The following is a 72,089-nucleotide window of genomic DNA, read 5'->3' on the forward strand; positions in this document are numbered from 1 at the left end:
TAAACTTTTGGTTAAAGTTTTGGAGCTATCTAGACCTTGGTTGGTTCTGTGATTAAGTCAAACATCCCTACAGCAACCCCCTAAACTGGTGAACAACTTCAACAAACAATGTCCAGAGATCTCAACCATCCACTGCACTCCCTCAATTTTGAGTACGTAAAATCAATGGATCAAAAGCAGCTCTTGGCCCTCTAAGAAATGTGTCTCAATGGCCACCATTAACCATCTGATAGGTTTCCAATCCATGAAGAAAATTTGTTTTTGTTTTTTTGAACCAATCATGCATGATGGTTTTTGTTTTTCAATACAGAGCAATGTTATGGCAATAATTAAGTTGACAAACTTTTATTGATTTTTATTTGGACTCATTACTTAACCATTTTTTTACCTAGTCAGTACTCACTAACAATCTATCATCAATTGGGTGAGAAATTTTTTGTCATTTTTTTTTTAGCGTAGGTTGGGTTTTGAACTACAAACGGTGTTTTTGCCATTGAGGCAATAACTCAAAACCCTTGAAAACATGAAATTATCAAAAGTCCATATATAACCACACACACACACACAAAAAAAAAAAAAAGCTATTCAAATCTAATCTATTTTTGTATTGTATTATCTTTTTATACCTTTTACACTTGCAAAATTTAAAGATGGTCAAAGTTCAATAATTATCTTACATGTGTAAAAATGTTTAATTTTTAATTTTTGTATTTTAAAACTATAAATAGAACATGAGTTTATGAATTAAATAATAAATAACATTAATTAACATAAAACTTTGGTGTGTGTGTTAAGAAAACTGATACTTCAATAAGAGGTTATTGAGTGGAGTAATATTAACAAAGAACACCATGTGCAACTATATATATATATATATATATATTATTGATTTTTTTTTAAATTGTCAACTCTTAATAAATAAATAAAAAGATAGTTCATTACCTATGTACATACTTAGTTATTACTTTTTAATTTTTATTGTATTTTTTCAACTTAGTTATTAAAATGCATTGAAAGTTCCCAGTTAGTTTCTTTTTTACCAAGACACCAATTGGTTTTTGATGTAGGCAAGGATTGTACTCCAAATATCTTATTCAACCATCAGAGACTTTACCAGTTAAACTAACTAGAACCCACAAGTTCCCAGTTAGTTTGTAGAACATAATAAATTTCATTGAAGTTTATATTTAAATTAATGATAAGTTTGGGTAAGAGAAATTGAATTGGTTTCAAATGAGTTGGAAATAATTTTTAAATGACCTTCATGTTGCTTTAAATTGGCTTGAAATTTTTTTCAACTCATCGGGTAACAACTCAAACAAAAATTATATGTGGTTTAATCCTATGACCTATAGTTATATAACTTAATGTCAATTTTTTTTTTTTAAATGTCAATGTGATTTATAAATAAGTAAATAATCATCTAAACTACTCCATAATCAGCCTTCCTACCTAATTTACAAGAAAACTTAATAAAAAATAATAATAAATCATAGATACCAACTTTAGGATATACTCTTTAAACATAAAAATATCATGTGATTTATTTTTTGACAATTACCTCTTATGTGGTTAGCTTAGTGGGTATTTCATTGACTTTAACGAAATTGAATGATGTGACAAATGCATCATTCACTCAAGGAATCGAAGGAAAAAAATTGTTTAACCCTCTCATTCTTGGTTTTCTCTTTCAATCCCCATTTAGATTTTTGTTGATTCACACGATGAAAGCCTTTAGGTAGAACAATATTTTTCTTCATATATATATATATATATATATATTTTTTTTTTTTTCCTTCAATAAATGATGTTGGCACTTACTACATTATAAAATTCAATAAAGATTAACAGGAATGCCTCTTGAAGTATCACAAATAGATAACAATGTAGCTTCATGTTTGTAGGATATACACATGTATAATATTTGTAATTAGGGCACACCATAAACCCATGTAACCTCAACACACCTCATAATTACTTAAAAAGTTTTTTTTTTTTTTTTGGAGAAGATACTAAAAAAAAGTCTTAACTCGACTCCCAACTCCCAAAATTCAATCTTAATATGGCAAAACATATGAAACACACACACACAATACACAAAGGCTATATTAGTAAAACTACTCAAACCAAACCCAAATAAAAGTCATTTACTCCAAAAGTTCAAACATTCTTCGAATAATAATCCAAAGTAATGCTATAGTCACAAAGTATTTTATAACATTTTTACAAAATATTGATGTGACCAACATTTTATTGGTTTTCATTTAGACCCACCATTAATATTACTTTTCATTTATCAATAATCACACCATATGAACCATTTGTAAAATATTTTATAAAACAGTTTGTATCTCTACTATTATTCAATAACCAATCAACCAATGCAATGAACCTCAATTTTCCTTTCCACCCTCGTCATAAAACACCTTTAATCAAACATTATGTCATGTTTGATGAGTAAGTTCTAACACACATTTTCACATTTTAAACAACTTTACATATATTTCAACATACTTTTTCACCTATATATATAAAAAACTACCAAACAACATTACTCAAATTCTTCTATCAAACGGGCAAAAGCAGCACTTATAGTATAATACCCAAAATAATAATATAATATATAAATTAGATAAACAATAATAATGGTATATAAGTTGAATAGTAATAACTTATCAAAAAAAAAAGTTGAATAGTAATAACAAATTATAATAATAAGCATCATATTTTTTTTCAAAAAACCCCACTTTTTTCTCAACCGAACCCCGCGTTTTCTCTCTCTCTCTCTCCCACCTGACCTCATTCCTCGGCCGGTTTTCTCCCCCCAAAACGCACCGTTTTTCTCGTCTCAGATATATACTATACAGTCTATACTATAGAATACTATACACACTCTCTGTTTCTGTAACAACAAGCTTGCTTTCATGGGGAACTGTAACACATGCGTGAGACCAGAGACCAGAGAAGAACAATACGATAGCAGGAAGAAGAGGAAGAAGAAGAGCAGCAACAAGAACAAGCCCACCACACCCAAAAGGGACAGAAAACCAAACCCATATGCAGAGGATGCTATTCGATCACCAGCTCCGATCCGCGTCTTGAAAGATGTGATACCGTTGAGCCACAGAACCAGAATCGGCGACAAGTACATACTCGGACGCGAACTGGGTCGTGGAGAGTTTGGCATAACGTACCTCTGTACTGACAGAGAGACCAAGGAAGCTTTGGCTTGCAAGTGTATATCGAAGCGGAAGCTGAGGACTTCGATCGATGTTGAGGACGTGAGGCGCGAGGTGGCGATAATGTCGAATTTTCCGGAGCACCCGAACGTGGTGAGGCTTAGAGCTACGTATGAGGACAGTGAAAATGTGCACTTGGTCATGGAGTTGTGCGAGGGAGGTGAGCTTTTTGATAGGATTGTGGCGAGAGGGCATTATTCTGAGAGAGCTGCAGCGAGTGTGGCGAGGACTATAGCTGAGGTTGTGAGGATGTGTCATGCTAATGGAGTCATGCATAGGGACTTGAAGCCTGAGAATTTCTTATTTGCTAATAAGAAAGAGCATTCGCCGCTTAAAGCTATTGACTTTGGCCTCTCTGTGTTCTTCAAGCCTGGTATGGATTTGGGTTTTCATTATTTTTTGTGTTTGTTAGTGCTTGTTGATTTTTTTTTTTTTGAGTTTTGGGAGATCTGGGTTTTGCTTGATTGTTGAATTTAAGTACTGGGTTGTGATTAGTTTTTGTTTTTGGTTTTTAATAATTGGATATATGGGTTTTTTTGATTGGTACTATGGATGAATATTAAATTTGGTAATTTTAAAGCTGGTATCATTGCCGACAGACCAAACCACCATTGTTCTCTTGCTTCTGCTTTTTTTTTTTTCCCCTCAATATTTCTAATTTGACATTTTTAATTTTAATTTGTTTAGTTAATATTAGTTGATTTGAGGTCCTTTGTGTTTATTAAGCTTAGTGTTCAAGTGAATTATAGTGTTTTTTCATGATTTTTATGGGGTTTGGGTTGATTTTTTATTTTTGGGATATCTGGGTTTTGCTTGATTGTTGTATTTTTTTTTAATGGCGCTTGATTGTTGTATTTATGTACTGGGTTGTGATAAAGTTTATTGTTTTAATGATTGGATATAGGGGTTTTTGGCTGGGTACTATAGGTTGAATATTAAATTTAGTAATTTTATTTTGGTGGGTTTTAGGAGAGAAGTTCTCGGAGATTGTGGGGAGTCCGTACTATATGGCGCCAGAGGTGTTGAAGCGGAACTATGGACCCGAGGTGGATATATGGAGCGCCGGCGTGATTGTTTATATTTTGCTATGTGGGGTTCCCCCATTTTGGGCAGGTATTTATTTTATTTTGTGTCTTTTAAAAAAGAAAAAATAGTAGCCTAGTTTTGAAGAAGTCTTGCATAGGATTGTAAAGTTGTTAATTTTAATTTTTTTGTTTGTTTGTTGCAGAAACTGAACAGGGTGTTGCTCTTGCAATTTTAAGAGGGAACATTGATTTCAGGAGGGAGCCTTGGCCTCAGATTTCTGAAAGTGCTAAGAGCCTTGTTAGGCAGATGTTGGAACAGGATCCAAAAAAGCGGTTGACTGCTCAACAGGTGCTTGGTAAGTTCTTTAGCTGAGTTTTCATACTTAATGTGGTTCTAATTTTTAATTAGATAGTTTGTGAATTTTGACCAAGTTTGTGATGAATCGGAGAGCTGTGACCTCACCACTATGAATTATTATTGTCTTGCGTATGTTTGGGGTTCCATTCAATGTTTACTGGGGCATTGAGAGAGAATACGAGGTCTCTCAGCCTTCCACAACTTAGATTATTATTATTGAGAAAATGAAGTTTCACGATAGTGATTTTGAGATAACTTCAACCATTAAATGAACATGGTATTGGTATCACATATCGCCATCTAGATGACCATGGGCCAGTAGATTTTGCTAGTTTTTGACAATGAAACAAGGGTATGGCCTTTGGTAGTCCTTATTCGTGTGGAATTTTCCGGGTCCAGCGGTGGAAAATCTCATGATTGGCTAGCAAAAAATGAAGAAAAGATACTTATAGGTTGAACCTCTTTGACTTGATCAAAAGTCTCTGTTTAGCTGGTGTACTTCTAGATCTTTAGATTCCCAGCCCAAGTAGGTAAAGACTTTAAATAAAATTCATAGATCCTGGTCAGAGATTGAGAGCGGAAAAAGGATCATTTCTAGGCTAGAGTTGGACGTCTTAATTGATATCAGCTGGTTGGTGTCCATACTTGTGCAACAAAAATAAAGGTATTTGTTGTGGCGGCAGAGTCTACTTTAGTTCTTTTTTATGGTGATTACCTACACACAATATTTTAGCCTTTAGATTTATTCCAGGATAGAATTAATTCTTGAGAATTAAGTACCTGTCTCCTGCCTTAGAATGTCGGTAATCATGCTATAATTAATCTGAAAGTTTAGGCTTGTACTGAGAACCCACTCTTGAGACTAAATTCTTTGTAGAACTAAAATTGAGGGCCACTCTTCTTGATCGTTTCATTGGGCTCTTAACTTATTGCTTTACTGGGGCAAGCACATTGAATGTAGGTGCTGGCTATAGACCAGATCTTCCTGTAATCATTCTGTTTAATGTATATATTGTGATGAAAGGCCTGGACTTCACTATTTGGACTTGTAAGTTTATGTTATTCAGCAAAAAAAGTTGCACTATAATGTTCCTTAAAATTTTGAAGAAAATCATTTACAAAATCACATCATTGCCCTGCATTCAGAGCACTTCTCCCACCAGTGTTGAGAAGTGAGGCATGAGTTCACAAATGGATTTTCTCACAAGCGCCAGTAGACAATTTATTATTTATTCACCTTTTTTTTGGCTGGTACGAGGAGCAAATCATTGAAATGCCTGTATATGTGAACTGCTAGGAGATTTGAGTTTTTCTCTAGCATAGGGTAGCTTTCTTGAAACGGGTATACTGATCTTTTATTTTATTTTCTTATCTTTGCTAGATCACCCCTGGTTGCAAAATGCAAAGAAAGCTCCAAATGTCCCATTAGGAGATATTGTGCGATCAAGGCTCAGACAGTTTTCTGTGATGAATAGATTCAAAAAGAAAGCCCTTAGGGTAAGCATCTATTTTTGGCTTAGGTCTAATTGTCAGCTCCAATTCTGACTTTAACTGCATTGATGTGATTTCTATACCCTTGTGGATGATTTGGGGTTCAAATAATTGCTGTAGGTAATTGCTGAACACTTGTCTGTTGAAGAGGTAGAAGTAATTAAAGATATGTTTTCATTGATGGACACTGACAAAGATGGAAAAGTAACATATGAGGAGCTGAGGGCTGGGCTTCGGAAGGTTGGTTCACAATTGGCTGAACCAGAGATAAAAATGCTGATGGAAGTGGTATGTTTTTATCCTTCCCTAAGTTCAGATAAAAAGTTGCTCTATTTATTATCCATTCTATGCATGACCACTACTTTTGGATTGTGGTGATATCACATCATTTCAATCCCTTGTTTGCTCCTTTTGAAATGACTCCTGCAACATTCTTACAGTAAGTAGTTCACTGCACTGCAAACTTATGCGTGTCAAACCACTGTCCTCTTATGTTTTCACCCACCAGTTAACAGTCAGAATTTATACCCTGAAACCCTGCAAATGCCATTTTCCCTTTACCACTATGCAATTAGATCTTTGGCACCTTTTCAATGAAGTAAAAATGCTTGGAACTTGATCATATTAAGTATTCATATGCATTTAGGATGCCCTAAGCATTTGGCAAGTATTGCATACTCTGCATGATTAGAAAATTTTGCCTTCTAGAGGAGTGGGATCCATAAAAGAGACAAAATCAGGTCAGGATGACAATAGCTTCACCATTTATTGAAATCTAATGGTGTTAGTTTTTTTTTTAATTGGTAAGCTGCCACTTTTCTCTTATAAAGAAATGAGGTGCCAATTGGGTTAGAACTCATTCTGATAGTGTTAGTTGCTAAATATGGATCTTTGCTTCAGGGTTTATAAACATTAATTTCATACAAATAGAAAATAACTAGAGCTATTTTCTAGGCTGATGTTGATGGGAATGGAGTACTGGACTATGGAGAGTTTGTAGCAGTGACAATTCACTTGCAAAGGATGGAGAATGATGAGCATTTCCGCAGAGCCTTTATGTTTTTCGACAAAGATGGAAGTGGATATATTGAATCAAATGAACTATTGGAAGCATTAACAGATGACTCTGGTGAAACTGATACTGAAGTGCTGAATGACATCATGCGTGAGGTTGACACAGACAAGGTCAGACTTTCAAGCCTTATCATCTCATTGTTCTATTCTCCCTCTTTTGAAGTATTACATTCAGAGTGTATTTGAATTCAAAGCAAATGCAACATTCATAAATTTTTAGAACTTGTCATAATTCTGTGTCAGCACAGCAATAGGTTGAAATGATCCAGAATTCCAGATATTAAAATTGATGTTGAGAATTCTGAAATTCTTTATGATATGAAAAAACTCTCTTGCTCCAATAGCTTGTACTGTGGCTCCTAACCTTTATTTAAATTATTTTCAGGATGGCCGTGTTAGTTATGAGGAGTTTGTTGCTATGATGAAGACTGGAACTGATTGGAGAAAGGCATCTCGGCAGTATTCAAGGGAGAGGTTTAAGAGTTTGAGCCTTAACCTGATGAAAGATGGTTCTTTGCAACTTCATGATGGGATGACTGGTCAAGCTATTGCTGTATGATTTGAATTTTTCATCATCTTATTTTCTTCCCCATTTTCTTTCCTTATCATTTATATACACGAAAATATGGTATGTGGGGGGTTTCACCAAATGTGAGTTTTGGGTATAAGACTCGGTGAGTGGGAACACTGGATATTCATCGGTGACACTGGCAAACATAGTTCAATTTTGGCCATGTGGATCATGCAACAAGTGGCTGTGAACTGCTGGAGTTGTCAGGCGTTCCCGGAGTTTGTGGAAGTGTGTGTTACAGTTCTGGAATGAGTGTCACACTATCTTGTATATTGGTGTCATGTTTTTCAAGGTTGATGATTCGATATTTAAGTTCTTTTCTAACATTGTGCAGAAACCAGGTAGAGTTATTTATTGGAAATGTGAACATAAGATAAATTTTAAAATGTTTTATTCTTGCATCAATACCTAATTGGTGAAGATTTTATGAATTAGTTTTACAGCAATGTTCTTTGTAAAGTGTTTGTTACAAAAAATGTTGCTTTGGGTAATGCCAACATAGAATACTGTTCAATTACTCACATTCCATTTGTCTTCTTACACAAAATCAAATGTGAGTCAATCTCATTGGAAATTGGGAATGTTACATTCACTTGTCCTTGTTGCTTCCATCAGGAGAAAGAATCAAAAGACTATGAGGAAAGAAAGGAAAAGAGACAAACATGGTGATCCTATGCCTACATAATCATACACCGTACATATAATAAAATTATGAAAGTATCTTACTCTTTTTTTATTTGTCAAACTCATTCTATAAACATGTTTGAGAGAATCTCACCGACTTTTGTGAAGTCCCAAAGTATTCCCTACCATCAAAAAGATTGTTTGTCACGTTCTAGAAACAGGAATTTAAGCTCACTTGCTGCAGTGCAGACTGCGGATTATTTAATTCATGAATTACTTATAGATAACCAAATGGAGTTTGAATCAAGAAGGAAAAAAAAGGATCAATTCCTTACTTCTTATGTTCATCATTGTCACTCATTTTGTTCATGCAGGCCCACTACTTCCCAACTTTATTTTATTCCCCACCCCACAACAAATCCAAATTCCTAAAAAACTAATTACACACCGTTTAATTTTCACCTTAAGCTATTTTTAATCAAATCCTTTAAGATAATTTAAAAAATAAAATAAATAGGTCCTTGAATTTTAATTTTCTTTCAATTTAGTTCTTCCGTGTAGTTCCATATAATATTGCTATCAGTTTTAGTATTTTTTTTAAGGACAAATTTTAGCTAAAAAATTGGTTGTAACTTAAAACTATAACCTTACTCAATATCTTTTTATTAGAGGTAAAATTTGACAAATTCACCATTGGATTACATTTTCTTTTCTACATCCTCCATGCTTATAAAATTTCTAAAAAATTAAAGATCAATAGCTATGTCATCAATAAATTATTTAAATTGCAAGTTTTTGTAATTTAAAATTATCCATAAAATATAATCTTATAGTTCATATGGTAAATAATATCTGATTGGCACAAAATTTGACATGTGTATTAAAAGCGTAAAGAACATGCAATCGAACAGTTAAATTTTTGAAATATATAATAATGTTAAAGTGACAGATAATAATGGACTTAAAATAATAAATCATGTGAAAGTGATAGATAATTGATTATAGTTTGTCAGATCTTAAAATAATCTAATAGATTTTGGCTCTAAACGGTGCTAAGTTAATAATGGACTCATATGAGAATCAGTAACAATTTGACAACTTAACAATTATGAAATTTGGTTATGAAAAATAGTGTGTATAAAAAGAAAATACATACACCCCAAGTACATTTGAGAAAATCTAAGCCTACAACTTTTTGGGTCACAATTTTATCATAACTTTGACATAATAAAAATTGTGAACAGATTAAAAAAAAAAACTACGTAAAAGTAAAAAACAATCTGTCAGAGATTGCCGTTTCTTAAATTTAGCCCAAAAATCTTTATTTTAGTTTGGTAAAAAAGTTAGGCCCAAAAATCATCACCCTCTTAATAATAGTTATTACAAATATAAATATAAGAAGCAGCACGTTGAAGCTGAAAAATAGAGAAAGACCCGCCGCAATAACACAATTCCCTCCTTATTTGAAGAGAAGAAAAAGAAACACTTTCCGTAACCGTCGGATCTCCAGCTGTACGCCCTTTCCGTTACTCATCCAACGGTTTTCCCGACCACCACCTCTCCAAATTTCCCAAACACACACAACAACACACACTCAACGAGTTAGAAGAGAGAAAAAAGACAAAACACAACAGTGTGTGAAAAAATACTAGGTTGTTGTTGTTCTTCTTCTCCTTTGTTCTTTGTTCTTCTTTGTTGTTTTTGTGAGTTAGAGAGAGCGAGAAAAAAATGGGGGTGGACTATTACAACATTCTTAAAGTGAATCGAAACGCAAGCGAGGACGATTTGAAGAAAGCGTACAAGAGACTAGCTATGATATGGCACCCAGACAAGAACCCCATCAACAAATCCGAAGCCGAAGCCAAATTCAAGCGTATTTCCGAAGCTTACGATGTTCTCAGCGACCCTCAGAAGCGTCAGATCTACGATCTCTACGGTGAGGAAGCTCTCAAGTCCGGTCAAATCCCGCCACCCCAACCTTCTTCTTCTTCTTCTGCGTCTTCCTCTTCGCGTGTCCATCACCACCATTTTTACAATCGCCAGCACCACCACCACAATCCGACGTCGTTTCGGTTCAACCCGCGTGATGCGGAGGATATTTATGCTGAGATTTTTGGATCCGAGAGCAATGGCGGAGCTGGCGGTGGAGGGAGCGGTGGAGCTGGGGTGAGGGGTTTTGGTAAAGACGGGTTCTTTAGGGGTGCAAACGGGTCGGATTTTGGTGGGACGCCTTCTTCTTCTTCTTCGGGTTTGAGGAAAGTAGCTCCGCTTGAGAGCGTGTTGCCTTGTAGCTTGGAGGAGCTTTATAAAGGTTCGAAGAAGAAGATGAGGATCTCTAGGAATGTCTATGTTACTACTGGGTATGTTTTATTTTTTATTTTTTATTTATTTTAACACTAAATTTGTTTTCTTTTGCTTGTTATTGGATTCTTGGTTTTTTTGTTTTTTTGTGTTTTTTTTACTGTGTCATTGGCTTCACATTCATGTGCTATTCTTTTGAAAACAGACTTAGGATTACCCTTTTAATTTTCCTTGTTGCATGGATGTTTAAACAAATACATGAATGTGTTTTTAAGAGATTAGGAAGCTTTGCTTAAGAGTGCTTAGCCCATCAGGTGTGAATGTCCCTTGATTATCCGGCAACTGGTTTTGGCAGATGGGGCAGGTTTTAGTGGCTAGAGGTGAGTCCAAAGGGCTCTTCTTCAAGAAGGTTTCTTACATTATCAAAATAATAATAATTATTAGGAAGCTTTGCCTAGGGTGGAAGTGATTTATTGTGAAATCTACTTCTGTGTTTGTGTTTTTGTAGCCTTTGCTTAATTCATAATAGGAGGAGGGTTTTTCCTGGGATTGATTAAGCTGTTCGGTCGAATTTTGGTTGTAAATTGACAGTTCTAGGCAGAGGTTTTTCTGCTGAAGGTGGCAGTTGTCTAGGTGGTTGCCTTGCCTGTACTCTTGAATGGTCATATTGAGTCTTAAATAAAATTAAAAACCTCTGGAGTTTTTGGTTGCCTGTTGCAAACTTGCAATATTGATCCTTGTTAATGACTTTGAAGAGCATTAATGTCTTGTGTCAAGCAATTGACTTTTGGTAGGTTATAGGACTGCCTGACTGTAGCATTTTTTCGTTTTCTTGAAATAATTGTTAATCTTATACGTTTGCTCAATTGGCACCTCCTCCCTTTATAAGTGCTAGGCGGGGAGGGTTAAAGTAGTGGGTTCAAGACCCAGTAGGTGTGTGTGCAACTTAACAATAAAAATAAAATAAAATAAAAAAGCTTGGATCCTATTGAGCTATCAACTCTTGAAAATTTTGAGCATTAATTTTCTTACGACATGGTTGGAGAGATCATTGAATTCCATTTTTAGATATCATAGCTTTCGTTAAAGGGCTGCTTGGTTTTCTTGTGAAGGTTTTCTCAACTTTGTACCACTAAGTGTTCGTTTGACATGGATGAAATTTGCCAATTTATTTTACTATTCAGCATATTTTTGCTACTATTCATGGGTCTTACTGCACTTTTTTATACTATTCATAGGTCCCACTGTACTATTTCACTTAACTTTTACCTTTATCTACCGTACTTTCAACAAAAAGTTTTTAGTTTCAGCAAAATAAGCAGATTTCAAACAGACTCTAAGAGTTCTTGCATGTAATCAATATTCAATGTGATACCAAAAATTGTTGTGGGTTGGTTAATCCCTTAATGTCTACAGATGGACTGGTCTTAATAACAATAACTATGTGTGGTTGGGAGGAAATAGGAGGAAAGGTGAAATAATGAAAGGAAAAGGGGAGATGGAAATACAAATTCCTTTGGTTGGTTTGAGGGAAGAGAAGGAATGTGAGATTGGATCTTTCCATGGGGCTTCCATTTATAGCCTTAATGGTCAATTAACTACAACTGAATATTTTAATGTTGTTTTTATAGGGGTGTACTTGTCAAAGTATTACTTATGAGTAACTTTCCATTCTCTTCTGTATTTGAACCAAACAACAGAAATGTAAACTCGTCCCTTTTTCAGCACTCATTTATAACCTTCTACTAAACAGACAAAAGGGAATTACCAACCTTTCTTCTCCTTTTCCTTTCCACTTCATTTTCCTTGTCCTTTCCTTTCCTCTTCCCCTCTTGCTGCCAAACAGATTGCCAACAATGCGCATTCTTAAGATATTCAAAGTAATATATATTGGAAGGGTTTAATTGGAGAAGAAAACTTGAAATCATTGGTTTTTTAAATGCTTGCGGATAAAGAAGTAAGAGAAATCATTGGTCTATTATCAAATATGTATTTGGTTTCTAGGACCTAGGTAGGGCAGCATCTTGCTGGACAAGCTTTGGGTTGAGGTACCAAGGCCAGACCAACCACATTTCTATCTTTAGCCAGTTTGAAGCTGCAAGTAGCTTCAAGACTACTTTATACGTGGTGAATTAGAATTTAAAAGAAAAAGCTTAAGCAAGCACTGTCAAGTGTCAAGCAAAGCTCAGAAGATGCTTTTCAACTTCGTCGTTTAGTTCTTTGATAAGTTATATTGATACTTAAGTTTATAAGGGGGTATTTTGGCCAACCTACATGATTTCACTCATGCATTCTCTGAACTTTGGGCCACAACAATACAGTTCAGCCTGAAGATGTTTCCATGGGGGGAAGTCTTCCACCTGTAGTTAGAGGCCAGCAGCACCAATAGAAGAGTGAAAACTAGTCAACCTTGTAAGGTGAATAGGAAGAAATTTCATTGACTGGAACATTTCTAAGCTTAAGGGGATCGGTCATAAGTTGTTTCCTTAGTAGTGAGTTATATCTCAGATACTGATAGAGAAGCTAAACTTTTTTGTTAGGTCTGATAGAGAAGCTAAACTGCTAGTTATTCTTATTTTTATTTTATAAAAGAATAGAGGAAAAGGAAACAAAATTTTGTTTTTCATTAGGGATAATGCTTTTCTCAAGGGTTAAACTTGGCTAATGATTTGTATGATTAATCTTGCTTTTCCTTGAGCAATGGAAACCTATACTTTCTTTTTTCCTTTTTTCCTATCCCTGTTTCCTGGTTTTCTTGGGTTTGCTTGTCCTGCCTATGAAGCAATAAATGTTAATGGTTTATGCGTAAGGCTCTCTATTCTCATGGTCTATCCTGTTAGGAAAATAGGTCTTCTATTGGCCAAGTATTGGGATCTGCAAATTATCTCAAAAAATTCACATAGATAATTTTAGTCTATATATCAAACTAAAAAAGGAAGTATGGATGTCCTCTTTTATTACTGGCATGATATGGCCAATGAGCTTTAGCTCAAATGACACTTCCTCCTCCTTGTTAGAGTAAAGCGGAGGATAAGGTCATGGGATCATGACCCACCAGGTTCATGTGTAACTTACCCCCCCACCCAAAAAAAATAATAATAATAAAGAAAAATATGGTGGCATGATACGGCATTGCTCTGCATCGATAATCTTTTGCAAATGTGTGCTTTGATTCTTTTTTTTTTTTGGGGGGGGTGGGGGGAATAAATATGCATGGTTTAATTCTGTTAATCCTGAGTGAGTGTTTTGCTTTTTGAATGTTACTTCCACTTGATGGCATGAGCAATTCTCTTGCAGTAAATTTCGGACTCTGGAGGAGATATTGACCGTTGAGATAAAACCTGGTTGGAAGAAGGGCACAAAGATCACATTCCCTGAGAAGGGTAACCAGGAGCCTGGTATCATTCCTGCAGATGTTGTTTTCGTGGTAGATGAGAAGCCACATGCTCTTTATAAGAGGGATGGTAATGATCTGGTAGTCAACCAGGAGATAACACTGCTAGAGGCCCTCACAGGGAAGACCATTGACCTAACCACCCTGGATGGAAGGAATCTCGTGATCCCACTAACAGATATCGTCAAACCGGGAGCAGAGGTGGTTGTCCCAAATGAGGGTATGCCAATCTCAAAAGAAGCTGGGAGGAAGGGGAATTTGAGAGTTAAATTTGATGTCAAATACCCTTCAAGGCTTACAGCAGAACAGAAATCTGATTTAAAGAGAGTTCTTGGAGGAACTTCATAATGATTACACACGCTAAATGTCAGGGGTGCCCATTAACACTGCTAGTTGTTGCTAATGGATGTAAATATGGCATGTGTATGAGTGTATCCTTTTGAAGAATGTGAATAGTAGGAAGTTTTCACAGGGTGAATGGAGGGCCGGGTCTAGGTTGGGTTCTTCCAATTTGGTATCTGGATGCCATATTTAGGAATGATGTAATTTGTCACTGGGCTAGGCATCAGTCCAACTGGAAGAAATGGGTGGGAAATACTACCAACCTTTCTGTCATTTTTTCCATAGTGTTACTCTGCCTTAGAATTGGATTCTTTATACTTAGAAGTGATAGTTCTTAGATTCTCAAACAAGTGACTTCACCTCGAGCCAACTTTGGGAAATATTTAATTTGTTATATTGGTTGATTAAAGATGCAACTCTTGTTTTATTGGTTTAATAAAGATGCCACTCATGAATTTGTTCTCTTAAGTTGTGCTTGTGAAGTTAAATATGTAATGTTACAGTATTTGAGTTTTTGTTCCTGGGGATAGAATCAAAATATATAATGAAGCACTGGCACAGTTTTCAGCCTGCACGTAGAAGGAAAAATTTGTGGTAGGAGCAGGACTATGTGTTGACAACTTTATTTTTTGGCGTTTTGTTCAAACAACTTGTGTGCTCATCTAAATTTTTGTATCCAGAAAAATCCTTTGGACCAATGGCTTTGTCTATCAAAATTACAATAAGTTTCAGATATTTATTAACAAAAGAAGGATGTGCAGATCTGTACTATCCATGCATGCTGGTTCAAAAATGAATTATGAGTTTACAATCTGTCTCCTAGTTTTTTCTATAACACCAAAGTCAGTACCGAGACTTCCTTGACAATTTAGAAAAGAATAATTGGACTTTTGTTATTTTTACTTTTAAAATTTAGGATGTCTGTTTTGGAAACACTGTGTCAACCAGTGTCAACCAGTTTAGTCTTATTAGACTTCTGGCAAAAGAATATTTGGACTTGAAAAAAATGTGTTTCTCAACTATGGAACTCTTTGATCACATTCTCTTACACAGGTGTGGAATATAATGGAGACTACAAGTTTTGTTTTAGGTGATAGATGGGAAAGGGTAGGGGCCTAGGGCTTTAAGAGGGGTGGGGCCATTAGTTTTAGGATAAGGCTTTTGTCCGGTGCATCTGTGAGCTGGATATGATGCGGTGCACCTTTAGTTTTATTTGAGGGACATGTATTGCATAATCAAGTGAATGGACCTTGTCAATAATGTAACAGGCCCAATCTGCTTTTGCTTTCCTGCTGTCGTATCTATATGGATTTAAGGTATCTGGTGTCTGCTCTTGCCAGCCTCTCTTCTGGCTTTCTTTTCTTTGTTTTTTTATCCTTTTTAATGGGCTAAAGGTGTATCATAGGCGCTGCATCTCTGAAACATAGGATAGGTTTAGTTATGTTGTTTAAAGGGTAAGTAAATAGCCTAGTAATTTGATATGTTGGAAACTGCAAAACCAGTATTACAAGAACATATTCAACTATCCAAGCCAGCTTTGTAGGCGGCAGTGTATTGAATTAATCCATAATTTTGAATCCACCAGAGAGTACTGTGCAGGCGACAGAATGTGGATATTCTCTTTTTCTTTTTTCTTTTTTGGTAAACAAATGTGGATATTCTCATCACTACAAGACATATGGTGTTGTCTTCTTCAATGGAGCTAAGTTTGTCAACTTGCTCTCCCCTCTCACTTTCTAGTGTTTTGTTTTTTTGGGATTTGGATTTTGGAGTGTCAAAGAGTTCTTTTGAATATGACCATGAAATTAACAAAGGGATTATAAAAGTTTCTGCCAAGCAAATTGTTTAAAAACAAAGGGCTAGCTTGAAATGTGTGATTTAGATTGAGAGTCACAATCAATGCACGAGCAGGACTATTGCTTAATCAAAAAACTAGTAAAGCATACACAAATTGAAGGATTCTTGCTGTCCTTAGCACCTGAAATCTACAAATTATATTTGATAAAGATTATTATAGAATCTCCAAATTGCACATTCCCACAAGAAAGCCACAACTACTGGTACGTACGATTCCTATTCCAAAAAGTTGATCCTCTTTTGGTTCCAAGCTTTTGATTCTACATTCATAGATTCCTTCCACTGGTAAATTGTAGACACAAATTTCAAATGCCAATAACCAAAACCATGTCTAAAAAAATGTCATTACCATGCAATAAAGACCAACATAACGTTGTTTTTATTAGATTATGGACACATTTTTTTACTATTATATACGTTCTCACTTCTCCATAAGCAATTTAGGCATCTAGCATATGTCTGTTACTCATGTGCTAAAGGAAATAAATAGCTTTCGAATAGATCTTAAATTTAAGTACCCACCAATCCTACAAAAAAATAAAAGATAAATGGGGATTTAACTTGAGTGTATTTGCCAGTTGATTATCTAGGACAGTCTTGACCATGCTCCAAAGTTCAAACTCAGAGAAAATGGGGAGTACATATTTTCTTGGCAAATTTTGGCTTCTTGGCTTCCGTTTGGATCAGTTTTTTACTTTGATCTCAAAATTCCATTGCCTTAAACATGACTTAAGTGAAGCCTTACCAAGTTAATTGCTTTTATTTCACGAAAGTTACAATAACAATTTTGTTAATAATTCTTTGGAAAAAATTTGGTTACAAACTTTATAGCTAGTTATTACAACTCTCACTAAAACAAATTAACATAGCTATATATTTTGAAAATCTAACTGTTAAATTACATGTTTTTTATGTTCTTAACATACATGTCAAATTTTGTGCTAATCATATGTTATTTACCATTTAATCCATAAACATATTTTTTATGAATAATTTTATACTACAAAAATTTGAAATTTAAATATTTGACTGATGACATAACTATTGATTTTTGATTTTTTTTTAAATTCTGCAAGCATGAAAAATATAAAAAAAAAAATGTTATCTAATGATAAATTTACCAAAATTTACGTGCAATAAAAAAGAGATTGAATAGAGTGGTAACTTTGTCCTAATTCTTATGTAATGCTTATTTCTTTTTCCATTTAGTTTTTCTACAATTTATCATTCGTTACAACATATTGAAATGGTCGACTCTAAATGATGGGCACTTTTTCTTTATCACTCACTGTGCCACTTACAATAGACCACTTTTATGGCACTGTGTATATAAACTTTCTCTATGCGGTTTTGGAGTACAAACAGAAGTTACAGAGCACAACCATAAAGTGGAGTCGAGTGGGGTACATTTGTTATTTGATTCATTCGCCTTTTGTATTAATATCGAAAGCAATCAAATCCAATTTTTCCTTTTAAACTTTCAAGTAGTTTTAGAAATCCTCGAATACAATTTCACCTGTTTACTTTATAGAACAGCAAGCACTGTCTATCTTTTCGATTGGATAAAAGTAGAGTTCATAGTACTAAAAATTAGAAGACAAGGAAAAATGGAAAATGAGAGGAATCACCTTTGTACATCAGAATCCACTTGACGTCAAAAGGCACAATTCCTATATACCAACACCTGCCCACTCACAGAAAGTTATATGCTTTCCAATCAAAGGGCAATCTTTTTATACTTGCTGATTTCCTTTATGCTTTTATGGTGGATTGCTTGGGAAATTGTCAGCAAGCTTTAAGTGTAATGATAAAGTTGTGAAATTAGGTAGGAAATAGGTTCTGACGACAACATTCTTTTTTAGATAAAAATTAAGGGGAAGTTAAAAGGGAAAAAAAAAAAATTGTTGAGATATCACAAGGAGTGACAAATTAAAGCATTTTTATTGGTGGTTTTTTTTTTTTTTTTTTGATAATTTGATTTTTGGGATGGGTGATTTGAATATTAAAGATCTCCAATAAAAATAGGATTTGTTCATCCATCATCGAATAACAGAACCAAATTGACCTGGAAGGATCCAAGCTGGAAATCGACCAATCCAATTAATGCGGTAGTCAATGGTTGTTTTGTGCCCAATAAATCCGATGAAATTAGTTTGAGTGGCAACCTTCCTCCTTCAAAATTCGACTAGAAAGACCCTTCTTCCTTCCCCAATTTCCATCTTTTTCTTTATCGTGTGTAACTCATATTTGTCGATTTAATGAGATTCAACAAGTCTTTGTTGAACATAGTAAATATGCCACAACTAAAAACAAGTACATGCTCGAGCACCATTGACCCACAACAACTAATAAGAGGTGGGCACCTCTAGTCCTGACTACGACAAACCAAAGTACCTCTTTAGTGAATCCCTTACCGCAAAGGGGGCAAAGCAAGTCAAATCCAACAATTTCAACCTAGCTAACCATTAGAATAGCAAAGCCATGGCAGTTGGGGACTTGTATACCCACATTCAATGGTAGGTGGTGTGATTCCAAACCCAACGTGATTAGGTCGAGTGGCGACTTAACTCCAAAACTAAATCAAATCGACCCGTGAATAACCCTAATTAGAAATACTAAAAAGTGCCAATTGAATTACAAAGTTATTAGCATAGCCTCTTATTAGTTGAGGTTTGAGTTGTAGTACCAAAGATTTGTCACAAATGAAATTCATACTCTCTTTTAAGAATTTATCTATTGTTTATTGTATGCAAAAATAATAAGCACATTATAAAAATAAAAATAATAAATTGACATGATAACGAATAATGATGTCATGTCTACGGTATAATCAATCAAATTTTGAACTTTTCTAATTTTTTACCTTTTACCTTTAAAAACTGAATATCAATTATAAGACTCATGTAATAAATTTGTAGCAACATGGGAGTCTATATTTTCCATGTTTTGTTTTTTTAATTTTTGTATGACCTCTTAGTAAATCATGCACATGGTATGGGTATCCCATCAAATGAAGATGAAGGGACTTACGGTTACTACACATCTTAGAAACTATGAGGAATATTGGTCAGTTATAGGTGTGAAAGGACCCTCCCTAAAGTCTCTAATTTCTAATAATGGCACAAGTGCACAACGTATCAGTCTTGTATCATCATTCATCAGATCAAATGAATAGAATAGGAAGGTCACATTAAATTCTAGACACTGTGGGTGTGGGAGGCAAGCACAACATGTCAACATGTGATGGTAATGGTCAGCATTAATTTCCTGCTTGCGGAAGAGTCAAAATTATAGGGCCAATGCACAGTGGTACTAATGTGGTGTCTCGTTCCCATCAAAAAAAAATAATGTGGTGTCTGGTTTTTTTTTTTTTTTTTTTTTTCATGTTTGGACATGGAATCATGGATGGACCTCACTTGCTGCCTGACACCTAAAGAGAACGAAACATGTTGAGGCACATAACACGTAAATGCCAACCCTATCTCTTATCCTGAATTTAACTCAATTTTTTAAGGTGGAATTCACAATTCATGTGAAAGGACTGGGATAGATAGAACACTTATTTATTATGCTCCGAGAGAACTGAATAGTTATACCACGAGAAATGTCATAGTCCTAACATTTTTACAATAAATTATTTGTAGTAAGTTGTTATGGGCAAAAAAATAATTTCGTTGGTAGACTCAAATTAGTACTGATAATAGTTTTTCACATAAGATTTGTTGTAAGAATGTTGTGAAAGTGGTGTTACGGATTTCGCCATTTTTGTTTTCTTTTTTCTTTTTGAGGGAACACCAATTCTTATCCTCTTATCATTTAGGTTTTCTTTTATTTTAAAGAGAAATTTATCATTGGATGAAAGCTTTCGCAACCACACATATCTACCATCTGGATTGGCTATCACCCTATCATAGTGTCTAGAATTTAATGTGACCTTATGGCTAATATAGATTTTGAATACTGCGAGTGACAGCTTCTAGTAATAATTTGTCCCCAAAAAAATCTGTTTGATTATGCAGGGGAGTATATATATTAATATATATATATATATATATATTTTAATGTATTATAATTTGAAACATTTGGAAGGTTGGATTTATTTATTTATTTTTAAATGTTCTCTCGATATGTGAAAGTCACTTTTAAAGGTTTCACTTTCAGGGATTAAGCAGTACATAATATCTTAAATATGCAAAAATTTTCTTTTATTTTTCCTCTTGATAATTATAATGGGATAGAGTTTGCCTTTAAGCCAATTTGAAAGAAAATTATCTCAACCCATCACATGGCAATTCAAATTACTATTCACGTATATTTTTAATCACATGACTTATTTAATGAGTCATGCTTGTTTAAGTGGTGTATAGTTATGGTCAGGGCCCCGACACCTCTTCATATTCTCAATATGCAAAAGAGGCCCCAAACTAACCCACCTATTTTTTGCAGATGACAGCTTGCTTTTTTGTAAGGCAAATACTCAAGAATGTGGAAATGTGCTTAAAATTTTGGCAGAATATGAAGAGGTGTCGGGGCAAAAAATAAATAAAGAAAAAACATCTCTTTTCTTCAGCAAGTCCACAAAAGAAGATGTTAAAGAGGAGATTAAGAATGTGCTCGGGGTGAATGAAATAAAGTCTTATGAGAGATATTTAGGGCTGCCCTCATTGGTGGGACGGGGTAAAAAAGCAAGCTTTAATTATATCAAGGAGAGGGTGTGGAGGAAATTACAAGGGTGGGAGGGGAAGCTCCTTTCTCAAGCCGGTAGGGAAGTCCTTATCAAAGCTATTGCTCAAGCCATTCCTACTTATGCCATGGGTTGTTTCAAATTACCCTTGAGCCTTTGTCATGAAATTGAAGCAATGGTTAAAAAATTCTTTTGGGGGCAACGAGGTGAAAAAAGGAAAATACATTGGGTCACATGGTCGGAGTTGACAAAATCAAAATTACAAGGAGGATTGGGATTTAGAGACCTTGCTCTCTACAATGATTCTCTCCTTGCCAAGCAAGCATGGCGGCTCTTACATGATGAAGGGACTCTCTTCCATAGAATTTTTAAGGCGAGATTTTTTCCTCGGTGCTCGTTCATGGAAGCAAAAGAATCGGCTACCGGTTCCTATGCTTGGAAAAGCATTTTGAAGGGGAGAGAGGTGATCCAAATGGGAGCTAGATTTCGGGTGGGTAATGGAAAAAATATCAAAATATGGCAGCACCATTGGCTGCCCATAAAGCACCCTCCTATAGTTTCATCCCCAATCATAGAATCAATGGAAGTGCCACAGTGGACTGCCTCATTGACAGCAACACGGGTAAATGGGATGCTGAAATGCTTAAGGGTGTACTCATTCCAGCTGAAGCGGAACTTGTTCAAAGGATTCCACTACCTCGATGCCAAACTGAGGATACTTTGTATTGGCCTTTCACTGCTGATGGGCAGTACAATAGCAAGTCCGGGTATAAATTCCTCAAGGATTTGGAGGAAAATGCAGAGGAAGGCACTCACCTAGAGGCGGACAAGAAGCTATGGAAATGCATTTGGTCCCTACACGTCCCAAACAAATACAAGAATCTGCTGTGGCGGGCTTGTAGAGATTCTCTTCCAACGAAGCAGAATTTGGTCCGGAGAACAATTCTACAAAATCCTAGTTGTGGCCGTTGCTCCTTACAAGCAGAAAATACCTTGCATGCTCTGTGGAGTTGCACGAGCTTGGATGAGGTATGGGAAGGTGATAGGTGGAACTTCCGTTCAAGGGTTCTTTTTGATGATTTCAAAGGACTGTGCAGCTGGATTGATGAAAATGGAAAGCCTTTGGACCTTTTCGCTATTCAGGTGTGGAGCATTTGGAACCAACGGAACAAACTCAGGCTGAATCACACGTGCTGCCTTACCAAAGAGTTGCAAAAACTGGCAGAGGAGAGCTGGAACGAAATTAAAAGAAGCAACCTCAGGTCTAGCCGAATTATCTCAAGCTCAACGTCTCAGGCTACGTGGACAGCACCTGCACCAGACAGCTACAAGATCAACTTTGATGGAGCACTTTCAAATGCAGCCAACAAATCTGGGATTGGTGTTGTTGTACGGGACTGTCAGGGGGAGGTTATTGCTTCACTGGTACAACAGTTGGACCAGGCTTACCAGCCAATGGAAGTCGAGGCATTGGCAGCGTGTAGAGCTGTGGAGTTTGGAAGCGAGTTAGGACTTCATAGAGCCACTATTGAGGGTGATTCGGAAGTGGTTGTCAAGGCCCTCAGATGCAAAGCATATGGGTTAGCCCCTTACGCCCATTTAATTAAAGACGTGTCGTTATTCTCCGGCTCATATTCAGAATTATCATACTCTCATGTATAGAGAGATGGTAACAAGGTTGCTCATAGTTTAGCTAGGCTAGTTTTGTCAACACCAAATTGTAATGTGTGGATGGAGGATGTTCCATATCGCACTTTACCTTTCGTTCAGGCTGATTTGGCCGCTCTTTAGTTTTTTCAATAAAAGTCTTCTTTCTCAAAAAAAAAAAAAAATATATATATATATATATATGTGTGTATATATATATTAGCTTATATAAACTTTCATAAACATGCACAAACACATACATTTATACACACATAATTTAGTATCATTCATAGTGAATCTTTAAAGTTTTCATTTTTAATATAAGTTACCAAATTGTCTACCAAAGTGAGAAAAAAAATTTCAATTGAACTAATGAAGTATTCAAAGACATGAATGATCCAAAACTTTAACAGACACAAAAACACATTTTACAATAAAAAAATAAATGTGAGAAAAAAAAATCTCTATAACTACTAGATCAGTTGGACAATTTTTTTAAATGTATCATTGGACTAGCTCAAATATTTGGGGCGGGGGGGGGGGTGGGGAGACTCGACTAATAATTAAAATGTTAAATATTTATATATAGTATTAAAATATTTTTAAAATTTTTGGCCCCCCCACTCATACATGTAGCTCCGCCCCTGGTTATGGTTTTAATAATTGCTATACAATGGATTGGCCTATTTGAAAGAAAACTTTGTCCATTAGAATCTATCTCTTGCTTGAAAAATTGATAAGCTAATAATTTCTATTATATGTATATGTGTGTTCACTTCAGGCATGCACAAATGATAGGATTAAGACTCACAATTTTAGTCTATGTGTTTATTCTCATAGACTAAAATTGTGACATGTATCCATTTTTGGATATGTGTGACCATATTAACAGGTACAGTGCACTGGATGCCCCAAACCTAACCACAGTCCAAGATAAAATGTCTTCACATTGCTGGATTCAAATTCTATGACTTTCTTAATTATTGTTATAATAAATGAGGTATGAAGATTTGAGTTTTAGTTCTTTCAAATAAAGAAAACTAAATTATGTCACTTAATTACGATTCTGTTTAGATACTGCTAATTACTGAAAACTGAAAATACTATAGCAAAATAATTTTTAAATATGTAAATAGTATCATGGGACCAGTTTTAATAAAAATTTTGATAAAAAAAGTACTTGTGGGTCCCGTGAATCGCTCACAAGACCCACTAAGTTGGACACAAATGCAATTGAAAAAGGAAATCAACTCTATCCAAACGTCACTACAAGTCTTTGAACAAATTTTAAGAGTTGAAATTTATTTTACTAGGGTCAAAGGAATAGCAAATAATAATTGTGGGGCCCGGCCCAAAAATAATGGGCTATTCCAAATTCAGGCCCGACCGAGGAGCGTCCTGTCCGAAGAGAAGCCACATATGAAGCATTACTCAATCCCAATAACGGCAAGGAAACCTGTCCGAGGAGTAACTCCTCCTCGGACATCACGAAGCCCAGACGAAGAACTCTCCCCAACCAATTCAGTTCATCCTCCCAACATATAAAATGAATAAAATCCAAAATATCTCACGGAAAGCTACCACCACATTAATTGCGCCCCAACCACCCTCTTGGCTGCATTAATGAGGAAAAGACCCCTGAACAGTACCACCTTGGCATCTGCAACTCACAAAGGGAGTGATGAGGGCGGCTGATGGGACAGGTGCTCAAGTAGATGCTTAGATAATCAACAAGTGTAAGGTTGAGATGAGAGGAGGAGAACTATATAATGTAATGGAGTCCCTCAAAGAAGGGGACGGAAAAACTGTATTAGGAATTGAAGAAATAGAATCATACGTGAGAGATCCATTCTTGTGTTTTTATTTACTGCAACGATATTGTCCATGTATCAGACCGAATAGGCTCACTGATGCTAAGTTCTTTGACCCATCCTCTACAAATATTTATTGTGGGTTGCGCTTTGGGCCAAGGCCTGATCAATAGAATTTGGGCCAGGAAAATTGTGCAACTACAATTGGCGCCGTCTGTGGGAAGAACTAGGGCATCAGCTAGCACAACGGTCGAGCATGGCAGAACTAGGTCCGCACCAGGAGAATCCTCACCAGGCTAACTCCCAACAGACACGACCCGCCGAGTCCTAGAGGCAAAATAACCCCGTCAACCCAGGCCACAGGGGAAATCGTGAGGGAAGTGTGCATACTATCCGGACAAGTCAGAGTCACACTCAGATAGGTAGTCACGTGTCCTAGAGGCGAAATAATCACCAGGCCATGCAGCGAGAGATAGACGATCTGAAGAGGAAGCTACGACGGGTACAGCGAAAGCGATCTCCTTCAGACTCAGACGAGTCCTCTAATGCGGAGGATGCGAGTTACCGACGGAGATCAAGAACCCCCCCAAGTGAAACATTTTCCTACGAAAAGGAACCACGCCCTGTGCGGAAATATGAGAGCACATCCAGCAAGGGTTCGGGAAACGATGCCATGAAGAAGGCGTTGGACCAGGTTTCAAGGTCCCCCTTCACGTATAGAATTGAAGGGGCTAAGCTGCCTCGACGGTTCAACCAACCGGCATTCGCCATCTATAACGGCCGAACAGACCCGGTAGAGCATGTGAGTCAATTTAACCAAAAGATGGCGATCTACTCGCAAAATGAAGCCCTTATGTGTAAAATCTTCCCGTCCAGCTTGGGATCAATGGCGATGAGGTGGTTCAACGGTCTGAAGACAAATTCCGTAAGCTCATACAAGCAGCTCACTCAGGACTTCTGCTCCCGCTTTATCACCAACACCAGAGCCCCCAGGCCCCTCGGTTCGCTATTGTCCTTATCCATGTACGAGGGCGAGACTCTGAAAGCATATTCAAATAGATACTGGGAAGTGTATAACGACCTGGATGACAACCATGATGCCGTCGCTATCAGCACATTCAAAAGCGGGCTCCCCACCGACCATGGCTTAAGGAAGTCCTTCACTGGTAAACCGGTTGCCAACGCTGATCAGTTGAGGGATAGGAACGACAAATACAAAAGGGTGGAGGAAAATCAGCTGTAAGGGAGGGGAAAGGAGAAGGTTATCCCCCCCAAAGCAAATGATTTCAGGTCAGAACGACACAACCCTGGTCAGCCGAGGAGAGATTTTTCGCGACAGGCTGGGCAGAGCAACCCGCAAACAGTGGATGCCGTATTCAGAGAGCCAGTACAACAGGTACTGGAGAAAGTAAGGGATGAGCCCTATTTCAGGTGGCTGGGAAAGATGGCTGGAGACCCTTCCAAACGTAACCAGAACCTGTACTGCCACTATCATCAGGACCATGGGCATACTACTGAGGACTGCAGGAATCTATGGAATCACCTAGATCAGTTGGTCCGAGAAGGAAAGTTACGTCACCTGCTGCACCCATCGAGTGGCCACCCCGGCCAAGCAACACAAGAGCCTCGAAAGGACGTGTCCTTAAGACCCCCCACCGGGACAATACATGTCATCCTCGCTGCACCAGGAAGAACGGGGCCGCCCATCCCCAGAGTATTGGCTGTTGATCGGCTCCCCTCCGAGGGTAGGCAAAGGGAACCCAAAAGGTCAAAAAAGGGAAGCTCTTTGATACTGGGATTCTCGGATGAGGATAAGAGAGGAACTATTCAACCTCACGATGATGCCTTGGTGGTCACGCTGAGGATTGGGGGTTTCGACGTGAAAAGAGTGTTGGTGGATTCGGGAAGTGCAGTAGAGATAATGTACCCTGACCTATACAAGGGGCTGAACTTGAAGCCAAAAGATTTGGCAGCTTATGACTCCCCCCTTCTCAGCTTCGAAGGAAAAATTGTTACGCTAAAATGGCAGATCCGACTACCCATACAGACGGGGTCGGAGGTGGTGGAGGTGAATTTTATCGTCGTCGACGCTTACTCACCCTACACCGCGATAGTCGTCAGGCCATGGATCCACGCCCTGGAGGCCGTAACCTCCACACTTCATCAAAAAGTGAAATACCCATCCAGAGGACAAGTAGAGGAGATCCGAGGAGATCAGGCCGTGGCCAGAAAGTGTATAGTGGCCGCCATTTTACATCGGCCCCCAATCGAGTCCTCGGCCCCAGAGAACTTATAGCAACCAACCCCCTCGGCAAGGCAAGGCGATAGGCTGGTCGAGGAGATAGGGTGTGAAAGTTTAGATAAGATCACTGTCAACGACAACTCGGAAAAGTTCTTTCAGGTCGGCTCTGAATTACCTTCTCAGGAAAAGGAGGAGCTGGTCAGATTTCTCAGAGAAAATGTCGACGTGTTCGCATGGGACGCCTACGACGCCCCGGGAGTTGATCCTAGCCTTATTTGTCACCACTTGAACGTCAACCCCTCTTCCGCTCCGAAGAAACAGCCACCCCGACGCCCTTCGAAGGAACATGCCAGTGCCGTAAGAGACGAAGTGGCGAAATTAAAAAGGGCAGGGGCTATTAAAGAGGTCTTTTATCCCGAATGATTGGCGAACACGGTGGTGGTAAGAAAGAAGACAGGGAAGTGGAGGGTCTGCGTGGACTTTACGGACCTGAACAAGGCGTGCCCGAAGGACCCATTCCCCCTACCCCGAATCGACCGACTGGTGGACGCAACAGTAGGACACCCTCGAATGAGCTTTCTGGACGCCTTCCAAGGCTATCATCAGATACCCCTTGCGCTAGATGACCAAGAGAAAACGGCTTTCATGACGCCCATCGGAAACTATCATTATAAGGTGATGTCGTTTGGGCTGAAGAACGCAGGCTCAACTTACCAAAAGATGATGACTCGGATGTTCGAGCCACAACTGGGCAAGATCATTGAAGTTTATATAGACGATATGGTTGTAAAGAGTAAAAGAGTGTCCGAGCACGTGAAAGACCTCGGAATAATCTTCGCTATCTTAAGGGAGCACCGGCTGCGGCTGAACGCTTCCAAATGTTCATTCGGGGTCGGGTCTGGGAAATTCCTAGGGTACATGGTCACCCACAGGGGAATAGAAGTAAGTCCCGACCAAATCAAAGTCATTAACAGCCTACAGGCTCCTCGGAATCCGAAGGAAGTGCAGAAGCTCACTGGCATGATTGCGGCATTAAACCGGTTTATATCGCGATCGGCGGATCGATGTCGGCCTTTTTACCTCCTGATAAACAAATGGAAAGGGTTCGAATAGTCGGAGGATTGCGCTCTGGCTTTCCAGAAGCTTAAGGACTACCTGTCCCGACCACCTATCATGTCCAGCCCTGAGGCAGATGAGGTGCTGTTTGCATATGTCGCTATAGCTCCGCATGCTGTAAGCTTGGTACTGATACGGGATGATAATGGGGTGCAGCGACCGGTTTACTATGTGAGCAAATCATTACATGAGGCCGAGGTGCGGTACCTACCTTTGGAAAAGGCAATTCTGGCGATAGTGCATGCAACCCGGAAGCTTCCTCACTACTTTCAAGCGCATACGGTCATCGTTCTAACTCAGCTTCCCCTTCGAGCAGTGCTGCGAAGCGCTGACTACACCGGAAGGATCGCCATGTGGAGTGCGCTTTTGGGGGCCTTTGATATTAAATATATGCCCAGATCCTCCATCAAAAGACAGGTTCTCGCAGACTTGATGGCGGAGTTTGCTGAGCCCTCTGTAGAAACAATAACTGAGGAGAAAGACGTGGATGGAAAATCGGTTGGTGCGATTTCAACAGGGAGGGCCATGCATTGGAAGGTCTACGTGGATGGCGCAGCTAACCAGAGAGGGTCAGGAGTTGGTATAGTTTTAATATCTCCGGACGGTGCTGCCATTGAAAAATCACTGAGGCTCGGATTCTCGGCTACAAACAATGAAGCCGAATACAAAGACTTACTCCAAGGGATGACGATGGTTCAAAGATTGGGCGGAAGAATAATAGAAGCATTCTCGGACTCCAGACTGGTAGTCGGACAAGTGATGGGTGAGCTGGAAGCTCGAGATACTAGGATGCAAGAGTATCTGGGACAAGTCAAGCGGCTGCAGACGAATTTTGAATCCTTCAATCTGACGCACATTTCCAAGAGTGTAAACACCCATGCAGACTCGCTGGCCACTCTCGCCACGTCCTCGGCACATAATCTGCCGCGGATGATCTTGGTTGAAGATCTAGCCCAGGCAAGTCCCATCAGCAGAAGCCCGGCCAGAGTCCATCAGATCAGAAAGAGTCACAGCTGGATGGACCCCATAAAGAACTTCCTCCAAAACGACATCCTGCCGGAGGAAAAATTGGAAGCCGAGAAGATACGTAGGAATGCTCCTCGGTTCTGGCTATCAGAGGACCACAAACTATATCGGCGCTCTTACTCTGGACCGTACCTACTCTGCGTGCATCCAGAAGAATCCGAATCTCTACTTGAAGAGTTACACGAGGGGATTTGTGGAAGTCATACCGGAGGAAGGTCGTTGGCGCACAGGGCACTTACCCAAGGGTATTGGTGGCCGAACATGCAAAGAGAGGCCCAAGAATACGCTAAGAAGTGCGACCAGTGCCAAAGATTCGCCCCGAATATTCACCAACCCGGAGGGGTTCTCAACCCCCTCTCTAGCCCATGGCCGTTCGCACAATGGGGCCTTGATATAGTTGGACCCTTCCCCAAAGCTGCGGGGAACAAGCGATACATAATAGTCGGAACTGATTACTTCACTAAATGGGTGGAAGCTGAACCCTTGGCCAACATTAGGGACGTGGACGCCCAAAAATTCATCTGGAAGAACATCATCACCCGCTTCGGGACTCCGCGTACACTCATTTCCGACAATGGTCTGCAGTTCGACAGTAAGAACTTTAGGGAGTATTGCCGCGAGTTTGGAATCATTAACCGATACTCCACCCCCGCCTACCCTCAAGGAAATGGGCAGGTGGAAGCCGTGAACAAGATCATAGTGAACGGACTGAAGAAAAGACTGGACGAGGCAAAGGGGAGATGGGTAGAAGAACTCCCCCACGTCTTATGGACTTATCGGACGACGCCACGACGATCGACCGGTGAGACCCCCTTCTCGATGACTTATGGGGCTGAGGCCGTGCTCCCAATTGAGAACAACTTTCTTACACTAAGGTCTAGATCGTTTACCCCAAATGGTAACGACGAGTTATTGGAAAGGAGTCTGGACCTAGCCGAGGAAAGAAGAGAAAAAGCAATGATTCATATGGCCTATTATCACCAAAAGCTGAGACAAGAGTATGATGCTAACGTCAAACTGCGGCCTCTGAGTCCAGGTGACCTCGTGATAAGGAAGATTCTGGGCAGCGCAAAGAACCCCTCTTGGGGCAAGTTGGGGCCCAATTGGGAGGGACCGTACCGTGTCACATCCGTGGCCGGAATAGGGGCCTATTACCTAGAAGATTTGGACGAAAAAGCTGTACCTCGACCATGGAATGTAAATAACCTCAGAAGATATTGTTATTAATGAGAATGACTTAGCATACGTTTTCTTTCATGACTATCCGCTGCTTGCTGGTCTGCTGACAACTATTCATAGTTTTAAACAGAACCCAAGTCCTGCATGGCTCCTCGGACCACAGACTTGGGGGAAATTATTACTCATGAAAATTTTTATAAGTTTTAAACAGAACCTAGTCCTGCATGGCTCCACGGACCACAGACTTAGGGGAAATTAATACTTACGGCGACTATTCATAGTTTTAAACAGAACCCAAGTCCTGCATGGCTCTCGGACCACAGACTTGGGGGAAATTATTACTCATGACAATTTTTATAAGTTTTAAACAGAACCTAGTCCTGCATGGCTCCACGGACCACAGACTTAGGGGAAATTAATACTTACGGCGACTATTCATAGTTTTAAACAGAACCCAAGTCCTGCATGGCTCCTCGGACCACAGACTTGGGGGAAATTATTACTCATGACAATTTTTATAAGTTTTAAACAGAGTCCTGCATTGGGGGAAATTTATTACTGCATGACAATTTTTATAAGTTTTAAACAGAACCTAGTCCTGCATGGCTCCACGGACCACAGACTTAGGGGAAATTAATACTTACGGCGACTATTCATAGTTTTAAACAGAACCCAAGTCCTGCATGGCTCCTCGGACCACAGACTTGGGGGAAATTATTACTCATGACAATTTTTATAAGTTTTAAACAGAACCTAGTCCTGCATGGCTCCACGGACCACAAACTTAGGGGAAATTATTACTTACGGCGACTATTCATAGTTTTAAACAGAACCCAAGTCCTGCATGGCTCCTCGGACCACAGACTTGGGGGAAATTATTACTCATGACAATTTTTATAAATTTTAAACAGAACCTAATCCTGCATGGCTCCTCGGACCACAGACTTAGGGGAAATTAATACTTACGGCAACTATTCATAGTTTTAAACAGAACCTAAGTCCTGCATGGCTCCTCGGACCACAGTCTTAGGGGAAATTATTACTTATGATAGATTGGGGGATTATTACTTAAAGGAAATCATTTTAAGGCGTGCGCGCAGTCGGGCACCATCGCGACCCTCAAATGCGCAGCGCCAAAAACCCATTTTATTTTTACCGTTTACCTGTATCTACATCGTTGCAAATGTTTAAAGAAGAGCGCTACTGACATACATCCATAGTAAGCAAAACGAACATTTTATATTAATATTCCGAGTACATTAGAAAGAGAGGTCCTTACAAAAGAATGGAAAAATATGACGACTCTCATTCAAAAAAAAAAAGGGGGTCTGCTGAACTTCCTCCTCAAAATAAAACTCGTCTATCTCTTCCTCAAGGGAAAGACGAGATGATTCAGCTTCCTCTTCAACCTGAACGGCAACACCAAGCTCGTTTGGAGGAGGTAGCTGCTCGGCTAAATAGGGATTTCTAACACCGGGCAACACGATTGGTGGTAGATCGTGTTCAGCTAGGAACCCGTCCTTGGACACGTCAATCCTAGCCAACCTCGGACTGCCAGCCCTTATAGCGTGACCGATAGCCTGGAAAGAGCTGCTCAAAGGTTGATAGCCCAGAACCAGATGGGCCGCACGCAACTGTCCGTCCTCGGAAACGTAAATCTCCGACCTAAGAAGGTAGTTCAACGCTGGCACGTTCACAAAGTTTAGCCGAGGAGCGACGTGAACTTTATCTGCAAACAACCAAGAAAAATGGGGTTAGTTCACGAAATTTTCCAATTACAAAGAAAGCAAGAAAAACAACCCCTCAATACTAAATCCTTTCCCAAAAATGACCGATCCTAAAAACGCCGCACCTGGATTTCCTGCCCGAGTTGGACAATGAATACCGTCGAACCACTCCCCAGAAGCAATAAGGAAGTCATTCTTCACGGTCTTATTGGATATTGGGAGATAAGAGATCAACCTAACGTCCTCGTTTCGGGATTTAAGATAATACCCATCATCCCCGAGGCAGTGACATTCGTACAGATAAGCCACATCGTGCCAAGTAAGGCCTAGATTCATCCGCTCATCTAAGACATCTACACAGCCTAGTATCTTGAACATATTCGGGGCACACTGATACGGCGTCAACCTATGGTTGAACAGGTACTCCCTTGTAATCCTACGCATGGGAAGTGTCATCCCTCCCTCTATGAAAGCAATCATGGGGATAACGACTTCTCCCTCACCTCTATCTGTCAATACTCCTTCAAGAGGACAGTACTGCAGCCCAACCCCCGGGGGAATGTGATATTTAGCCCTAAAGGCCTCCATAGCGGCTGGAGTTTTTACTAATTTCTCAAATCTACCCATCTGAACTGAACTGGGGAAACGAAAGTAAAGACTGAGAAGAAAAGTAGAGTCCGAGGAGGGAATTGAAACGGCGAGATGAACGAAATGTACCGGTACCTTCACAAAACGCTCAATGGAACGCCTGGAAATCTCTCTTGGACGAAACGCTTCACAAAAAACGGCCACGGTGGCGTAACGGACGCAAGTGTTCGAAGATCTCTGGGATTCGATGGAGTTCTCTGGAGTCCTTTGAGGTTTATGAAATGCAGATAAAAAGAAGGAACTGAACCCCTCTGACGTCTTATATAGCCGGGAGGAGAGAGAAAAGATCACTCCTGCCTAAAAATACGAGAAAAAAAAACGATGGCCGTTCGATCCACGCCACACCGTTGGATGAAGGGAACATAACGCCTCCAGAAGTTAATGGCCGCGCCTCGTAAATTGTAGCGCGTCAAAAGTAACGGTTCGCACGCGCGCCCCAAGCTCTCCTTATTTCCATCCTCTCACTAACATCAAAACCCCGCTTTTCTCCTCGGAAGGAGATAAAAACCGGAGTTTTGAGGGGCTATTGTGGGGCTCGGCCCAAAAATAATGGGCTATTCCAAATTCAGGCCCGACCGAGGAGCGTCCTGTCCGAAGAGAAGCCACATATGAAGCATTACTCAATCCCAATAACGGCAAGGAAACTTGTCCGAGGAGTAACTCCTCCTCGGACATCACGAAGCCCAGACGAGGAACTCTCCCCAGCCAATTCAGTTCATCCTCCCAACATATAAAATGAATAAAATCCAAAATATCTCATGGAAAGCTACCACCACATTAATTGCGCCCCAACCACCCTCTTGGCCGCATTAATGAGGAAAAGACCCCTGAACAGTACCACCTTGGCCTCTGCAACTCACAAAGGGAGTGATGAGGGCGGCTGATGGGACAGGTGCTCAAGTAGATGCTTAGATGATCAACAAGTGTAAGGTTGAGATGAGAGGAGGAGAACTATATAATGTAGTGGAGTCCCTCAAAGAAGGGGACGGAAAAACTGTATTAGGAATTGAAGAAATAGAATCATACGTGAGAGATCCATTCTTGTGTTTTTATTTACTGCAACGATATTGTCCATGTATCAGACCGAATAGGCTCACTGATGCTAAGTTCTTTGACCCATCCTCTACAAATATTTATTGTGGGTTGCGCTTTGGGCCAAGGCCTGATCAATAGAATTTGGGCCAGGAAAATCGTGCAACTACAATAATTTTTAAAAATATAAATATATATATATATTTATTTACTTAATTTGCTAATAAAAATGAGATAATGAAAATATGATATCCCGAAGGTATCAACTATCAAGTATCAAGCTACGGAGGGTTGCGAGAAACGACAAGGACGGAGAGGATGAAGCAAGAGTTCATCCACTTGCAAGTACAAAGTCTACCAAAAATATGGCTGTCATTTTCTCTTCTGAAATACTCCACTTTTTTCTTTCAAAATTTGTACGGTCAATATCAACCATGAAAGTGATGTCCTTCCTATCCTATTGAATTATTAAGATTTTCTAAAACTTTTTCAAGAATAATTATTTTCTAAATGCAAATTGGACAGATTTTTTTTTCTTTAACTATATATGGGTTGTTTACATCTTGAACCATATATTTAAAAGGTGATTTCAAATTGAATCCTAAAATTTTAAAATTTTCAACTTAAATTAAACTTTACATTTTTTTTCTAGTTTCAAAACAAATCTTGAAGCATTAAAATTGTATTAATTTAAACATTTAAATTTTTGGTTTTAATTTTGATATTTGATTTTCGGGTTTTATTAAGGGTTTAAATTGATAGAACTTTAATTTATAGTATTTAATTTATATTTGATTTGAAACTAACAAACTATATGGTATTTAATTTATAATACTCTTGAATTTCAGGATTTAATTTGAAAATTATAAAATTAATTTGAAATTGCTCCTAAAGTACATGCAGATTTTGTAATGTTATTTGTATTTTTACTTTTAATTACATGTTATTATATGATCTATTTAATAATCAAATATATTTACTCATTAATAGTGTTTCATTACATTAGTAATCAAATAAAATTATTAAAGAATCCATATGATTAACACAATATTTTTTATGTGTGATAAAATGATAGAGTTAAATATAACAAAAGGGTTATTTAAATCAATAAAATTATAGGGTAAAATATAATTTTGATTCCTAAAATGTACATAAAGTTTGTTTTTCATCCTTAAAATTTAATAATTTTTTTTTTTATCTTTAAACTTTATAAATTTTTTTTTAATATTTTAGAGACAAAAATAGAAATGAAAAATAACCTTTTTTTTTTAACAATTTAGAGATATTTAAAAAAAAAAAATTTAAGACAAAAAATAAAATATTTTTAATAATTTAAGGGTAAAAGACAAAATTTTCACTATGTAAGGACACGATTCGTAACGAACCGCAACAGTGTTGGGCTCGCTCGTAAAAATGCCCAAACAATATCATTTGTAGAGCGTGGGTTTGAAAGGCTAGGCCTTGGTCACCAGGCGGTGGGTTTTTCGTGATATCCATACATAGTTAAGTTGTCTTCACCCCTGGAGTCTTTCTCCTGGGGGTGAGCTGGGAGGCTCTGGTTTCTTGGCTATTTTTTCCAGCCCCCTTCATGAATTATTTTCTTTTCCCTTTATACTAGCCGGTATTTTTCTATCCTTCGTCCACGTGTAGGATCGACATTCCAAGACTGATACTTGTCTCATCAACCCATACCCGGAGTGGTTGGGGGTGGTTGAAAAAGCTGGAGAATATGGCTCTGTCAGGTGCAGAGTATTGAATAGCAGTAAGGGCAGCTTTCCCCGGTCGTTTACACTTTCCAGCATACCCTTTTCTATTGGCACAGGTATCTTAGATTTTTTCCTAAGTTGTTTCTATACCATGTTTGCCCTTTCTTCCGTGGAGACTTTGGACTGGCCGAGGACTGAGTCGTCCTCGGCTGTATCCCTAATGCTATTTCGTACTTGCATTACAGTGTCTGTGCCATGATCTTCCTCGACTTGGGCCTTTGGGCCCTAACGAATAAATGGAGCTGGCCCAAAAATTGTTGGGCCCCACAATAGCCCCTCAAAACCCTGCTGTCCAACCTCCTGGTTGGAGAGGAGGGTTTTGGTAATACCACGCCTTTATTATGACTCATTTAATTCAGCCTTTCATTAATACTGGCGGTTCTCCATCTGCCCAGGAAATGTACCGGTCTACGATACATTCCCCTGAATTCATTCACCACGCATTCCTGCCGTTTGGTTACCCAGAACGCGCCTTTAATGACTTACATTTACGAGTCCATTTAATTTCGACGGCTTGTTGACGATGCGGGGAAGTGGAACAGGTACATTCTCGTTTACCAATTTTCTTGGAACTCTGGACGGATTGAATACCTTCCGTTCCACCCTTCATATAAGAAGGGAGGTAGGAGGATATTTCTCCCGTACAGAGACCCTTTCAATCCCCCTGAAGTCTAAAACCTTTAGCTTCCTCTAGAGTTTACTTCATTCACTAGTTGTATCCTAGCTCGTGATACACTCGAGATAAAAGCAAATAATGAAAGAACCATACCCCTCCCAAAAACTCCACATTCTTACAAAACTTAAAATGGCTCGGTTAAGGCAAGGATGGCGGAGACTCAAAATCCTTTTTACCCTCCTCTCAGCCAAAATCCGAAGCAGGGGCTCGTCACATCAAACATTCGGCGTGACTGAGCTGGGGTCACCCATCATCAGTACCAGCCGTTCTCTCACGAGCATAACTAACATGGCATCAGTGTGTTAGGAGTCAGGACTGAGGCAGGGACTATGTGCCCCTGCTTCTTCCTCTCTTCGTTCACTGGTGTCTCATTTTGCCTCTCTTTCTTCTTCTTTCTACCACCAGATCCATCCTGGTGCTTTTCCTTCTCCCTCTTTTACTCCTCTTTCTTTCCTTTCATTTCCTCTCTCTTCTTCTCCTCCTTCTTTTCATTCATTTCCTCTTTCTTCTTCATTCATCTCCTCCATCTTCTTCTGAAGAAGGTCCTTCTCTCAATATGGGCGCTACTGAGGCAAAGTTTGGAAGGACTTCGGAGACGAGTTTAAAAAGACATCTAACTGCTTATTTGTCTGCATTGTTGTTGTTTTTTTTTTTATTGTTTTGGTGATCCACCTTTTGTATAGGCTTGTTTAAGCCCCTCTTTGTACGTTGTAATACATCTTCATATTAATAAAAATTGTTATTACCTTACTTCGCATGTTCTATCTCTATACTTCCGAAATGATAACGCGATGAATAGACGTACAATTTTGTGCGATGCATAGACGTACAATTTTGTGAATTCTTTTTATTTTTAAACTTTGACCGACGTCTAGGACCAAAGTCCTAGTTAATAAAAAAGATCTTGCTCTATGTTTATAGAAACAATCCGGCTTAATAACACTGAATCGAACAAGTGATACTTAGAGCTGAAACTCCTATTAGGCAGAAAAAGAAAGGACATTATGATGAGCTTACTGAGTCGGCCTGGCACAATACCGCCGACCTTAGAGTACAATACATGGGGCCGTAATCCCTTATCAAAGAGAAAGGCACTATTATGAACTTGCAAGTGCTGTTCGGCACATTAATATAGCATTGAATTAATGACATCTAGGGTCAAAATATTTGCTAAGGAAAAGATATTATCATAACTTTAATAGAATTGTTTGGCATAATAACACCGACCTGCGAAAACAACACTTACCCCAAAAATAGCCAAGACGACAACTGAATGCTCGATACGGTGTAGGAAGTAACCCTCCGAAGACATACCACCCGCAAAATGAACAGCCCGTGTAGGTTGCTGAATAGTGGGGCGTTTCACCATCTTCTTTGCACTTTTAATAGCTTTAACCTTTTATAGTATTTAAGCCGAGGACTGAGTGACTTAGAATTTTTATTAAGTAGCCGACCTTACGAAACTCAGTTTTCTCATCTAAGTAGTTGGTTTCCCCATAGGTTTGAGTCCGAAACCATACAATGCCTTGATTCTGTCCAAAACCCAGTTTTCTCATTAAGTAGTTGGTTTCCCCATAGGTTTGAGTCCGAGGACCATACATATGCAGTTTTCTCATGTAGTTGGTTTCCCCTGAGTCCAAAACCCAGTTTTCTCATCCAAGTAGTTGGTTTCCCCATAGGTTTGAGTCCGAGGACCATACAATACCTTGGTTCTGTCCAAAACCCAGTTTTCTCATCCAAGTAGTTGGTTTCCCCATAAGTTTGAGTCCGAGGACCATACAATACCTTGGTTCTATCCAAAACCCAGTTTTCTCATCCAAGTAGTTGGTTTCCCAATAGGTTTGAGTCCGAGGACCATACAATACCTTGGTTCTGTCCAAAACCCAGTTTTCTCATCCAAGTAGTTGGTTTCCCAATAGGTTTGAGTCCGAGGACCATACAATACCTTGGTTCTGTCCAAAACCCAGTTTTCTCATCCAAGTAGTTGGTTTCCCCATAGGTTTGAGTCCGAGGACCATACAATACCTTGGTTCTGTCCAAAACCCAGTTTTCTCATCCAAATAGTTGGTTTCCCCATAGGTTTGAGTCCGAGGACCATACAATACCTTGGTTCTGTCCAAAACTCAGTTTTCTGATATGGAGCCTTGGCTTTAGGGGAGTTTGCTCCTCGACCAAGCCCCTAGAACCATCCATGCGATGGACGCTACCAAGCGTAGCCCCTAGTCAAAAATCATAGCCCCTAGGGGAACTTTACACTAGAACTCTATAACCAGTTGTTAGAAATGACAAAGGAACTCTCTCGACCTTCCGCCTATGCCAATACACAAGCCTCCCCACAGACGGCACCAATTGTAAGGACACGATTCGTAACGAACCGCAACAGTGTTGGGCTCACTCGTAAAAAGGCCCAAACAATATCATTTGTAGAGCGTGGGTTTGAAAGGCTAGACCTTGGTCACCAGGCGGTGGGTTTTTCGTGATATCCATACATAATTAAGTTGTCTTCACCCCTGGAGTCTTTCTCCTGGGGGTGGGCTAGGAGGCTCTGGTTTCTTGGCCATTTTTTCCAGCCCCCTTCATGAATTACTTTCTTTTCCCTTTATACTAGCCGGTGTTTTTTTATCCTTCGTTCACGTGTAAGATCGACATTCCAAGACTGATACTTGTCCCATCAGCCCATACCCGGAGTGGTTAGGGGTGGTTGAAAAAGCTGGAGAGTATGGCTCTGTCAGGTGCAGAGTATTGAATAGCAGTAAGGGCAGCTTTTCCCGGTCATTTACACTTTCCAGCATACCCTTTTCTATTGGCACAGGTATCTTAGATTTTTTCCTAAGTTGTTTCTATACCATGTTTGCCCTTTCTTCCGTGGAGACTTTGGACTGGCCGAGGACTGAGTCGTCCTCGGCTGTATCCCTAATGCTATTTCGTACTTGCATTACAGTGTCTGGACCATGATCTTCCTCGGCTTGGGCCTTTGGGCCCCAACGAATAAATAGAGCTGGCCCAAAAATTGTTGGGCCCCACACACTAGTTTGTAAATGAAAAAAAAAAAATCTTAAATGTTATTGATGAAAAACAAATTTTTACTAAGTTTAGGTGTTAATATATATTAATTATTCAAAATTTATTTTTAATATTAAGATTGCATATATTAGTAAATCATTTTAGAAAATTTTTTATCTGAAATTAAAAAAATTGTCAAACTTTTGATGACAGTATTTTTAATTTTTAATTAAAAATAATAATAATAACAGTATTTTTAATTTTTAATAAAATTTTTCTTAAAATAGCAGTTACCAGCTACCGTAAATTAATATGATTCAAATTTTACTTTTCAAATATGGTGGCTAGGAACTATTATATTATTTGTTGAAATCTTAAAGCAGCAAGTCCCATCAAAAAAAGATGTGATGCCTTGTATGTATGGGTGTCATAAGAAAATTTTCCTTCTTTTATAATAGGGTCATTATTAGGCGTGAGGTGTTACGGCAAAGTACGGGTTGTACCTTTCTTCAAGAAAGGGAACAAAGCTCATGTGATGTGATATTTATTTTGGGTTTTTGTTTTTTTCTTTGGGTTTTTGAATAAGGATTTTAGATTTTTAATCACTATTTTTTGTTCCTTTGCTTTGTTCAGCTTTTCTATAACCAATGGGACACGTGCCACATGGCCTTGGGTCCCTTGTGTCTGCTCCCCCACTACCAATTTCACATGGACATGCAATTATGAGAACCACCATTTTGTGTTAAAAAAAAAAAAAATTCTTTTTGTTTTTTTTTGTTTTAACTTTTTTTTTTTTTGTGTGATGCTGGCAATGGATTTTTGTTTATTATAATTGATTTTTTTTTTTGGATAAACTTTTTAATAATGATGTTAAAGAGAGCATTTGAGAGCATCTTGTGAGAAAAGCATCTTCAATTACGCATATGGTCCCCTATGATTGACAGCACTTATACGATGTTAATTGAAAATAATAATTAAAAATGATGATTATGGTATATTATGCAGGAAAAAGTTACTGATGTCTTAAGAGAGTATTGGTTTAAAAATTATTTATATATTGAAAAAGAAAAAAGTAATTATATTTTTTATGAAAATCATATTTATTTATTTTTAAAATTATTAATTAATAAATATTTTAAGAGCACCCATTAATAAACTTCTGTATAATTAATATTGTGGGAAATGAGTAGGAATCAAGAATGAGCAGTATAATAAACTTTAGGTGTGTATAAAGATTCTCTTTAAGGTAATAGCTGTCTTCACTTAAATTTTTTTTTTTTTTTTTTTTTTTAAATGAGAAGACAAACTTAAAAGAGTTCTTTATTGGGTTAAGAGAGACCACCTTCATGTTACAAGAAACTCACCAACTGTAGGCAATAATGAAGTTGTTATATTAAAGAATAGGGGTGTTTGTAGTGCTGTGTGGTTTAGGTAAAATCATAACTATACCATACTTCATTTTTGCGGTCACATGTGCGATGTGATGTGCGGTATAGAGTTAGCGAAAACCATAACTGCACCATATCTTATTTTTACAGTTGCTTGTGCGGTGCGGTGTATAAGATATGGTTTGAAACTAATATATTTTTCAAATTTTGGGCATTTCCTGCCTAGCAAAAAACTGATTTTTCCCTTTGTTTTGGGCCAAGTTTTAAAATATTGAGCTAGTTTTTCTTTATTTTGGGTTAGCTTTCCTAATTAATACTTACAAAGCTTATTAATTTTTTTTTTTTTTTTGAAAACTAGGGTTATTAAACTATTAATTTTTTTTTGAGAAGTATTAAACTATTAATTAATAATATATTTAATATTAAAAAAATAAATATATTAATATATAGAGGGTATGATGCGGTTTGTGCGGTTTTCTTACTATAAAACCGCAAATTACACTACACCATACAGTGTGGTGCATTGTTACGTGTGGTGCAGTGCGGTGCGGTTATGCCATTTTGCGAGTGATTTTAGTGCAGTTTGGTGAACACCCCTATTAAAGTTATTTTTTTTTGAGAGGATATTAATAATTATTTATTGTGAAAAATCGTGTTTTAAATATATGGTAATATATATATATATATAGACAATAAAGAATTATGAATCTTCATTTAAATTGATATCTTTCAAAACATTATATGATTTTTCCTAGTCTTTCATAACGCTTCAAAACATAGTTATCTTTTTTTCGAAATCTGTGATTTATGTATCAAAAATAACTTTTATGGTCTTCTTAAAAAAATTAACTTTAATGAGTTATGATACAATGTGTAGGGATAAGGGTCCAGGATTGTATATTGGGTCTTGGGTTTTGGCCGAGGACGTTGATGGGTCTAAGGACGAATAAGTAGTAGTAAGGGCGTTAAGTTCAGAATCTCATAAGTAACATGCAAGTGGAAAAGTTGCGAAAGGTGTTCCGAGGAGGATTGTCTCCTCGGATAAGCCAAGCACAGGTCAAGTGTATATCCTATCGTTCAAAGTGACCTTTCAGGAAATTCTATTAGTAAGGACGTGCATTATAAACATACAAGAGGGATGGAAGCCCATAAACGTCTAGGCAAAGGCTGCTGCCACCGCATTAAATACTCTACAGCTAACTTCTTAGCTGCATTAATGTGGAAAAGACCCCTAAACAGTGCTGTCTTGACTACCCCAACTCACAGAGGGCCTTAAGGGGTGTTCGATGGGATAAATACTCAAGTAGTGGCTTAGATGATCAACAAGTGAAGGACCGAGATCGTTCAAAGGGGACTATATAATGTAAGAGACCCTCTATGAAAGGAGGGGAGAAAAATTGAAAAGATAAACATTGTAGCAATCAGGAAATAAATTTGTAATCATACTTAAGATAAAGATACAAGAACTGATCTCTTTGAACCTCTCCGATGACGACTTTCTTTAATTGAAATCCATTTACCTTCTTGTTCTTATCACTTGAATCCACTTAGTTTGCCACCCAACTCATTCTACCCAATTTTCCAACCCACTCTCTACAAATTTATTGTTTAAGGTTTTTTGGGCCTGAGCCTGTTCATCATTTGGGTCAGGGATTCAAACTTGGTACTTACACAATGCATCTCATCTTATTTTCATTTTTTAAAAATAATAATAATCGGCATTCAATCTTTCACCACACGTACACATGCCAAATATATGATTGTGTTCTAGAGATACATGTCCATAGATTCTCTCAATTATTTTATATGTTAGCGTTTGTATTACTTTATATACCTACCCATAAGTTTGCAAACCTTCCTACCTCTAAAATAATTTATTGTCAACAAATTAATCAAACTTTTTTGATGATTGTCTTATGGTATGATTAATTGAGCAGAAAAAGGGAGAGGATGGACTTATAATTATGTAAAATGGTAGTTTTCCATTGTTTTGTTTGGTTGAAGACTTGAAAATAAGGGAGGATGAAAAACAAGGTGGGTGAAGTTTTCCACCCAGGCCCACCAAAAACTATCCTCCCAAATTGAAAGGAAAGTGAGGAAAAGATGCTTTTTTTACTTGGAATTTACTGTTTTGTCAAACATCTAATATCATTTATCGTTATCCAAAAAAAAAAAAAAATCATTTCTTAATTTTTTTTATTAATATCATTTTCTCATGTTATAACATTAAATTTATTCAAATCTTATTTTCTATCTTTTCACTTTCTTCATCCTTATCATTTATCAAACACATATAAGAAAAAATTGAAACATTTTTTTTATCCTTTCTACATTTTCCATTCTCACTTTTTTATCCTACCAGCAAAATGGACCCCCTTAAGGCCCTTTTGGTTTGAGTGATTATTGGAAATATGAAAAATAGGCATAAGAAAAATGCAGAGAAAGTGGTAGGTGATGGTGTTTGGTTGAGGAGAGAAAAAAGTGAAAGGAAGAAGGGGCTTAATGGAAAATTACCCATTGACTCATCTCCTCCCACTTATGTTTTCACGTTGATTTTTTCTTTTCTTTTCTCAACTTTAATATTTAGGTTTTTTTTTATATAAAAAAATTAACAAGTTTTTTATATAATAAAGGTTTATAAGTAAATTTATAAAAATTTACATCTTCTATCATTTCGTTTTTACTCTTAACTAGATAAAATAGGATTCCATTCTTATACAAACTTACACAAAGAAAAACTAAAAATATTTTTTTTTTGTCCTCCATCATTTTCAATCTCCTTACTTTTTTGTCACGCAAATCAACATTAACAAGACTTACTAAAAACAAGAAACAAAAGCAAAAACAAATTTTAGTAATTTACACGTACTCTACTTTCTACTTTCAACTTTCTTTTTTTTACTTTTCTTCCATCTTTTGTGCCATGAAGCAACAAAATTTTCAACCAACCCACGTGGGGATGCCAATTGGTCGTGCACAGTCGGTCAGTCTTATGACAAAACTGCTTTTCGTTGAAATGACAAAAAATGCTTTGATGTCCGAATCAAAACTATTATTTGACGTTGAAAATATCAAACACAAGATCTCTCTGCCTAATCTTTTTTCTTAAAAATTATATGATTCTCTCTCTCTCTCTCCTCGTATTAAAATCATGTGATTGGGTAGCAATCTTTTCTTGGTATGGGAGAAAATATAAAAGAAAAACCTTCAATAATCACACGCATTCAACTCCATTATATTGTTTGATTTCGTGATTGCACGTTGTTTAGAATCAGATGCAATATTGATGATTGTGATACTATTCCACCTAAAACTAAAAGATTTTGTAACACAGTACTCTACTCCTGTTGAAAAATTCAATTGTGTTTATAGTTTGGTGAACTACGATCTTAATTAATGATAGGATTGTAGTGTATTGGACAATGGTTCCAAATATTTATTATTATTATTTTTTTATAAGAGGCTTATTAAGTTTGTGTGTGCAGTATATTACCGCGCAGTCTTAACGTAATGATCACTTTACAAGTACATAGTTCTTGAGAGGTAGGGGTAAAAGCCGAGTTTAAGTATTCAGGATGGAGTTTTACACATATATACATTTAAATTATGTTAGAGTATAATTTTATTTTGTATGTGTGTGTATATAAAACAAAGTCAGGGACAGACCTAGGATTTTAAGCTAGCGGAGGCCAAAGTATAAAGAAGAAAAAAAATACTCCAAATAAGCATCCATACAGTATTAAAAATTTATAAATACTCAAAGTTGTTGTTTCTAAATACATTAAGATGCAATTATTTACCAACAAAAACAAAATAATGTCTTTTTTTAATACTAGGTTGGCTAGGATTATTATTATTTCTTTGGTTGAAGTTAGAGAATTCACATTGGTGGTGCTAAAAATTTTAGCTTTTAGCACCTCAAAAAATTATTTTATCTATTTTACCATCCCGCTTAATACACCCAATATCAAATGTTATATTTTTTTATAACTTCATTTAAAATAATATAAACAATTCATTAAAATAATAAATGAAGCGATAGAATTTGAGTTTTTTAATTGAAGGAAGAGATATAATTTTAATAACATATTGTATTTTATTTTTAACAATTTGCTACAGTCAACTGGCATACTAGTATTTTGTAGTTCCAAAAAATTTAGCTTTAGTTTCTCCAATAACTCATGATTTTTTGGTTATTTGGTGGTAAAATAGTTTTTTTTTTTGGCTAAAATACTATCATCATTGTGAATATTTTTATTGTATTTTTTAAGTTTTTGGTTGGATAGTTGCTATTTGGGTGGAGCTAATTAGGCTTATTGTGGAGAAATGGGGTCTAAGTTTTTGGAAGGGGGCTAACTACAAAAATGAAAAATATTATAACTAAAAAAAAATTGGACCCTGGGGGGCCCGGGCCCCCACCTGAGTCTGTCCCTGTTACAAAGTCTGTGTGCAATACACAAAGTTAAATATTTATTGACTAAATGATAATTTGCTATACATTTTAAGATAATTTTGATTTTGATTATTCGAATTTAAAATTTTATATTTTGATACCTCATGTGTTTCTATAGGGTGACAATTTAATCACTCCATTATTTTTCCATTATTCACACGAGGCTAACAACACATTGAATGGAATACTTATTTGGACTTTGTTATTTGAAGAGGCACTAGATTTTTTTCCCATCTCTCTTCTGATCTCTTCGTTAATTTTCCTCTTTATCGGTCTCTTTCCTTTCTACTAGATGTTTTATATATCCAAATAGGTTGTAATATTACAAGTTTGGTCACACTTTTGTAGTAAATGAATGTGTTAGATGTAGTAACCTAAAAAGGGGGTCTTGCATTTTATGAAATCCCACATCGTCTAGGGAAGCACATGAGAATGTGTTTATAAAGAATGATCTCCCTTCAATGTGTAGAGGCATTTTCCCCTACTACTGTGTGCTTTGAGGAAAAACAAAATTGTGAGGGGTATGAGGCCCTAAAGCAGACAATATTTACACAGGTGGTGTGGGGTCGTTACAAATGGTATCAGAGTCATGCCCTAGCCGGAAGTGTGGGCCCCACACTCGAGGACATGTGTGCCCGTAAAGGGGGTGGATTGTAGTGACCCAAAAAGGGAGAATCTTGCATTTCATGGAATTCCACATTGCCTAGGGAAGCACATGAGAATGTGTTTATAAGGAATGACCTCCCTTCAATGTATAGAGGTCTTTTCCCCCACTACTGTGTGCTTTGAGAGAAAACAAAACCGTGAGGGGTATGAGACCCCAAAGCGGACAATATCTACACAGATGGAGTGGGGTCGTTATATTAGAAGTATGGTGTGTGTGTGTGTGTGGTGCTGCATGTGTATGGTGCTGATGATGGATGCGTGTGGTGCTGATGAGGCATGCATGTGGTGCTAATGGGGTGTGCGTGTGTTGCTAATGAGGGGTGTGTGTGTTGCTGATGTGGTGTGTGTATGTGTCAGTGCTGCTAGGGTGTACAATGTAACTGTGCTATAGATGGTAAATTAGGAAGTTAGTTATTGAGGGTATTAAACTGGGAAGGTGATTGTAGAAGGAGTGAACGGGATTGATATTCTTTACTAGAATTTCCTTCTCAATTCTCTCTATCTCTCTCTCTTCCTATTCTCTCTATTCTAGGAGGTCTGGTTGTCCTCGAATTCAACTACCAAACTCCCTAATTCCTAGCAGAATGTTATTTGACCCCACTTTGGAACGGAAAATTATTAGGTACTCTTGGAACACGTTTTTGTAGTGCTCCTTCCTCTCAAATTTTTAATGAATATCACAATGACTTCTTTTAGTGAGATTAATAATAAATGTAAAATGAATGAGTACATGTTACCGTGCTCCAAGAACACCTAACAATTACTCCATGAGAAGTAGAAACTGTTATTATCTCTTTAGAAGAGATAGTGTGAAAGAAATGATAGAAAAGTAAAAGGAAAGTGAATTTATAGGGTTTTTGATAGACTGCGAGCATATGTTGGGTTGAGCGAAATTGTGTTTTTCGGTTGACTGAGTATCTATTGAGAGTTCCTATCTAATTTATGCTTAAAACAACATTTTATTTATTTATTATTATTATTATAAATTTGGTGGGTTAACAGTAAGCTTCTAATGAATGTTAACAGAAACAGTACATGCATTGATATTATTGTAAGGGTCATGCTAACAAGTGCCTTTAGGGCATTGGTTAACAATCCATTTTAGGAAAATTTTGACACAATTTTTATGAGAAATGAAAAAAGCTGTCAAAATATTAATTTTTTTTTCCCATAATTTTTTTTAAAAATGGATTATTAACCAATGCCTTAAGGGCATTCGTTAACATTTCCCTTATTGTAATATTCAATGGTGTTAATTGTAATTTTTATATTTATAGGATTGATGACTCCAAATTTAAAGGGTGTAAATAGTATTTTAGTCTAATAAATATTACTACTCTATATAGATGTTCTTATCGGACTCACATACATTTATAAAAAAATATGAATATATTGCTTTATAAAAGTTTCTTTATAAAATTTTTGAGGTTAATTCAATTATTACTTTTGAGTAATTTGTAAAAAAACATCTATAGGGATGAAATGCCCAGGGGTGTATATTGGGCAATGGGCCTTGTCCGAGGACGGTTAGATATTGGTGAAGACGTGCAAATCAATAGGTTATGGAGGGATTCTGGTCATAAAGGTTTGGGAAGTTAGTCCGAGAAGAAATGCCTTCTCAACTAAGCAGAGTAGAGGTCAAAAGGCTTAACCTGCCATCAAGAGTAACAATCTGGACAGTTATACTGGTAAGGATAAACGTGAGGAGGGAACAGGACAAAAGGAATCTGAGAAATATCTAGGAGAAAGCTGCTACCACCGCATTAAATATTTTGTAGCTAACTCCCTAGTCGCATTAATGTAGAGGTGATATCTGAACAGTAATATTCAGCCTTACAACTATCCTTAAAGATTTCAGGAAGGTGCTAATGGGATAAGGATCAAAGCCAGCGACTTGATCTACACGTGGAAGGTTGAGATGAAGCAAAATACGGTAATATAAAGAAGAAAGACCCCATTACAAGGGGATCATCGAAGAATCTATAGAAAAAACACTATAGCAACAAGAACTGTAATTGTAATCAAGTTCAAGAGAAATATATACATGAACTACTCTTCTCGAACTTTGCCGATGAAGATTTTCTTTGCAAAAAACTTATTTATCTTTGTTTTTGATGAAGCCGTGAAATCACCAGTGAGCCGCACAGTCCACGCTCGCTGCAACTAGCAACCTGCAAAGAATAAGAAAGTGATCTCGCCGTGAGCACCGGTGTGGTGTCGACCAAATACCCTCCGACGATCAAGTTAGAATTGTTCTCAACTCTAGAGTGCTAGAGAGGGTGTTTTTTGCGTACCTTGATTTGCGAGAGTATTCAAGCTTTTATAGTAGAAGAAAGTCGGTCTTTCCTCCTTGGACTAGAAGTCTTTTCCTTGTAGGTCTCTTTTTCCTGAAATCCCAAACGTGATGGGCAAATATTTCCTTGTAGAGTGAGTCTCTTCATTAAGGCGGATCTTCTAGAATTGCCCTTGTGTGGACCTCCTGATTTTCTGGGATTCCCTTGGATTTTAAATGTGTATATCAAGCATTTTAAGCGAGGCTAAGCCTTGGGCCCTTGCTTAATGTCGGCCCATGATTTCGAATCCGTCAGGCCCAAATGTTGCACAATTTCTTACCCATCAGTTTTCTTGTCATCTTTGATCCATTATGATTGTTGTCCAACTCATTGAAGTCTAGTTTCAAGCCCACTCTCTACAAGTTCATTGTGTTGGGCTCTTTGGACCTTAATCCTTTCATCTTTTGGGCTTAAGATCCAAAATGTGCCCTTACAACATCAATTTACGTTTATAAATATATGTTTTTATTTAATTTGCTTTCATTGAACAAAGTTTGCGCTTCTCTCTTATTGTCAAGTTTTTGGTCTAAATTTTTGGACAGTGGCCTATCTTTTATCTATTTTTAATAGATAAGTAGCGGATAAGGGGAGGTGGGGGTTTGAAGTGTGGACTATGGGCATAGAGCACCATAAGTATCATTAGACTACTAAAATCTCGAATAATGGCCTATCTATATATTGTAACATGTATTCAAAAGTATGTTTGAATTATATTTTTATTTATTTATTGAAAGTGGATAATAATAAACTTTTTTATATATAAATGTTATAATAGAATTTGAATTCGTGACGACTGCCCTTTAATATAAAACTAAGATATCAATTGATTTATAATATAGGTAGGATTTCAAAAAAAAAAAAAAAGCAAATGGTAGGATTTCAATTTAGAAGTCCCCTTTTTGATCACGATAGATTCTACTAGTTTTGGAACCTATGACAAAAATACGTACCCTTATATCTAACAAAATTATAAAACTTTAAAAAATTATATATAAACAAATAAGCATTTTTGTTTTTTTGGTAGTGGTAGTTGGAGGCGTGGAGCTCTATATAATTTTAAAAGCAGCCAACTTGTTTATTACTCCAAAAGCCACAAAACCTTCATGCTTGTCCAATCAACACAGAGAAACCAGAGGCTGGCAGCATTGTTTGATATAAATGAGGTTAGTTTTCCTACCTATATGTAACTCACCATGATCCTAATCCGACACATAATGCATGCACCTTCTTCTTCTTTATTGTTTTGGAAAGTATTGCGTGTACCCTTTTAAGTATGGCTGAGTGGCACTAAATTCAATATTAAAAAATATAAATAAATATTATTGTTTATCTTTGGTGTGATAATCACTCTAAAAGTACAAGTACTTGTAGGGTGTGGAGGATAAGGGTCGAGATTTAAGTCTTTAAAAAAAAGCTTCACATGCATATATGCTTAGATTAGGTTAGAGTAGAATTTTTATCTTGTATAAAAAAAATATACATAAATAAATCTAACAACAACAACAACAACATAATAATAATAATAATAATAATAATTTTGTTCATAATTATTAAGGTGAAACATATTATAGATGATGTTCAACAAAGATGATGTCAAATAATAAATATGTATGAAAATAATATTATATATGCTAATTATAATTTACAATCTCAATCAGGGGCAGAGGTAGCATGGGGCGAGGGTGGGGGGCACTTGCCCCCGGCCCCCCTTTGACTCTATAAAAATGCCTTATAGTTACTGTATTGGTAATACGTTCTTAAAGAGTTTGACACTTTGACCCCTCTAATAAAAAAGAAAAAAAAGAAAAAAAAGCAGCCCCACTCCCACCTTAAAGAAACATACCAAAAATAAGGGATAAAGCTCCCCTCCTCATATTATTTTTTTCTTAGTTTTTATATTGTATCATGTTTTTTACACGTTTATTTTTTACCTATTTCACTACTCAGAGCACTTTCTTTCTTGCTCATCCCATAAATAACTTATCCCGTAAATGAATGATGAAATGTTGTTATTTCTTAACTATTTTACAATTTCAAAATTTGAATTTTTGTTATAAACTTAAATTTTAAATACAAATTTTAAATACTTAGAAGGATAGAGAAATAAATGTTGAATTTTACATATTTTAAGAAGCAATCAAACAAGAAGACATATATACAACTTTACAAGTATTTGCTATATTTTAAATATTTTTAGATTTCATAAAATAAAATAAAAAATTATAGATGAATTTTTTTTCTTAATTCATTTTAAGGAATCAAATTAGATGTCTAAACTTTATGTATTTATTTTTCTAAAAAAAAAAACAAAAAAAAAACTTTATAGATTTACATTAATCTCTTCTTTCAACTTTTAGTAACTATGAATTTGTTATTTTTGTTTCTTTCTTTTAACGATATGAAACATATATTTGTAATTACAATTGTTTATTTACAATTTATTTTGTTACTGTTATGGATTAATATATTTAAATTATTTTTCTTTTAATACTATCTTTTAATCTTGCTCCCTTAAATCTTGGCTCCGTCACTGGTCTCAATAAATTAAGAAATTTTTTTTAATCTCTCTCTAACATTAGTACATTACATTACCCTTAAATTATTGCCAAATTGAGACTTGGGGATCATATGGACCAGTGGTTGTGGATGGGGTGGTGACCTACGAAAGCTAACGCAGTAGGTGTCAACACTCGACAAGACGTGAAGAAAAGGTTTGAAAATGTTAGCAAATATTACCATTTAATATATGTACAGTGCTTATTATATAGTATATATTCCCCTCTGCTTCTTGAAATCTGCCTGTGATTCTGCAGGGAAATTTATTATAAGCACCCTGGGTGTGTGAGTAACACTAATCGGATTTAATAATATATATAAAGAAGAAAGAGAGGGATTTTATTTTTACTTGTAAAAATAAAAAACACAAATCGGATTTTATTATTATTTTTTTCCTTTTCTTTGGGGTAGATAGGCACAGTGAAATAAGGAACGATAACCATGTGGCTAAGGTCACGTGGATAGTTTAGGTTATAAATATAAATATATATATATACATATATATATATATATATACTTATTTATTGAGAGTAGACCGTTTAGGTTCTTTGAACAATGGAATGCCTAGATCAAAAAGAAAAAGAAAAAGAAAAAGCAAAGCAAATTACCTACTACAATCTTCTAAAACAAAAAAAAAAAAATTACCTACTACAATGTCGATAATAACGAATAGCCCATTTAAATACGTTAAGTTGAAGAATGAAGGATTAAACCTAAACATCAGAATGCGTAAACAATCAGTGAACTATTCAAAATAGAAATAGTAATAATTTTTTACGCAAGAAAATTCGATATACATATTGCTGTGGTATTGTGATGCATATATAAGAGCTTTATCTTGCCCCAAGAGGGGTGGCCCAGTTGGGAGAGATCCCACATGCAAGCACAAGGTCCCTTGTTCGAGTCGTGGCGGGTACCGTGTGGGAGGAGGGTGTCCTAGCTTGCATTGTGCCTCTTCTGCTGGCTCTCTTGGGGTGCTAGGGTGAGGTCGTGGCGTTCCGGTCACAGTAGCTATGGCTCAATCCAACATTCCCTAGCGGGGGGTGCCCCTATTAGGTCACGCCCTAGGGGGTTAGTCATAAATGGTCGCCCCCGCCCCTCCTTTTTGTTCATCAAAAAAAAAATAAGAGCTTTATCTTTTTTTTTTTTCTTTTTTTCTTTTTTCAACTAATTAATTATCCTTCTACTTTTAGCAAAGAAAAGTTAAAGAGTCTCCCTCTCTCAATATTTTTTAAAATAAAATATGAAGCATGCATCTTTTCGAGATTTTAAAATCTCCCTCTCTCATAATTCATTCTAGATCATCATCTTTTTGATAGATTGTTGAGCTTATTTTATAGAGCTTCGAAACCATAAGGTAGTAATTTGTTTGCGTTATTTTAAGTTGAGAGGACCTTCTTTTGGGTTTTGATTTGAAGGGGAATATATTGGAGTACTCATAGCAGTGAAGCTAAATAGCTATATAGCTAATTTAGCTTCACCAAAACACAAAAAATGCCCTACATCAATGTATGTAAAGCTAAAATTTTTTAGCTTCAAGCATCCGTACGAAACTACTTTTGGCTTCGTATGGAAGGTGAAACTAAAACTTTAAAATATTATTTTAATTCCTACACATATGAAAATAATACTTCTTTTTGTTTTTTTTATTCTTTTCTCTTTCTGCTCGTTGCTTTCATTCTCTCCCTCTCTCCTTAGATCAGCTCACAAACTCATTAACTCTCAACTCTCTCAAATCTCAAACTCTCACCTCTCTGTCTCACCACCACCGGCCCGACTCGAACCTCAACGTCATCAGCCCATCAAAGCTCAATGTCACCGATCCACGGGCTGACCCACTCCGTCGAACTCCCAAGCAGGCCTAAGCCCCAAGCCGTCGATCCACGCCTCAGACCCATGCCGCTAGGTTCGTGGGTAGGTTGCTGGGGTTGTGGTGTGTGTTTGCTGTGTCTCTTTGGATTGCATGTCTAGGTTTGTTTGTTTGTTTGTTTGTTTTTTTTTTTTTTTTTTCCAATTGGTTGCTAGTTTTTTGGTTGAGCTTGAGGCTATTGTGATTGTGGTTGTGGTTTGGTTGTGTTGTGATGTTGCCGTGGGTTTTATTTTTGTGGTTGCGGGTTGATTTTCTTGGGTAGTTGTGGGCTGATTTTGGTGGTTGTGGCAGTGGAGGAGTTGGTTGTGGGTAATGGTAGTGGTGGTGGGCTGTATGAAGTGGTGGTAGGATGTATTATTTTATTGTAGTAGATATATTATTTTATTGTATTAAAAGCTAAAATAGATTCACTGTTGCTAGATGTTTTATAAAATGAGTAGGTAAAATAGATAAAGTAGCTTTTTGTGGTGCCAAATAGTTAAAAAATAGCTTTTATGTGCCTCTAATTTATTCAATATATTTTATAATTTATAATTTAAATGTGTATGTTTTTCAGTATTTAGGTTAGTTTATGGATAAATATTATTCTTTTTTGTTTGCTTCAATTGAGAACTTTATGCTAAGATATTTTTTTTTCACATTTTCTTGTATGGTAGTATAAAAAAAATGTTAAAAGAAAACTATCTCTTAACTTCTCTTATTTAGTTTGGAGTGATATTTCTTTTCAAAAAAAGAAGAAAAAAAAGGAAAAACTTGAAGTGAGATAAAATTGTTTTTTGCTAAAATTTTGTGGAAAACAACTCTGTCTCACACGAAACTAAATAAAGGAAATTAAAAAATAGTTTTCCAACTTACTTTAAGTTCAGTACCAATCATAGGAAAATGAGTTAGTTTTTTAAAAAAATATTTTTTTTTGTAAAATTATTCATTTTTCAAAAAATGTTAATGTTGAAACAAACAAATTGCAATAGAAAATGATGACTTTCTTTGTTCATGAAAAAAAAAATTGAATTAATGGATTAAACAATTTTAACCCCTACTAAGCTATTTACCAATTTTAAGCATGTGAACATTTAGTTCTGATTCTTTAATTAGTTATGTAGGGATAAAGGTCCAGAATGACATGTTAGGCCTTGGGTTTTTGTCCGGGAATGCTGAATTATCCGAGGAGAAGCAAGTAGTTATCAGGAGTCCTCAGTGAAAGACTTATAAGTGAGGAACGAATGGAAGGTGATCCAAGAAGAAGCTCCTCCTCGGATATGATGAAGATAACTCAAACACATATTTCAACAACTAAGCTAAATCTCCAAAAAACTTCAGTGATAAGAACGTGTCTCATGAACGTGCAAGAAGGAAAGAGATTCAAAAATACCTAAGGGAAAGCTGTTACTACCGCATTAAATGCACTACAGCTACTTTTCTGACCACATTTATGTGGAGAAGACCTCTGAACAATGCTGCCTTGGCGAACGCAACTCACAAAAAGTCAAAGAGGGTGTCTGATGGGACAGGTACTAAAGTAAGGGCTCAGATGATCAACGAGTATAGGATCAAGATGGTCCAGAGAGGGCTATATAATGTGAAAGACCCTCCATAAAAGAGGGGGGGGGGGAAATTGTAAACAAATCTGTAAAAAAGCTTTAAGAGTAAATATTTAAGAATTAGTGTTCTCGGACCAATTCGAGAACGTTATTCCTTAACAAACTTCTGTTATCCTTCTCTTTTTAGCATCAAAACTTCTTTTTCTGTTATCTGGTTTACGAAAGCCCAGTTTTCCAACCCATTCTCTACAAATTTATTGTTTTGGGCTGTTTTGGGCTTAAGTCCATATACTCGTTGGGCTAGGAGTCTAAAAGAGGTCCTTACAAGTTAATTACATATTGAGTGGATATACACAAGAGCAGTAAAATCTAAAAATCATACATCAAATACAAGATGTGTTTGCATAAAGAAAAACCTGTAAAAAAAAAAAAAAAACTCTTTGCGGCCTAGCCTAGTAAATGATCCACTAGAAAGACAATTGCGATGCAATATACTTACAAATCCTCTTAGTCTATAAATGCATTTGTATCCCATCTTCTTGCTAGTAATTGGCTACACTAGTTGTTTTTCTTTCTAATTCTGACTCCAAAAGTTGAGACGCATACCGCAAAAAACAAGCTAATGGAGACTCCAAGGCCACTTGAAGGTTTTTGGGATATGTTTTCTGATTTTTAGTACCAATCACTCAATTAGGATATGATTTTGTGTGTTTTATGAGATACAAATAAGGGTAATTGGATGGGAACAACAAGGAACAAAATAGCAAAATTCTCTCAAGTATACAAACTCACTCGAGTGAGTTATGGGAGCGAAAGTTTATGTCTAATTGATTTTTAAAATCTACCAATTTCTCTCAAAATTAGCCTAACATGAGAATTTGAGAAATTCTTAAATGTGTAATTCCAGCTTCAACTTTTATATTGTCTCCAATGCAAATACAACCCAATAAAAACACAATAAAAGGAAATTTTGCAATTACAATAAAATTATTTTACACAAAATAAACCAACACTATAATCCCAACCTTTTATATTATAAAGCTATGTATTTCTATGATTTTATCATGAATAGAAAAAGATGTTGAAAACTTGAAACAAGGAATCAATTTCTTCTCTGTTATGCTGTAATTTTGTCCATTTGTGAGTTCATAACAGATTGCTAAAAGTATCACTGAATCAAGTGCCTGTTTTTTTTTTCATAATCGAGGTGTCATAAGATGCTAATGTTATGACATAATGAAACATGGGAATGAGATTCAAATAATGCAATAATAAAAAAACAAGGTTAAAATACAAAGGAGGATTGTAAATTGGAAAATGATGAGATCATCAAAAATGACACAACCTTGTGCCCCAACTTGCCATGTGACAAGTTGTAATTGGTGAAAGTATGTCCCCACATGACCCACAGACACTCCTTCATCAATCACAATTCACCATATGTCGAGTTGTGACACAAAATTGTGCTATTTTTTGTGGTCCTAACACAACTCCTGTAAATCAAACTAAAAAAAAAGGACAAAACAGAGACGGAAAGACAGCCCAGGCAGGGAAAGCAGAATCATCACTGACTCTTAGGACTTTTTGGAAGCCCTAAGATGAATAAAAATCAAAAGTGCTTTTCACTTGCTTTGTTCAAATGTAATGAAAATAATAGTACTACTATCTGCTTAAAGTTCTAATTCTTCTATAAAAAAGAAGAAGATATAATTACATTCTTGCCCTCACATTTTTTGGCCATTAATCTTGCTTTTGTATTAATACAAGTCTTACTTTATCAAACTCATAATAAGATGAATAGATTATTATGAATAAATGAGTTTTGGAAGCAAGTTAGGGGTAGAAAACAAAACAAAAGGAAACTTGTAATGAAATTTGATTCTAGGCCTATGAAGAAATAATAGATGATAATTTGGTACTAAACACCTTACAAAATGGTAATGAATAGGATTCATTTAAGTCAAATATTATACACTTTTTGATCTACAAGAAGCAAAAATTATTAGGTATTTTCAAATTACGGTGATGTGGAATTCTTTCATCTCATATTCATAGTAGAAATCACAATGAATTTAATTAGTGGGATACACCATTAATTTGAGGAGAGAGAGTACCGTGTTATTATACTCTGAGAGTATCTATTAGTTAATCTACAAAAATGGTGAGAGTCTGAAAAGAATACGCAGTCTACGTTAATAAGAAGTTTGGTTGGAAGTACATAATCGAAAGGTATTAAAGCAAATTTGATATTACCCAAATGTGTTCCTATTTTTGCCCCCAATTATCAGTTTACAATAAAAAGAAAATCGATACAAAATTGTAGCAATTTTATTTTTCATGCTTAAATAAGAATAGCATGTCAAGTTAAATATATTAAATAAACTAAATACCATGAATGTACTCTCAGTATGCATAGATTTTTTCACAATTGTCAAGTAAACATGTTACGACTGTTGCTAATAAACGTAATATTAATTAATAGTGGACTAAAGTAAAAAAAATGATTTTTTTATTAGGTAAGTATAGAAAAAGTGATTTTCCTACTTCGAACCGCAGTGTGTAGTCATTATTAAAGGTGTTAAAAGTAGTGAAATATCCATTAAATTTCATATAAAATGATATTACTCAAATAGCAAATTCTCACATCAATAATTTATATTTATAAAAAAGTACTCGACCAAATACATTACTTTCATCTTTGAAAGTGAAAATGCCAGCGAGAACAATCAATTTTACACTTGAGCAAACATGGTGGCATAATTTGTAAAGCAAAATCTTTTAGAAAAAAAACTAAAGTTTTTTTTTTTTTGAGAAAAAAAAAAGAAAAAAAGAAAAAGAAAAGGAAATGATAAAAAAGGAAGACTGCTAAGGTGCTGCATGTGCGCTTTATGATTCACAGGTCTTGTTTGGTGTTCTCACATCCATAAATTATACTTGATCACAATGATAAAAAAGGAAATGTTACAAATTCCAACGAGTCTAGAAAAGACAATTCAATTTTTAAAAATATTAAAAGGGAAAAGGTATCATATAGGCTTAAAACATTGTTAACCCATAAGGTTTAATTTACATATGATTTTCGTCCTTGAAATTTAGTAATTTATTTTTGAAAATATTAAAATAATTGCCTTTAATTCCTTACATGAGGTAGCTAAACTAGAAAGTGAACGGAGCTAACGTATTTTGATAACACACATCATGTGATGAAGAATTTGTTGGCTTTTGATAAAGCCAAACTATTTTGTAACCTTATGGTTTTCCTTTAGTTTATAGAGTAGAATACAATTAATACATGTTTGGACAAATGACAACTAGGTTCAATCATTTGAGATTTTTCAAAATTGATCAACTTGGTCTTTAAACCGAACTTAGACCCTAAACCGTTACTCATTTTTCTCATTTTCTTTCACGGTGATTAGGGAGCAACCCATCCAAAAAAAAAAAAAAAAAAAAAGAGTTGGCCAGTTTTTGACATGACTAACATTACCCAAACTTTAAGAATGTTAACTATATTTTACCCTAGTCTATAATATAACGCCATGTTAAAAAAAATAAAAAGAGACAAGATTCTAAAAAAAAAAAAAAAAAAAAAAACTAAATTGACCTTATCATTTTGCAAGGACTAAAAGCGAAAATTTTTAGTTTTGAGTAAAAACAATCCTCTTAAATTTTAGCGATTAAAATTCTTCTAAAAAAAAAATTAGTGATTAAAATTTAAAATGGATCAAGTGCTAAAATATAGGTAGCAGGCGTGTATTTTGCCTACTGCATAGGAGTAGTGTGTAACATAACGGTAAGTTGGTAACATTTATTACTGAAGGCAAAGCGTCAAAGGTAAAAGCGCTTGCATTAAGACTATGAGCATCAGCTTGAAGTTGACCGTTAAGGGGTGTTTGGGTACAGATTATATTCTTAAAATTAAAAATTTATTGTTGAAAGTATTATAGATGAATGTAAAAATTATTTGAAATAGCATAATAAAATTCATAAATAGTGTCAAAAAGTACAATAAAATTTATAAATCATAGCAAAAATAAGTTGAATAATAAAATAACTTTAATTATTCATTTACATCCAAACACACCCTTACTAAAATAGGTAAAGCCGTAAAGGGGGTTTTATTTATTTACTTTTTGACAGTGATTTTATTATATTTATTTAATCTTTTTTGAACATATTAATTAATTAATTATTTATTTTGCTCAGGGGGTGAGATGATATTTTGCACAAAGAGATTGTGTATGAAACTGGCTGTTACAGTTACTGCATTGCCACTACTCCATGCTCTTTTTAGCGGTTCCTCTTCCTGACTCCTCTGCAGAATTGGTATTGGTGGGGTTGTCTTCATTTTGGTCCTCAACTCCTATTTTGGGTTCAAAACCAGGTTTTTTAAACTGGGTGTTGCTTGGTTCTTCTATAAAGTCTTGAGTTTTTCTGGCTTTTTCATGGTGGCTCTTTGATGGGTTTTGATCTGTGAGTGCTTCTGTGGTGATATAAAGTTAAAAAGAGAGTGTTTTTTCAGAGAAGAAGGAAGAGATGGGGGACAAGTCTCAAGTATTGGAGGCTGTGCTGAAGGAAACTGTGGATTTGGTAATAGATCTGGACATTTGGAAGCATTTTATTTTGGTTTGCTACTTGTGTTTGTTTGTGAAAAATGGTTCTTTTTAACTTTGTGAGTGTAGGAAAACATACCCATTGAGGAAGTGTTAGAGAATCTGAGATGTAGCAGAGAGGGGCTTACCTCTGTGGCTGCTGAGGAGAGGCTGGTCCTTTTCGGTCACAATAAGCTTGAAGAGAAAAGGGTACTGATTGCACTTATTGTTCTTTGGTTTTTAGATATTTGCTTGTGTTTTTTTGTCTCAAATTTTGTTCTTTTGGGTGTGTTTCAGGAGAGCAAATTCTTGAAGTTTTTGGGGTTCATGTGGAACCCGTTATCTTGGGTTATGGAAGCTGCTGCTATCATGGCCATTGCGCTTGCAAATGGAGGAGTAAGTGTTCGGTTTATTTATTTTTTTTCTTCTTCAGGTTCTTGTTGCTATTTCTTTGAGAATTCTTGCTTCACTATGAATTTATGGGCTTGCACCTTAAATTTTTGCAGGGGAAGCCCCCGGACTGGCAAGACTTTGTGGGAATTATAGTCCTGCTTTTCATCAACTCGACAATTAGTTTCATTGAGGAGAACAATGCAGGTAATGCTGCGGCCGCTCTCATGGCTCGTCTCGCTCCAAAAGCCAAGGTATCAGAATTGGCAACTTGTTTTTCTGTTGTCAAATTAGTGATTTTTGAAGTTGGTTTGCGTTTTTTGGACTTATTTAGATGTTTTTAAGAGTGGTTGTGTGATCATTTGCTTCTATCTATGTTGGTTTTAATTATGATGAATTTGTTATGAAGGTTCTTCGAGATGGAAGGTGGAATGAACAAGATGCTGCGATTCTTGTTCCCGGTGACATTATCAGTATTAAATTAGGAGATATTATACCAGCCGATGCTCGTCTTCTTGAAGGAGATCCATTGAAAATTGACCAGGTTGGTCTGCTGCTGCTCTGAGTGTATTGCTGTACCATGTATATTAATCATTGGATTTGTTGAACTTTAGCTGTTTTCCTTATGTTCTGTTTTGGGTTTTACAGTCTGCGCTTACTGGCGAGTCCCTTCCGGTCACAAAAGGCCCTGGAGATGGTATCTACTCCGGTTCAACTTGCAAACAGGGAGAAATTGAAGCAGTGGTCATTGCCACAGGTGTGCATACCTTCTTTGGGAAGGCTGCTCATCTTGTTGATACCACCAACCAAGTGGGCCACTTCCAAAAGGCAAGGAGATAGATGTACACGGAACAGTCTATCTTTATTATGTAATTTGTCTTTCCTGATTTTTGTTCTTAATATATTCTTGTTATTTGGTTCTGTAGGTCTTGACTGCAATTGGGAACTTCTGTATATGTTCAATTGCTATTGGGATGATTATAGAAATTATTGTTATGTATCCCATTCAAGACCGCGAGTACCGCCCTGGAATTGACAACCTTCTTGTGCTTCTCATTGGAGGAATTCCGATTGCCATGCCTACGGTTCTGTCAGTGACAATGGCTATTGGTTCTCATAGGTTAGCTCAGCAGGTTGGTTGGGTCCCTTTGGATGTCCTTGATTTTGTTATGAGGGGGTTATGTTATTAATGGAACATGGAAATAATGATTGTAGGGAGCTATTACTAAGAGGATGACAGCAATTGAAGAGATGGCGGGCATGGACGTTCTTTGCAGTGACAAGACTGGAACTTTGACATTGAACAAGCTTAGTGTTGACAAGAACCTTATTGAGGTCAGTTAGGAAGTGCTGTTGCTACTTGCTGGCTATGGCTGTATTTCTTCATGCAATTAGAATGTAAAAAATCCTTGTTCGATATGCGTGCTTATTTTTAAACTCTTCAGGTTTTTGCAAAAGGAGTAGATGGAGATACTGTTGTCCTAATGGCAGCTCAAGCCTCTAGAACGGAGAATCAGGATGCAATAGATTCTGCTATAGTTGGGATGCTGGCTGATCCAAAGGAGGTAAATTTAATTGATGCCAAGATTATTCCTTCGCTTTGTGATTGTTATGCAATTACTCATACTTAACACCTCATTTGTTTATTGAATTGAGATCAAGGTTCTTTTTCTTGGAACAAATGTATATCTCATTCATTTCTTCACTTAAATTTATTTATTAGATTCTAATTTTCTATTTGGTTTCTTGCTACCAAAAGGCACGTGCTGGCATTCAAGAAGTGCACTTCCTTCCTTTTAATCCTACTGATAAGCGAACAGCTTTGACTTATATTGACCGTAACGGTAAAATGCATAGAGTCAGCAAAGGTGCACCAGAGCAGGTAAGTTGTCCTCCCTACCTCTGGATATGCTGTAGTCCTTTGTTTGTCTCTAATTTATCTTAATTTCCTCTCTGCAATATGATTCTTAGATTCTAAATCTTGCCCACAATAAGTCGGAAATTGAGCGTAGAGTTCATGCTGTGATCGATAAGTTTGCAGAACGAGGTTTAAGATCGCTTGCAGTAGCATACCAGGTAACAGGATTTCTGTTCTTTCTTTTCTAATCCTATGGTAAATTACATAAGATGTACCACTTTTTTCTTGTTGTATTATATTTGACCTTTTCCTTACCAACACCTCTTTTATTGGGTATTTCGTACATTTATGCAGGAAGTTCCAGAAGGAAGGAAGGAGAGTGCTGGAAGCCCGTGGCAGTTTATTGGTCTCATGCCTCTCTTTGACCCACCTAGGCATGACAGTGCAGAGACAATAAGGAGGGCTTTAAATCTTGGAGTGAATGTGAAAATGATTACAGGTGTGTTCTATTTGTAGTTGGAAGCCATGATTTTGATTGTATTTTGGTAGTTGAATTGCGACCACATCTCTGCCTGAGTGCCTGGTAAAAATGTAACAGCATAATAAAATGTTATTGCATGTGAGCAAACCCTAAAAAAAAGAAAAAAAATTGCATGAATTGTAGTTCTGAATTTGGGTTGAGTTGGGATGTTTGAAATTCAGCCCAGATTGGACCTGTAAGTTCAATGTTAGCATGATTGCACCCAATGGTTTTGGCGAGTTAGAAGAGTATTATGTGTGAGCTGTAATACCTTTTTAATGTAGTTTGTCCTTTGTTATTGATCAGCTTTTCCAAGATCGCTCATGTAATATTTGTTTCAAGAGGCTTTTACTGTCCTCCTAGTTCTGGATATACTCTATCTTGTGGTAGTTTACTTGTGTTTCTGAGCCTTGTGTTTTCTGTCAGGGGATCAACTTGCAATAGGAAAGGAGACTGGACGCCGGTTGGGAATGGGTACCAACATGTATCCTTCATCTGCTTTGCTAGGACAGGACAAGGACGAGTCTATTGTAGCTTTACCAGTTGATGAGCTGATAGAGAAAGCTGATGGCTTTGCTGGTGTTTTCCCTGGTATTTTATTTTATTTATTGGAATCATATATTTCTTGTGTTGAAGAATCTTAATTCTCATTCTTGATTACCAACATGTAATTTTGTTTTGTCCTATGCTTATATGGTTTGGATTTGGTTTATTATTTATTGATTTGTTCAGAGCACAAATATGAGATTGTAAAGCGTTTGCAAGCTAGGAAACATATCTGTGGCATGACTGGTGACGGAGTCAATGATGCTCCTGCCCTAAAAAAGGCTGACATTGGGATAGCTGTTGCTGATGCAACAGATGCAGCTCGTAGTGCTTCTGACATTGTCCTTACAGAACCTGGTCTTAGTGTTATCATTAGTGCTGTTTTGACCAGTAGGGCAATCTTCCAGAGGATGAAAAATTATACAGTAAGCATTGGTTTTAATTTTGATATAATATGCTTATAATTTTACATGGACTGTCAACATATAGTTAATATCGAATGCCATTTTGACTTGATAATAGTTCTTTTAATAAATTTATATGAATTTATATCTGTGTTAAGTAGGCTTAAGCTCTAGTTTTCAGTACAAGCATATATTAGATCAATTTACTGAATGTTATCTTCTGCTTGGCAGATTTATGCAGTTTCCATTACAATCCGTATTGTGGTAAGCTAGTGTTTTTCAGTTTTATAACATAGATGGCACTCTGTGCTGTCATTGCATTATTATTATTTTTAATGTTTATTCATTACATGAGATGGAACATTCAAATTACTTTCCACTCAGTATGTGTTATACTACTTACCTGTTTTGCTGCTTTGATTTGGTTACAGCTTGGTTTTATGTTGCTTGCTCTCATATGGAAGTTCGACTTTCCACCTTTTATGGTGCTTATCATTGCCATCCTCAATGATGGTTCGTGGTTTCTTTCCTCAAGCAAAACCCCCCCTATATTTGTTCAAGTACACATTGCATGTACTTATAATGACTTTTGACACATTAAAATATAACTTATTAGCTTAAAAATAGGCAGATCCATATTTATTTGTAACGCTTTATGTTGGTGGTATGCTGTATATTGATGCGCTCTTTTGCTTACAAAATGAGCTGTTCTCTGCATGTGTTAACCGATTAAATGCTTTTCTCTACTGTATATTTTGTTGCAAAAACAGTCTTATCTATATCAATTGTTTTATGCTAGTTACAACAAATTATGAATTTTGTACTTACTAGCATTATGATATATTAGGTACTATCATGACAATATCAAAAGATAGGGTGAAACCATCTCCTTTACCAGATAGTTGGAAGCTAGCAGAGATTTTCACAACTGGCATTGTTCTTGGTAGTTACTTGGCAATGATGACAGTCATATTTTTCTGGGCTGCGTACAAGACAGACTTCTTCCCGGTAAGATGGCCCAACATCCTTTGAAGCAGTCCTTGGGTGACCCTACCAATGAAAAATGTGTTCTAACCCCTTTTTTTTTTGTGGGGGGTGGGGGGGAAGCATGGGGGAAGGTGTCTATCTGAATTTCTCACAATGCCTGTGTGATTTTCTCTTTTTCAGCGCGTATTTGGGGTGCCAACCCTTGAGAAAACTGCTCATGATGACTTCCGAAAGCTCGCTTCAGCAATATATCTGCAAGTGAGCACCATTAGTCAGGCCCTCATATTTGTAACACGATCTAGAAGTTGGTCCTTCGTTGAGCGTCCTGGGATGTTGCTTGTAGTAGCTTTCATTATTGCTCAGCTGGTGAGATAACTACCTGTTCATTTCATTATAGATTTTGTGCAATTGTTTAAGTGGAAAAGTTGATAATTAAATCTTTCACTGCAAGCAGATTGCCACTGTAATTGCGGTCTATGCAAATTGGAGCTTTGCTGCAATTGAAGGGATTGGGTGGGGTTGGGCTGGTGTGATATGGCTTTATAACATCATCTTCTACATCCCACTTGATTTAATAAAGTTCTTCATACGCTATGCTTTGAGTGGGAGAGCTTGGGATCTTGTCATTGAACAGAGGGTATGAATTGGACTGGTTTGTTGGAGTGCTTTATGGTGTCTTTGTTACTAGCTGTTCTTATTGATTGATTTCTTTGTTATGCAGATTGCTTTTACAAGACAAAAGGACTTTGGGAAGGAACAACGTGAGCTTCAATGGGCACATGCACAGAGAACATTGCATGGGTTGCAACCTCCTGACACGAAGATGTTTACTGAACGAACGCATTTCACAGAACTCAATCAAATGGCAGAAGAAGCCAAAAGAAGAGCGGAAATTGCAAGGTAGGCCGCAATCTTAGTAATTGGTCATTTGAACTTGACACAGGAATTGTTTTAAAATTTCGTATCAGAATAAGAGGACAATGGCCATTGTTTTAAAATTATTCTTACATCACAAGAATAATAATTTCAAAGTATTCGATGAGTTCTTTTTTCTTTTTGCAAATAACATCATAAGAGGACAATGAACATTTTTTACTGGGCATTTTGAAAGTTTTGAGAGTATTTTGGTCCTTTTAAAAATTGAGGTTATAATGGTATTTTTATAGGTCAATGGGAAATGATTTTGGTTTGATCAAGTTTTTCATCTGCCCTAAACTCCTGAAAATGAGGAAAACATTTTCTGAAAAATGTTTCACATGCAAAAGAATAGGCTTTAGTTATAAATTTAACTTACTTTACTTTGGATATTCCATATTTTATATATTTTATATATTCTTCTAAAGTGCTGTATTTATCTTGTGCTGGCTCAATTTAGACACTTGTCTGATTTGAATTATTCTATTGGCCCTGTGCAGGTTGAGAGAACTCCATACACTGAAAGGTCATGTAGAATCAGTGGTGAGACTGAAAGGTCTGGACATAGACACAATTCAGCAAGCATACACAGTCTAAGGAAGATCATTTATGATATCTCACCTAATACTGTTAAAGATGCTTCAACTAGCACTGAGAGTAAAGAAATGTAATGAACCTCTTGTTGTGAGTTAACCTTCAAACAACTTTTCTTCATATTTGATACTATAATATCCATTTTCAGCACTCAAGCAGCTCCTATCTGTTCTTTCTCTTGATTTTTTGGACACCTCTCAAATGACCTCTTGTAGTGCCCCATGATAGAAAACTGCTAATAATATTAATGGCATATAATGTTCATATTAATAAGGTTTATGTTCTTCTGGCCTTTATCCTGCTATCAGCTGCAATACATCACTACTTAGTTAAGATCTTGTTGAACATGGTTTTTGAAGTTGTAGTTACTAGGCTGCTTACTAGTGGTGGTGGTTATAGTACTTAACAATTCTTAAAAAGCTTTATTCTTGCCAGGCAATTTATTAATTAACTTATACTAAATTATAAAAGGATAGATCTATACTAAGGTTCAAGGGTAGAACCAAGTATTTTTGCTTGGGGCGGTTGAATAATTATTATTTTTTGCTTGGGGATATTAAAATTTTAAAACATTACTTTCATATCCTTTTGATTTTTTGGTGTGGGGATGCCTTCTATTAGGGTTGAAAATGAACCGAACCGTTCATGAACAACTATGAACAGTTTGGGTTTCATATGAGAATAAGTTTGTATGTGTTTATTTAGAAAATGAGTCAAGTTTTTAAGCGAAGGTTTAGGTGACTATTATAAAATTGAGATTGAATTGTGTAAGTTTATAAAAATTATATATATATATATATTACAGGTTCATCATTTGATATAAAGATAGTGAATCTGTTAAGAATGGAGTTAATGGAACTAATAGTAATCCATCTATGATTTGGTTTATGTGATAACGTTGGGGATAGTTTGATGTGAACGGTAGATAGGTCGGTCTCCTAGAATGAGAGACAAGAATGGAATTTGATTTAATATGCTTGCCTTAGTATTTCATCTCAGCTTTCATAAATAGTCAGACTACAAAGATGAGATAAGTCTAACTTCTATCTAATTATATACAAAGCAATGATAATGATGAGATAATCTAACTATAGACTAGTGATAACATTCATCCTAATCCTAATCCATTCATCCAAGCTTTTTCACTCATCACTTGCACGAGCCCGCTTGCAAGATTCTTGCCATTGTTGCTGTCTGCTTGCTCCCCTGTCTTGGTTGCAACATTCCCTTGCCCTTCAAGATGAAGCTTGTCCTCGAGATTCAAGTGAGGAAACTGATTCTTTATAACAATATAGGATGAAGCTTGTCCTTAAGATTCAAGTGAGGAAACTGATTCTTTATAACAATATAGCATTCCCACTCGGCATCTTCGACATGAAAGCCCTTCTAACAAACCACCTTCTGAAGACTTTTTTTTACCAAGAGTAGTCCAGCAGAATTCAAGGAATCATTTTGGTTCGAAAACTGGTGTAATTTTGAGAGATGGTACAATTAAAAAAGTAACAGAGAATTTAATTTAACACAACATAACGGAGGAAAAGAATACTCGTGGCCAGCGAGGAGCCAACCTCAAAAATTTGGAATTGAGGCTTGTTGTTTCTGTATTGGTGTAATTTTGTCATTGAACTTGGGAAATATAACTGTAACCCCAACTACATGGCGTAAACGTGATATGGCCAGTAAAACCAATTTATTAGCCACCTTGTCAATGCCTTCTAAAATTTGAAATGGGCCATTAAAATGAGGTACTAACTTCATATTACTGTGAACATGAATAGAATTTTTGCGAAATTGTTGAAGTTCTAGATAAACCCAAATCCCAAACGTTTAATTCGAGTTCTTGGGGGTGTCAATCTGCATAGGGGCTGGTTTAATTCCTGTTGAATGGCATCGCTTGCATGGAGAATTTGGTCAACCTTAGCCCATGGTTAAGCCATGTTCAAACCCGTTCAAATCGAATGGTATTGGTAGCTGATTGATGTGAGTTATCAATTATCATACCAATACCCACCAATACCCAGCCCAAAAGAGCCAGCTATAACCCCATTGCTTTTGTTGAGTGCTGACAAAACAGAATCATATCTGTTTTGTTGACACACGACACCCTTGAATTTTAACTTGGAGGTCTGGTCGCGTACCCTTCTAATAAAAATTCGTAGAAATGCAGTGCGGTGTAATGTTCGGAGAATACCAAAATGGCTCCCAGCCGGCCTGTCATGGACAAGCTCAAGCTTGTATGGAGAAAGAATAAGTTAATCAAGTAACTTTTGATAAGTTTAAACTTATTTGATAACAAAATTAACATGTAATCTAGCTTGGTAATGAGCTCGAGTTCAATTTGTGTTCAAAATAAATAAAGGAACCAATCTTGAATGTTTAATACTTGGCTTGACTTGTTTTGATTATAAACCATACTTCCAATTATATATATGAATGTTATGTTCTAGTGTCCGTTTAGCTACCACTTTCAACTTTTTATCTTATCTTTATTTTAAATATCTAATTTTTAACCTTTTTGAAAATAGTTAACTTTTAACTTTTTGTCTCACATCATACAAATAACCACCAACCACCGGAAATAAGTTGACTGGGGTACATGAACCTGTTAGTTAAACTGTTTTTGTCGCTGCAAGCGTCAAGCAAAACCTTGTTTCAGCATTTAATTGTTTGCTTGATTAAATTGCATTATGTAAAAAGATGGTTTTCGTGGATGTCATGCCTGAGCGGTTCATGAGTCAACCTTCCTCGAAAGCTAGTTTAACGTTCAAGTGTTAATTATATGTTAGTGCTATGTGATGCTGTGATTTCTACTGTAGCAATCAAGAGAAAGATTATCAAAAGATTTCTCTTGATTGCTACAGTAACGTAGTCTTATTTATTTTGAATCAACAATAATGTAATAATATTAGCCAGGTTTGGAGGGGTGTGTCTCCCCCTGTTGTGAGAAACTTGGTTCATCTGGAATGTTTGTAGTGGGCTGGTTTTCTGCTCTCTGTTGTAGTTCAGTTTCTGGTCTTTGTAAGCTTCCCTGTTATCAAAAAAAAAAAAAAAAAAAAAAAAAAAAAAAAAAAAAAAAAAAAAAAAAAATAGAGCCTCTCACTTTTCATTTCTTTTTCCATTTATAATTTCATACGCTACTATTCTTAATTTGCTAACTGTCTAGTAGGATGTATTGTTTATAGCATGTATTAGTTACATCTTACATGCACATTGCACCCTCTCTCGTGGGAAAAACTTAGGTAGTACCGAAGTAGTGCTTTGGGCTCTCACAAAAGAGGTGCCCCATAATAGGACTTACATATGGGGCCCACCCTTTTTGTGAGAGTTCAGAGTACTACTTCGAGACTACTTAAGGCCCCTCTCACAATAGAGGAGTCCAAACGTAGAACCATTGTTATTGATTCCGTTTTGTTTCGGCCAGAATGGCCGGAATATTTTGTACCGACATGCGAACCGGAACCATAATACCCCCATTCTACCTCGGGTCAAATTTCAGCTTAAAAAAAGAAGAGGAGAAATCGACCCTTTTTTTTTTCCTTTGGTTTTCAGACCCCCTTCTTCTTCTTCTGGTGGGTTCTTCTTCTTTTTTTAGTCAGTGGGTTTCGGTCCTGCCAATCTGCCTTACCTTTTTTATTTGGGTGGGATTTCTCACAAATTTTTTTACATTTTTTACTTTTTAACTTTCTTTTAATATATTTTATTTAATGGTTGAGATTGAATCAATTGCATCAAGTGCCAGATCTCAATCCATTTGTGTGCTGTACAGGTAATGTATTTGTTAGCCTCCTTACTCTTGCTTAGCAATAGTAGCCAAAGCAATATTATTTGGCTCTATAGCTACTGTGCACAGCTATTTTTGGTTGTGCACTGGAGCTGAAAGATAAATTTATTTTTTTATTTTGTGTTCACATTACTTTTCTTATTTTTTATTCTTTCTTCTACGTTTCATCTTGCGTTCACACTACTTTTCGTCTTTCCGTGTTTTTGCATTCACACTACTTTTCCTTTCTTCGTGTGTCTCGTGTCTATGTGCAGTGATTTGATGGTAGTTGTGGTTATATTTTGGTGGTTGAATGAAATATTATTTTATTGTAGTGTTTATATTATTTTATTGTATTAAAAGTTAAAATAAAATCACTGCTATTGGATGTGAGAATTTAAAATAGATAAAGTGACTTTTTATGGTGATAAAAAGCTAAAAATTTGGCTCCACGACTGTGGATATTCTTAAATGCTAGTCCTTTGATTTAAAATTTTCCACGTGATACTCCTCTTTTGCCAATTGTGTTTTAAAATTTGAATTTTTTCTTTGTTTTTGTTGTTGTGAGCCCCACGTGACTAACAATAACAATAGAACGTTCCTGCCTTTTTAAGTTTTAACGCTCTTCCACTGTTCCACCAACCATTGACATCTAGTTGTTTTTTTTTTTTTTTTCATATTATTACTCTTATAATATTTTATAAATGATTGAACTGATACTTATTATTATTATTATTATTATTATTATTATTATTTGGACTTAAAGATTACATATTAGTTGAAATATGTACATATAACTTCTTTAAAATCCTTAATAATTTATATGGATTTTTTTTAATTAATAATATATATTTTTTATTATTAAATAGTGATAACTTCGAAATATCCTGAAATGGTACATCGAAATAGGTTGGTATTGAAACATTCTGTTTCAACGGGCAAACCGAAATTGGTCCAAAACGCTATTTATAACATTAAGTAGAACTCACCTATTATGTGGGACTCATTTGTTGTGAGAGATAGACTATATGCAGTTGAAATATGATATAGTTATCCGATAAGCTTAACTTGTTCTAATCAAGCTGGAAAATTATAAATGAAATTAGTTTATTTAGGCCGGTGATCACGCTCAAATTAACTACACATGAAATTACTGCTTGAAGCTTGACATTAAACGCGTTCAAGACACTCTGTTTAGTCCCACTCAACACCAGTTTCGGTCAAATCGGTTTTGAGTGGGACTGAACTAAGTGTCTTGAACGCTATTCTAAATTCTTATATGATTTATAATTGCATGATGTGACATGGGACATTGAATGTTGGTTGTTTACAAAATTTAAGTCAAAGACGTATAACGCTTTCCTACTTGTGGGTTTTTTTTTTTGAAGTTTCCTTCAACTTGTAGCGGTGGTAAAGTTCAATTTGCGTTTTCCAGATGTTGACTTGCAGTAGTGTGGTTTAACTCGTGTAGTCTGCTGCGTGGACCTTGACATACAGATAGTGTCAGGTTGAAAGTTCTGAACACTTGATTTTTTGAAGTCATTTTGAGAAGTAAAGGTATGCAGGTGAAGGTGTGAAAAAGAAGAAAACGGCTAAGGTATTATTCAGTTGTTTCTGCAATTATTAGGTAGGAAATTGTTTTCACAGTGTGAACATTTTCTCTGCAATAATATCTGATATTGACGAAACCTAGTGTCAATTAATCCACGTCTAAACGTCTAAATCTACTTCCCTTCTTCACAAGTCACAAAGTCCCAAAATTATTCTGTAACTTGGGTGTATACTCCCCGAATATGCAATAATAAAGTCACAATTCTAGCGTTGGTCTACCTTCGGTGCTTTGTGCATTGGAGAAGACATATAGTGATAGTCAAGACAGGTTTTCTAAAATGGTCATATGTTCATCTGGTGTCCCGTCTCACAGTGTGAACATTTTCTCTGCAAAAATATCTGATATTGACGAAACCTAGTGTCAATTAATCCACGTCTAAAAGACTAAGTCTACTTCCCTTCTTCACAAGTCACAAAGTCCCAAAATTATTTTATAACTTGGGTGTATACTCCCCGAATATGCAATAACAAAGTCACAATTCTAGCGTTGGTCTATCTCCGGTGCTTTGTGAATTGGAGAAGACATATAGTGATAGTCAAGACATGTTTTCTAAAATGGTCACATGTTCATTTGGTGTATTGTCTAGTTCTTAAGGATCTGGATGAAAGCTTTACTCCTAATCAATACTGTTTAAGTCGCATTTTCAAATCAAAATTTTATTATACATTTGCAAGGATCAGTTGGTTTTGGCTGTAAAGAGTTGCATGCATCATAAATTGGATTAACCATGCATTAAAAATAAACTAAATAATTTCCCACATGATGCGCGGATGCTTGGTAATTTCATTTGAAAATAATTTTTATTTTTTTAAGACCCATAGTAATTATTTTGTTATATAGTATTAATGATGTTTCCCATAATATTGTTGAATGCTTTGAAATTTAATTTTCTTAAATTCATATTTTATAATTTTTCCTTATCTTAGAAGTAGTTTCCGACTATTGAGTGCATATTCTTTACTTATATATATATATATATATATATATATATATGATATTGTAATTACATAGTTATTAGAAATTTCTAGGAGTTTACACCAAATTATAAATTTAATATTTAAAATAATAAAATAACATCTAGATAAGAGGTAGACTTTATTTCTAAAACCGAACACTTCTTCAACCACTTCATTCTCACCACCAAATCCCAAGACCCCAATCTCAAACACTTTGTTTGTAATCTAAATGAAACAAAATTATTTGTGTACCAACATAAAGAGAACGTAATCAAACAAAGAAAAATTGGCTAAATATACTTCCATTTATTAATATTTAATCGCCTCTAATATGGCTTTTACATCCTTTAAAAAAAAAAAACAAAAAACAAAGAGAATGCTAAAATTCAAGAAAAGTATAAGCTAAAAATGGGAGAACTAATCTTGTATTATTAATTTTATACATGAGCTTTGTCTTTATATAGAGAAGTAGAGCACACTAATTAACTTACAATCGTCCATCAAAACCATAACAACAAATTAAATAATTTGAAACTAATCCTAACAAACCACAACAACTATAATTTACAGCACTAACAAAAGTAATAAAAAAAATATAGGTGGATTCGTATTATACGTGAAAGATACATGAGAAAGAACATAAAAATTATGTGAAGAACTACCTAATTGTAGCTTTGATGGAGAGAACTAACAATATGATTGTGATTTGTACACCATTTCACACTATTCCTGAATAGCTGTAACTAAACTTAAGGTTGCAACTAAAGTTGAGATAATCTTGATTCACAACAAAGAAATTAAACTCCAAAATAATCATCATTTTTTACTTTATGGTTGAGGCTCATACCAATACCACACTAAATAGTAGTAAAAAAATAAATAAAAAAGAAACCAAGAAATTGTGAGGGCTAAAACAAAATAAAAAAGCACCTAACCAATGGCATGAAGATGAAAGACCATGAGTAGGTGTATATAAAATAGTAGAAGTGCAAGAGGTGAAAATGGTGAGTGGAAACATGAAAAGTTTGTGCTTTGTGAGAGAGAGGAAAGTATTGAAACTATGAACTCAAGAAAATAAAGAGTCCTTATCTTTTAAATTTTAATTAGTCATTATCTATAATGTAGCACTTGAAAAATGTCCTGATACAATGAATCTAAGAAAGTAAAGAATTCTTATCTTTTGAGTATTTTTTTCATGGGAATTATCTTTTGAATTTTAATTAGTCTTTATGGCACTTGAGTAAAGAATTTATGTGAACAAATTTCTTGTCAAAGAGAACACCACATGGTAGAACTTCCTGCTCTCTCATATGAG

The 72,089-nt window shown here is 36.2% G+C and overlaps 3 protein-coding genes across 3 annotated transcripts; all 3 read left to right on the forward strand.

Annotated features, from left to right (window-relative positions):
- The first annotated feature begins 2,722 nt into the window (after positions 1-2,722).
- On the forward strand, positions 2,723-8,217 carry LOC115963962 (calcium-dependent protein kinase 10-like). The gene is made up of 7 exons (XM_031083228.1): positions 2,723-3,612; positions 4,209-4,352; positions 4,468-4,620; positions 6,004-6,119; positions 6,234-6,401; positions 7,068-7,298; positions 7,573-8,217. Exons 1-7 carry the CDS (start codon positions 2,925-2,927, stop codon positions 7,744-7,746), a joined length of 1,674 nt encoding a protein of 557 aa, XP_030939088.1. The 5' UTR covers positions 2,723-2,924; the 3' UTR covers positions 7,747-8,217.
- Positions 8,218-9,789: 1,572 nt separating this feature from the next.
- On the forward strand, positions 9,790-14,887 carry LOC115963805 (dnaJ homolog subfamily B member 1). Its single transcript, XM_031082973.1, has 2 exons — positions 9,790-10,742; positions 13,981-14,887. The coding sequence occupies exons 1-2, from the start codon at positions 10,111-10,113 to the stop codon at positions 14,423-14,425; spliced, it is 1,077 nt and encodes a 358-aa protein (XP_030938833.1). The 5' UTR covers positions 9,790-10,110; the 3' UTR covers positions 14,426-14,887.
- A 42,963-nt stretch (positions 14,888-57,850) lies between these two features.
- LOC115962990 (ATPase 11, plasma membrane-type) lies at positions 57,851-64,716 on the forward strand. Its single transcript, XM_031081873.1, has 21 exons — positions 57,851-58,230; positions 58,323-58,442; positions 58,530-58,628; positions 58,739-58,876; positions 59,032-59,166; positions 59,271-59,450; positions 59,549-59,755; positions 59,838-59,957; positions 60,068-60,187; positions 60,382-60,504; positions 60,594-60,698; positions 60,835-60,979; positions 61,427-61,591; positions 61,733-61,971; positions 62,182-62,214; positions 62,382-62,463; positions 62,798-62,958; positions 63,118-63,303; positions 63,392-63,574; positions 63,659-63,837; positions 64,353-64,716. The coding sequence occupies exons 1-21, from the start codon at positions 58,177-58,179 to the stop codon at positions 64,447-64,449; spliced, it is 2,871 nt and encodes a 956-aa protein (XP_030937733.1). The 5' UTR covers positions 57,851-58,176; the 3' UTR covers positions 64,450-64,716.
- Positions 64,717-72,089: the final 7,373 nt, after the last annotated feature.

The sequence above is a fragment of the Quercus lobata genome, chromosome 10 (assembly GCF_001633185.2).
Source record: "Quercus lobata isolate SW786 chromosome 10, ValleyOak3.0 Primary Assembly, whole genome shotgun sequence".
NCBI classification, from domain to species: Eukaryota; Viridiplantae; Streptophyta; class Magnoliopsida; order Fagales; family Fagaceae; genus Quercus; species Quercus lobata.

Coding starts and splice junctions, on each gene's coding strand:
- LOC115962990 (XM_031081873.1), top strand. CDS start 58,177: ATGGGGGACAAGTCTCAAGTATTGGAGGCTGTGCTGAAGGAAACTGTG. Junction 59,167..59,270: donor ATCCATTGAAAATTGACCAG/GTTGGTCTGCTG, acceptor TGGGTTTTACAG/TCTGCGCTTACTGGCGAGTC. Junction 62,464..62,797: donor CATTGCCATCCTCAATGATG/GTTCGTGGTTTC, acceptor ATGATATATTAG/GTACTATCATGACAATATCA.
- LOC115963805 (XM_031082973.1), top strand. CDS start 10,111: ATGGGGGTGGACTATTACAACATTCTTAAAGTGAATCGAAACGCAAGC. Junction 10,743..13,980: donor AATGTCTATGTTACTACTGG/GTATGTTTTATT, acceptor ATTCTCTTGCAG/TAAATTTCGGACTCTGGAGG.
- LOC115963962 (XM_031083228.1), top strand. CDS start 2,925: ATGGGGAACTGTAACACATGCGTGAGACCAGAGACCAGAGAAGAACAA. Junction 3,613..4,208: donor CTCTGTGTTCTTCAAGCCTG/GTATGGATTTGG, acceptor GGTGGGTTTTAG/GAGAGAAGTTCTCGGAGATT. Junction 6,402..7,067: donor TAAAAATGCTGATGGAAGTG/GTATGTTTTTAT, acceptor GCTATTTTCTAG/GCTGATGTTGATGGGAATGG.